Here is a 72,089-nt window from a genome sequence, read left to right on the forward strand (position 1 = left end):
CCTTTAATTTTTTTATCTATTATATTTGATCCTTATCGTTTTAATTGCTATTTGTTTTCTTTGAGATTGTTTTAAAAATTCTTTTACTTCAATTTTTTTCCATTTAGAATTGGTTCCTATTCATTTGATTATTATTTATTTTCTTTAAAATAGTTTATAGAATTAGATTTTTTCTTTAATTTTATCCGCCTTTAATTTTTTTTATCTGTCATATTTGATCATCATTTTTTTAATTGCTATTTATTTTCTTTGAGATTGTTTTAAAAATTCTTTTAATTTTTTCTTTACAAATTCATCATTCTTTAGTTTTTTTCATATTAGACTTGATCTTTATTTTTTTTATTGCTATTATTTTTTTACTTTTTCAAATGTTTTAAATTGATATATATTTTATCCTTCAAAATTTTTTTGTTTTCTATAAGATTTTTTACTGGTTTCGAGTCTTTTTATTTGTTATTCTTTGTTAAATTTAGCTTTTTTTTATATAGAAATTTTTAATTAAATTAAATCGATTGATTAAATATAAGTATGAGATGTTCATTTCATGATATTTTATTTAGTTTTTGGATTATTTCTCTTACGATGTGTAAGGCCTCTTTTGGTATTGTTGTGCAACCTTTCATATTAGGGTTAGAAATGTCTTGGTGATCTATTTTTTATGTTAAGTCGATGTCTATAAAGGAGTGACAATGAATTTGCAACGGACTTTTTTTTTTCTCCTCGTTAGTATATTGACAACTCTTTTTTTTTTATAATTAGTTATTTTTCTTCTTTATTTTGCTTTATTCACTATTGATATCTTTTTTTAATTATATTATTAAATTAACAAAGCTTACCGAATAAAGTCAAATCAATGACCCGGGTCTCATATTTGTCTTATTTCTTTAAAAATATTAGCGTTGCCTGAATATTTTTTTTTTCATTATTAAATTGTATTCTAGTTTATTTATTATTGTTATATTTATTATTTGTTTTATTTAAATTAACCAAACTTATTACACCCAATATAACCCATAACTCGACTCTCAAAATTTCTTATATTTTTGTAAAACTACTTCTGTTACCTTAACATCTTTATACATTGAAATATGTTTTAGATCAATCAGAGTATGACACGGGCCATCCATCCCAGTCTTCTCTATACTAGTCAGATGTCTTATGGCGAAGAAATGCCTTTGCTGACTGCAAATGATCATAATGGTTGGACGTACCATGCCATATTTTTGCCTCTCATTCCTCCTTATTATCTTGTATTCTCCTCGTCAGATCTGGACTGCAAGTGATTGCTGGCTCATGTCATAAATTAATGCCATGTTATTTTTGTCGCTTTCAGTATCCATTTGTTGGGAGCATAGTTAAATTCAAAGATTTATACCACAAATTCAGATTTGATTTCTGTGTATTATTATTTAATTCAATGACTTGTATGATATATATTCTATAGATACAAACATTCTACACTTATTCTTAGTATGGAGAACAATGATTTATGTCGGAAATTTTATCTATCATGGTGCGCTTCTAACACGAAGGAAACGCTGACAAATGTTATTTGAAGAAAAAACACAAGCATGCATCCTGATCCTATAGAGTTCCGATGAAAGGGGGACATATTTCACAGATAAATAGCATTACCGTAAATTACTCTAAACCTCGGGTGACCCGAGCTACACATTCAAAATTAAATAAACAATCAGACCCAAGTGGCAATTGTTTTTTTTTATTTTTTATCACTTTCATCTCCCTCGCTAGTCAACCCCTACCGAGAGAATATTTAGAAATATAGTTATAATTATTTTTTAAAATATTTTTTTATTTAAAAATATATTAAAATAATATATTTTTTATAAAAAAAAATTATTATTACATTTTTAATATCAGTATATCAAAATAATCTAAAAATACTAAATAATTATTAATTTGAAGCAAAAAAATTTAATTTTTTTAAAAATATTTTAAAATAAAAAACAACTTTTAAAATATAAAAACAAATACATCCTAATACCTAGATTAAATTCAGAATTTGTTGCTAGAATTATATTATTCATAGGGTTTGTGGGCCTGTGGGGCTTTTTTCATCTGCCTCCCATTTCTCGTCACCATCACATTCTCTCTCATTACTGGACCTTTTCTCTCTAATCAGTAATCACATCGCTCTGTAGTTTTTCTATAAAAATCTTTTATTTTTTTTTCTGAGGAGATAGGACTCGTGTTATTCATGGTGACCGTGGAGACAAGGGAAACCAATTAATTGGTTGCACTTGGAAAGATAATTGAAGATCAGGATGTGGCTTGCAATTGCATCTCGAAACGTGTTTTTATAAAAATTAAAAAAATATTATTTTAATATATTTAAAAAAAAACACAAACGTGCTTAACGACCTTTTCATTGTCTATCTATGTGAATTTTATTTGATGTTTGACAAAAGGATTAAATGTTGTGGAAGGGTTCGACACTGAAGGGCAATTAATTTAAGCTTTGAAAAATTAACCCCCGCAATGTTAATGGTAATTTGTATTTAATTATATAAATGTGATTTTCGATTAAGGTTTGGTGCTTGTTTGTCTAAGAGGTAATGTGATATTTCAAATTATATTTAGTTTGAGAAGGCATATTTTTTAATATTTTTTTCAAGTCAAATATAATTTCAACCACAATATTTAACTATAAAAGCAAGCTATACTTTCAGAAAAATAGAAACCAGAGCATTAGAACACTTAAACCATGGAATATCCAAAGTAATTTACTCATAATAAAAGTAGGTAGATGCATACACAACAGAACTAGTTTTCTTAGTCCTGCACATCTGCTTAATTCTCGTCACACAACATATATAGGAGTCCAAGCTACAAAGGGTGCTAGAAATTAAACAGAAGACTTCCTCGTGATCAAGTAGAAGCCACTTATTCTCGTACAACCCAGTAGATCCCCGTAGACAAAACACTGAACAGCATCAATCCATGTTCAGCTTTTACTTCACACTGCAACAGCACAATTTTATTTTAAGAAAAAACCAATTCAATCTCGATCAGGATTAATGAATGAAATGGAAATTAAACATCGAATACCATAATAAAACATCTAGTTAATCATACCTTTTGCAGTCAGTAGAGGGATCAATCTTGTAAGGAAGTTTAACACCACATTTGCCGGGAAGTCCAGCAGCAAGAGCAACATTACGACTATTGTATGAGAATTGACTAGCCGTGTTTTTCAAGCATGTACACACGCTCTGACGGTCCGGTGTGGTACGGGCCGCACTGTTAAGGCCCCTGATCGCATTGCAGCAGTTGTCTGTCAGTGCCCCATTGCCGACTACATAGGATATGCAAGGGGTTAAGGTGTTAATCACCTGATTACATGAAATCGCTGCTTTAGTGGTGGATGCAGTCATGACCATGATGCACACAACCAAGCAAACTAAATGAAGGGCTCTCGGACTTGCCATGATTGATGAATCTATTGGAGCTAGCAGATTAGAAGCTTCACTTGTTATTGGCTGAAGGGTGAGTTTTAGGGCTCCAGGATGTGGGGTTTATATAGGGAAAATATGCGGGCATTAGTGGTGAAGATTTTTTGTTTTACGAGAAACGTATTAAATGCTTGGTGGTTGAGGTTAATGGAATTGGTTGCGAATATAAATGCTGCAGTAAATTAAGCAAGTGACTAACCATCGAACCCCTACTAAAGAAAGAAGCTACTGTTAGGAAATTGCCATTACTGTGGCAAAAACCCCACTCCCACTTGGTAGATAATGGAGCATAATTAGTGCCTCATTTTATGGATCTTATCTCACCACTAATACCTATAAAAGAGGCAATTATTTGAGAGCAATGTGAGAGGGTTGAAGAGAGTGAGAAAACATGAGTGTGACTAGAGAGAAAGAGAGAGCTGCAATGGCAGCAGCTGTAAGAGCAGCAGATGTAATTCTTCTCCTCCATGTATCTCTATATCTAATAAAATGGACCTCTCCCGTGGATGTAGGTGATTTGCCGAACCACGTTAAATATTGTGTTAGTGTGCTTACCCTCCATATGAGCAACTATCAGTACACTACCGGTCCGCACATGAGGAGCCGGAATGCACAACAATTGGTATCAGAGCACATGGTTTAAAGGGGTGTTTGATTTTTGCTCAAAAATAAAAGTTGTCAAAATTGTGTTTTGACCATACCACTGTGTAGAGGAGGAAGAGACGAAGCCACTGGTGAAAACGGCATCAAAATCGAAGGTCGGACATGACCACACTCTCCATCACTCTCTGGCAAGGCATTTGCCCATGCGCGCAGACACGCCCCACGCATCTTCTTCGCCCGGATGGGCTGACCCGACTCGAATACCAGTTGACCCGACCCATGTGATTGACCCGAATATGGATGACGTCAGCATGACATAATTGTGATGTCAGCATGCACAGTAGGCATGTCAGGGATGACATCAGCCTGATGTAAGTGTGATGTCAGCATGCACAGTCAGCATGCCACGTCATCGACCAGTCAACAGCCACGTCATCGACCAGTCAGCAGACACGTCGGCAAAATGGGACCCATCTGCCACATCATCAGCCGCAAGCCGAGCCGAATTGGAGCCGAGCCGCGAGCCGAAGGGACAGGATCCAGTGTAGCTGCTCCTACGTACAACCGGATCTGAGATTGAATCTGAGTCGTTGATCAGGCCAGAATTGTTTTGATCAAATCTTAGCCGTTTGAAGTGCGATTTGGACGATTTCAGACTTGTTTCCAGCTAATTTGATCATTTCAGATGCAATGGTATGGTCCGATCGTTGAGATTTGAGACCAAAAGTGGTGGTGGTGAATTATTAAAGAGAGATTGCCCGATCAGGAGGCATCCGATGGTCTTCATGGTGGTCGATGAAGATGAAAAAGAAGGTGCACATGTTTACCCAATTACATGTGCTGAACTGCTAAGTGGGGAGAATTTTTTCAGTTGCCTTGAGGGAAGGCAAAATTGGGACACTTTGGACACCCGATCAAGTGGATAATTAGCGGTGTAGAGTGAAAACTGATGAAGACCAATCTTGACGAATCTAAGAACTGGTAGTCTCGCCAGATATTGAGAAATCATGTATTAAACCACTATATTCCAGATCACTTGTAAAGGAAAGCCGGGACAAAGCTAGCAACTGGTTGTATATACGGAAAGACAGTACGATGGATAGATATGGCCTGAGAAGTTCTGTCTAAGAGATTGGGTTTTAAGCGGGACCAGTGTGACCCCTCCAATCTTTCCTAGGAACTTGCTTAGTGGAAGGATTATCCATACGGTACTATTTTTGTATATATAGCAGTTTGTAATGAAACGGTTGAAGACTAGCAGGATGACGGCACAAGGGAACAGTTGGGTTCCGTATGATCAAGGATCTGATGAAGTGGTGATTTCTCCAAAGAAGTTAGATTCGGTGACTGTGATTTCTCGAGGGAAGAATTGATGAAGACCCTGATAATGGAAGAGAAATACAGCAAGGGGATAAAGATTGGCACCCTATTTTGACTTGGACATGTGTTATGACAGGATGAGCTACTGTCAAACATAAGCAAGGAATAGGGAGAAATCTGGAGAACATAAATTGCACGAGGGCACACAAAGATTGTGCAGGAGTACCCGTAGGATCCAACGAGGTACTGTAATGAGACAACAGGTGCAAGGAGAAGAAGAGTTCCCAGATGAAGCTCAGAGCAGAGACTGTTAAAGTTTGTACAACAGGAAGTCTCTTGTGCTCTTAATGAAGACAACAGGCGAAGACCTTTCCAATGCATGCAAGGATGGAAAGAGAGCTGTTACAGAGGCACCTAATTGAGGAGGTGCAAATGCCTGTGATACAAGGCAACCGCCTATGATGAAAGGCGAAGACACCAAAGAGAGTTGGTGTAGGTGGAGCTGCCAAGCAGAAAGGCACAGAAGCTCCAAACATAGAAATCGAGGTGGAGGATTGCAAGGAGTATACCGCAACTTTCTCTTTCTATGTAGTTAGTGGCAGTAATCTCTCCCATAGTGCACATGGTGGTAGAGACTTTTGGAGCCACTTTGAAGCATCTCAGCTGAAGGAGGATGCAGCCACCTATGAAAGGTGAAGACACCTTAGATGGAAGGTGTGAGGGCCATGATAGAAGCCCCAGTTCAGACCGTCGTATGGTGACAAGCGAAGACACCTAAGGAGAAGGTGTGTGGGCCACGATATAAGCCCAGTTCAGAACAACCCCAGAGCCAATGTGATGGCTAGATACGAGTGGATAGGTGTATAGCCAATGAAGTGGCTATGATGAGTATGGAGACAAATGCAGGATTGACTTTCATGGATATTGCCCCCATGCTAAAGATCAATGAGCTAGAAGACATTTGCCTTGGATAATAAGTGTGTGACTTGTGGAGCATTAAGACGCGGCTGCTATGAAGAAGCAGAAGGGCATGCGCAGGTTCCGAGAACGAGTTGACTCTTGTCAAGGTGGTGAGCTCGGTAATGGCATTGTAATACTCAGAGTATGAAGACAGATATGAATCAACCTTTAATAGGCTGCCCCATGGTTAAAGGTGGAGAGCTACCTGAACTCTTACGACTAAGAGCGAGAGACTCACGGAGAAGTAAGGCGTGGTTCCTAGGGTGGAACAGAGGGCAGGCGCAACTCCTGGATGAGTAGACTCTTGGAAGAGTGGTGAGCTTGTGATCACATTGAAATACTCAATGACTGTCGCACTTGGGAATATTCGTTTGAGGGGGTGTTGTAAGCCTTGATGTAAGGCTTGATAAATCATTCCGGACCGAGCATGGTTGATACGCTCGAAGGGGAATGTTGTGTTGAAGACGCTCTCAGAATGGTAAGCTTGGAAGAGCTGCAGAATGCAAGCTTGTGCTGAAGAAGCAAGAGGATAATTGCCACAAATGGCAAAGGAGGTGATTGTTAGGAAATTGCCATTATTGTGGCAAATACCCCACTCCCACTTGGTAGATAGTGGAGCATAATTAGTGCCTCATTTTGTGGATCTTGTCTCACCACTAATGCCTATAAAAGAGGCAATTATTTGAGAGCAATATGAGAGGGTTGAAGAGAGTGAGAAAACGTGAGTGTGAGTAGAGAGAAAGAGAGAGCTGCAATGGCAGCACTGCTGCCATTGCAGCAGCAGTAAGAGCAACAGATGTAATTCTTCTCCTCCATGTATCTCTATATCTAATAAAATGGACCTCTCCCGTGGATGTAGGCGATTTGCCGAACCACGTTAAATATTGTGTCAGTGTGCTTACCCTCCATATGAGCAACTATCAGTACACCACCGGTCCGCGCATGAGGAGCCGGAATGCACAACAGCTACTCCAAGCATACTGTTCTACTTACCAGCCGCAGGTTCGTACATACATCGAAGTAAAGGCAAATAGATTTGATATGGTTAGTTTTTTAGAGTATTTTTATTTAAAAATATATTAAAATAATTTTTATTTTATTTTTTAAACTCATTTTTAATATTAGTATATTAAATCAATAAAAAAATTTTAAAAATCAATTTTTTTAAAATACAGTCGCACAACAGAGAACGAACTCAAAAACTGCCCTATTATGTATGAGCTGAGCTTAGCCATTATGTGAACAGATCTTGGGAAGTAAATTTGAACATGACATCCTCTTTCTTAGGTAATTGTAGTGAGGATTAAGAGGTAAAATAGAGTCATGATTTGGACATTGGATTGCATTCACTTGTCTATTCCCTTGAGGGAACGACATCTCTATTATTAGCTTGATATTAATTGTAGGGACCGGTACAACAACAACAAGTCAAGAACTGCAGTCAAATTAATTAATTTATATATTTGATACTTTTATAAATGATTTTTTTAAGTGTTTTTGTAATTAAAATATATTAAAATAATATTTATTATTATTATTATTTTATATCAAATCAAAACTATCTAAAAACATCTAAAAAAATTATTTTGATATTTTTTCGACCAAAATAAATTTATAAAAAACTTTAAAAAACAATTTGTAACTCAAAAACAAACATTCAATAATAATAATATCTATTTTTTTTATAGTAGACAAGAGAATTATATATTAAGTAGCCCCATCAAGTAGATGGAGCTGAAAAAAAAAAAGACAATACAAGAGGAATAGAAAAGAAAAAGAATTGACAGTTTATAATATATTTAGGATTTCTAAAAAGATATGAGCTTGTATTGATAATATCTATTAAGGATATATATAACTATTTTTGTGGGTTTTTATGCTGATGTCCGTCCAGATATTAATCACCAACAACATTTTTGATAGATCAATATTGTTAGTTAACAATTCGATTGGCTAATTAATTAAAACACTATTAGTAATTTCATAAAAAATAAAAATTACTGGAGAAACATATTAATTTAATTATTATTTTCATAAAAAATTATTAGAGAAATATTTTTCATTAATAATATTTCATTATTATTTGCCAATTTTATAGGTGAGTGATATTTTATTAGAAAAGGTAGTCGGCGGTGGCTTAGAACGGTTTTTTAATGCCAACCATCATCTCCAATATTAATGCAAAGATGGGCTAAAAGAATACTTGTAATTAAGCATGGCCAATGTTACTTTCAGCAGTTTTAATTCCAAGGATGGTGAGTTTCCTTAATTATGGTCTAGGGTTCTTCCATAATTAATATTCCTTTTCTATTTCTACGTATTATAGGTTATTTTTCGTACATGGGCACTCAAGAATGATTAAAGATGAACAAAGTTGTCAATTGTAATGAAGTCTTTGATAGCAAAACGATCGTGACACACCGTACCACACTTCCCTTCCATGTGTTCTTGTTCCTTTTAGAGATCTAGAACCGGATTGTTAGTTGTTGGCTTGTTGCTATTTATTTTTGTAGCCATAAAAACTCTCTCCGGGCAGTCTCTACCCACCAGTTCTTGTACACATAAAGAGTGAAGAGGAGCAGTGTGATAGCATGTTTTCAGAAGCAATACAAGGATGGAAATTCTCTCCGGGGAATCTAATAGATTTGCAATCGAATTAAAACAATTGACGAAATGTTTAAGATATTTTCATTCCATGCTCTTTCTTTATTTTATCAAAAGGATCTCTCTTAACTTTTTTTCTTTTCCTTTCAATTGTTTGTGTTACAAGTGTTCTAGCTTTTTTTACTAGTTAGACAACACTTTCACGATATTGTTATCAATGATGTACCATAACATCATTTTTGGTGATATTTTTTTATAGTCATCAAGAGAGCCAAAAGAATATTTTGGGTTAATAAAAGAATATGGCATGCAAGTGAACCTCAAACATGTCAAATCGTTGTATTGTGGATGTGTTTATGGATAAAATGTTTAAGATAAAATTTGTAAAAAAATTCAAACATGTTAAACACACAATCTAACAAAATATATATATATATATATATAACTTTACATCTATTTGTTAGATTAGGAATGAATTTTATAAGATTGTTCAACAGATCCGAGTTCTATATAAATATTTGAAATATTATTTTTTTTAATCAAATTATTGAATTTTAAAATTTTCAAAAATTATAAGTGTTTTCTCTATTTATTTCCTTATAATATATGACTATAGCATTAGCAATTAAAAACCCTAATTTTTATCCAATGTTATATGTTGCTGTAACTAATAATACAAGAATTGACCATTAAATGTGCAAAAGAAAAACTCGTAATTGAAGTGAAAAAAGAGTTAATTAAACTTTACTATTTTCTTCACTTGACAGCAATATATTCCAAATAATTGTCGATGTGATGAGGTGGCAAAAATAACAGGAAATATTCTAGAAGGAATTATTTCTAGAGATTTTTGTACATCATTCACAATGTGTTCTATGATCTTCACTTCAAGACTATATCAACTTCGTTTTTAATAGAACTCCTCAGGGGGTGTAAATCTCTTCTTGGATAAATACCTTTACAAAGTCCCTTAGAGACCCCTGGAGGTGTTGATGGGGGACCCTCCGAAGATCAAGTCAGTACGAGGTATTTTTATGCGGCAAAAAGACAATATTAATGAGCTTTTATGAAGATAGAAAAGAGGAAGGAGAAAAGGATGTAAAATTAAGGAAGAGGAAGCAGAAAATATGTTTATGTCTTAGAATATAAGGTTTCGAACCCCTTTCTGTATATTTCTGCTCTCTTTTATATTATCTTACTTGACTTGCTTCATACTGCCGCATGTGTGCGGCGTCCCGGCGAGAACATCCACCCTCAAAATCTTATCTAATGTGGCAAATGTGGGGAGAGAAGAAATTCTTGTCTTTTATTAGTGGAAAAATAGAATGGGAGTCGCCACATAGTATTTTGGTCACTAGGAACCCTAACTGGTCTCAAAGATCGGGTACGAGGATTGGTTGCGTAAAGGAAAGATATTAGCACCCCAAATACGCCTTACCTAAGATAAGCTGCATTATTTTATTGTCTGATAAAATTTAAAGTTTTATTGTGTTTTTTAGTTGTTGGTCCGTCTATGGTTTAAGAAAAAATTCTCTTCGGTAAAGAAATCTTTATCTTATTGGGTAAAACCTAACCGTTCTAACGTCAACAAATAATTTAATATCCGAAATATGTCTTACGTATAAGGTCATAATCCTAGATATTAAAAGAAAAAAATAATTTTTTTGGAATTTTTAAAACATTGGCTAGTTCTCGTGACTTTAATAAACTGGTTATTAAAGCCAAAATGCATGCTAAAACTTTTTTTTTTATGAAGATGCAATATGATTTTTTTAAATATATATATTTATTTTAGAGAGACTTGGCTGTATGCATGAAAAAAAATAAAAATTGTTATGTTTTGACGAAAACCGGGTATTTTAATACTGAATTTGTATTTTTACAATATAAAAATACAAACCAATATTGATTAAATTGCAGTAAAATTTTTAAAAAGTCATATATATTTTTTTTAAATAAATTTGTTGATTTTTTTATTGAACTGGATCTATCTCGGGTCACTGGCCCGAGTTACTAATCCAGCTGGGCAGATAAAAAGCAGCGTGAGCTTCCTCACGCGTGCTTGCTCAGCGACTGTTCAAGTGAATTATAATTCACTTGAACAGTAAAACATAACAGTAAAAAAACAAATGCATGCAGTGACAGAAACAATGCAACGTGAAGAGAAATGTGTGAAGCTTACCTGGTATCTAAAACAGATGAAGACGATGGCGATGAAACTGCTGCTCAGGATCGGTGGTGACTGGTTTTGGGGACGATGAAGACGAACAACGCTGGGTCTTTTTTCTTCTGGTTTTTCTCTGCTTTTTTTTTTTTAAATGATGAAGCCCCTGTGTTCTCCTCCTCTCTGTCTTTCCCTTCCCTTTTCTTTATGCTTTTCTCTCCTGTATTCCCCTCTCAACGGTTCTTGGCGTGGCTGCTGGGATGAAGAAGATAATGAGCTGATGATGGCGTTGGCAGTGCTGGCGCGGTTGTGATGGAGAATAGCAGGGGTTCTTCCCCTGTTTTCATATCTTTCCCGTCTTCTTCTTTCTCTGTTCCTTTCTGTATATTTTTTTTTAATCTTTTTCTCTCCCCTTTGTTCTTTTTCTTTCCCTCTCTATCTCGTCTTTTCTGTTCGCCCTTCTCCCTCTGCTTTTTTTTCTTTCCTCTCTCGTCGCCGTCACCTCTCTGTTTTTTTCTTTGCTGTCTTGTTCTCCCCTCGTGTTCTCCCCCCTTTGCCCCTCTGTTTCTCCTGCTTTTATAAGCCAGAGACCTTGTGCTGGTAACGGCCAGCTTGATAACGTTTGCAGAGGGATGACAGCCGTGACATATGCCCCATAATTAAAACAAATTGGCGCTGTTTCTGCTGTAATGTCTCACAGCCAGCTGCATGAAACCGTTGCTGATGAAGAAAGCAGTGAACAGTGTTCAGTGAAACGGCACCGTTTTCCAATTTTAAATGATATTTCTGATTTGGTCCTTGGATGTTTTTATAATCTTGTAATCAAACCCCTGGATAAATTATAATTGGGTCCCTTGATTCTAGCATTTTCTTCCGGTTTGATCCTTGGTTTCGGATTGTTTCAATTAAATCCCTAATTGACGATCAAACTTCAATAATTATACAATTAAACCCCTGATTTGACCAAATTAACTTTTTAAAATTATAATTGTACCCAGAACTTTAATTTCATCAAATAAAAGCCGAAAATGACTTAAAATCAATTTTTTCTTGCAATCAAACACTCCATAAATTCAATCAAACCTTAGATAAGATTTAGTTGAGTCCATAAACATCTGATTTTAGACTTTTCTTTCTCAAATTTAATTTTCCTTGTCAATAGGGCTCTCACCAGTAAAAAATATACTGTCAAATTTCAACCTTTTGCATTTTTGAATCTCTTCAACCAATTTGGCCTTTTTTCGACATTCCAACATCCTTTTCTCGCACCTATTATTTTTTTGGATTTCTTCCAAATATGTTTTTTTTATATATATATTTTTATATTTTCACATTTTTTTTTAGAACCCAAAAATGGGTAACAACACATACAACGTAGGAGGGGTAAAGTATAGGAGGCTTAGTATGAAGTTACCTTTCAATTATGCACTGAACCTGAGGGGTGTTGGGTTCAACTCACACACTGAGCCCATGAGGAGTTGGGTTCATTTTGTGACCATACCCAATAATGGTTAGGGACGGACACGCCATAACCCAACGTGGAGTTGGGCGCGATCGCGTCCCTGACCCAACAAGGGGTTGGACGCGGACACCATATAGCCCAATGTGGAGCAATCATCCTCCCTAATTGTTTGAAGTTGCCACCAAGTATTTTGATCTTTAGAAACCTTAATTGGTCTTCAGAGTCTGGAAAAAAAAAGATTGATTGTGTATAGAAAGGATAATATCACTCCTAATACATATTAACTAAGATAAGCTGCATTGTTTATTTGTTTGATCCGTAAGTCATTATTGTGTTTTTCTAATTGTTTGCTCTGTCTATTGGTTAAAAGCTGGTCCACCCAAATATATTTTTGTATTTGTTTCTTTTAATATTGAGAATACTTCTTACGTATAAGTTTATAATCCTTGAAATTAAAATAATTAGATTGAATGTTTTTTATTTGTTTTTGAAATATAGGCCAAGTTTTCATGGATTAAATAAACTTGTTATTAAATCAAAAAATACATGCATAAAGAATTTTTTTAATTTGGTATAAAAAAATGCTAAATTATGCCATGTTTTTTATTTGTATTATTATATTTTTTTATACAAAACATGATTTAGTCCTTAAAAATTTAGAGATGAGAGAAAAGGTCTGAATTTGTCACATTCTGATCATTAAAAAACATCCACCTTGGAGTTAATGAGTTCATCTAAAAGAGGTGAGTTCAATTGAAGGGATTTGGTCATTTAATCATGGTGAAAAAGTATATTATAATCTAGAAAGTTTATTTTGATTCAGTTTAATTTGAAGTTTTCAGACTAATTAGAATGTGTTATAGGGTTGGGAATGGAGTTGTTGAGGTTTTTAATATGTTTTTCTGTAAGTGTTTTTATGTGAAAACATGTTAAAATTTTGACTTTGAAGATCCAAAAACTCGGTTTTTGATTTTATGGTCACTAGAGATTACCTGAATTTGTTGTAGTGGACACATCACCTGCCTGGATGAATACTTTTTTTAAAATAAAATAAAAAATGCAAATAGGTTAGCTTTGCACACTTAAACTCATTTGGGTCATCTTTTCAAGCATCAACCTGCTTGGGTTTAGCTCTTATAATCCTTCCCTAAATTATTTTTGTTTTTTTTTACATTTTAAAATAAAATTCTTTTATATAAAAAATTAAAATAATGTTTTAAAAATTACATAATGATACCATACTTTTCAAGTAGGATTAGAAGTTTTTAATAGTAATGTTGTCAATTACTTTACTTTATGAATAATTATATATGAACATAATATGTACATTTAGGAGCATACATCATTTTATTATTATTATTATTAACAATCAATATAAATTAAGTAAAACAGTTCACGAGCATACATCATTTTTTTTAAAAAAAAAAAAAATTAAAATTGATTGTGCATTATTTATTGATTAGAATGAAAACTTGCAACTAATACATGCGAAGAGCCAGTTTGGAAATCACTATTTTAGCTATGACTGTGACTTTTAAGTGTTTGGTAATTTTTTAAAAGCTAATATCATCCATATATCCTCTATCCAGTGAATGACCGACGTGGGAAATTGCAAACGGAACAAGCCTTTTGGCAAAAATAATTTCCAAGGTACTCGCTCATTAAACTGGGCCCACCTACGCGACAGTAGTACATCTAGTAGCTGATGAATTAAATGCTACGTGTCCCATACAGGTGTGCAAGATGGCACCCAAACTTTGCATTTTATCAATTTAACCCTTACATTTAAAGTTTATCTCATCATTGTTCTCCATTTGGCGTCATCAAAGAAAGTAATTTATTTTCTCTATACCCCTTTGGCTTAATTTATTTTCAGGTTACCATTACATTTAAAGTTTATCTCATCATTGTTCTCCATTTGGCGTCATCAAACAAAGTATTTTATTTTCTCTATACGCCTTTGGCTCAATTTATTTTCAGGTTACCATTACTACTTCATGCATTAGCCTCCCCTTAGAAATTTCCAGTTCCACACTCAGCCACTCGGCTTCTAGTTGTTTTTTCTTAGTTTTTCTCGCCACGCAAAAATATATTGTTGGAAAATCATTCTGAAAGGAAGAATGATGTTAAGTACAAGATTCAGGACTAGGATGGAATTATTACATGGGAAATTATTGTAAGTGAAATTTATAATGAGGTATTTGATGTGCAAATAAATAGAATAGTAAATTATCGGTAAAGAGAAATAAAAGAGTGTGTTAGTTTATTTTGTCAATAAAATAAGAAGAGAAATTAAATATTTCTTGGAGGTTGAATTTTATATTTAGTGCTTGGAGAATATAATTTAATTTTCAAAAACATGGGGTAATGATGATAAATTATCCCCTTAATTAAATAATTCATATAAATAAAACCAAACAAGCTTAAATTCCATTACCATAAAGTTTAAGGTCCCATAAACTCCTTGGTAAACAACAAACACACGATTTTTTAGATTACATATTACATATAAACCATGGACGACGAGATTAGCAATAATCTTAACAACCTAACAAACTTGTAGGTCGAATTTTTTTTTTTTCGAATATTAAGATAGAAGATAATAATAATGATCAACTAAAATTTCAAATACGTAGAAGATAGCAACAACATAGGAGAGACTCGCTCAAGTGGAAACCGGGAGTTTGCAGCTCTAGCTGTCACTTCACTTAATCCTGCTTCGTAAAAATTGAAGGAAATATTAATAAGAAAAGTCTACTCTCTTCTCAAGTAATAGGAAAAAAAATACTATATATATAAACCGATTACACACACGATAGCGAAGACAAGATCGAGGTTGTGAAAAATGCAAACCTGGAGCAGTCAATGGAGGCGCTAATAGGGGAACGAATGTTAACTTTGCAGAAGCGAGGGAGAGCAGCTGCGAACCTGAAATTGACTATATGATACTGTTTGGCAGTTGTTTTCAAGCAATTACAAGTGTCTCGGCGGTCCTTGGTGGTTCTAGCAGCGTTGTTGACATTCTGAACTCCTTTGCAGCAACTGGGAGGAGGTATCCCACCCTTCAAAAAGTAGCTAAGGCACGCTGCCAAGTCAACTTTCACAGTATGACATGGTATCGAGGCTTCAATGTTCAACATGGGGGCAGTGACCAGTATGCATAGCAAGAGAGCACAGATCAGCTTAGCATTAGCCATGCCTTGATTTTCCAGAGGTATGCTTTAGTTGAGAGAGAAGGAGAAGTGCGATTTATTTAGAAGAAGTACCTGTGAGAATGAAGACAAGTTGTCTGCCTGAATTAATGACGGAGAATTGAGACCACTAATAATAAATATTTAATTAAATTAGAATTCAGGGGAAAAAAAAGCATTGCATTAATATAAATTTCTGAAATAAGAACTTGGATATCGGTTTAGATGCTTCGGAACGTAATTTGGACTCGTTTCTTCACGAAACCTGTTTGCTGGCAGAATTTAGATGTCATCTTTGAAAACTCATATCTCCCTCATGTGACATCGTTTTTGGCTGAAATTTGGAGCGTTTATATAAATTTGAGTCATGAATCCAAAAAAATTGAGTTTGCATCAATTGGACTTCTGTAGCTCCAGATATTCAAGTTGGAATGGCCGAAGGTCAACACTGGCAGATTGCGAGATTTGACTTTGAAGGCTGCGATTTCCATGCTCTTCCTTATTTTATTTTCTTGCCTTAGATGTCCAGAAAGGTATGGATGTTACCTTTTTAATTCCACTGGAATCACTTCATTTCAACCTCTAGAGCTCACGCTCTGCACAAAACATCGACTGAAGGTCAAATCTGCCAATTATCTCCAATTTACTCCTTTTGCATCTTTCATCCAAAAGAGCCTTCAAAACATAAAACAAAGAATATGAAGGCATTTTATATATAAAACATAGGCAAAACACTAGTTAAATGTGGGTGAAACTATTGAATAATATGGTTGCATCAGGTATATTCTATAACTCATTACATGTTGAAAAATTGACGTACACCTTTATTAGGTCCTAGGGATCATTGTTCTTAGAGCAGATTCTTAGTCAGATTTGGATGCTCAGTATTGTCAGATCAAGAACCTTTTTGACTAACTAGATTACTACAAGTTTCTGTTATGTAAAAAGATTTTATCTCACTTCGACTCCTTCATCAAAGTTGTAGTCCTAGACGTGTAGATGAATTTGGGCTTTTGAATCACTTGATTTCGATATCAGAGGCCTAAGATGTTCCCGTTTGAATATCTAACGTGAAGGTAGAGAATTCTGCCGCGAGAAGGATATTGACCCGAGTCTGCACTAAAGAAACTCTATTTTTGGCCTAGTTTTTGTGATTTTTGTTCTTAGTTCATACTCTCAGTCATATCAGGATTCTCGGCATTCATCAGTTTTTGAGTTAGACCCGGAGATTCCTTTTGACCAACTAGATTACTGCCAGTTTCTGTTCTATAAAAAGATTTTATCTCACTTCGACTTCTTCATCAAAGATTTATTCCTAGACGCGTACATGAATTTGGGCTTTTGAATCACTTGATTTCGATATCAGAAGCTCAAGATATTCCCATTTGAATATCTAACGTGAGGGCAGAAAATTCTGCCGCGGGAAGGATATAGCCCAAGTTCGCGGGGCTGATTCGAAGGATTTTTTGGGACCAAGGACTTAATCGAAATGTGCTAAATTGAGGGATTGAATTGAAGAAGGATATTGAAAGCTGGAGAGGGGGGCTGGATCATCATAAATGACAGGATTTTTACCCCACCGAATAAGGAAAATAGGACTTTGCAGCTGCACCCTCCATCTGATTTCTTTCCTTTTTTTTCTCTGCTGTTTTCCTTTCTCATCATGCCTGATTTTTGGAGCTGAAGAACACGTTTTTGTTGCCTCATTTCAAAGGGAGCAACTAGCCCTATGGAAGGAAAGAAAAGAGCCACACCATCCTCTAACTAGGAAAGAAATCACTGCTGATCACAAAATCAGAATCAAACATTCTGGTTTCCTATTTCTGCTCATCCGAGAATACACCCTAGAGTTAATGTAATATTTGTTTCCTAAATAAAGCCGTGTATAGGCTATATAGAAGCCTCGGCTGCTGACCTAAAAGGAGGAGGGGGAAAACGCACAAAGAAAGAGCATAAAAGGGGGCAGAAAAAAGGAGAAAAAAAAGGAGGAGAAAAAGAGAGGCAAGCCGCAGGAAAAACAAGAAAGAGCAAGAGAACAGACTCCACCAGCACATCACAGATTCAGCGTCATTGTTTTCGTCTGTCAGGAGGCACGCGTGAGCTGTTTCTTGGTCTTTTCTTTCATTTCCTGCAAAACAGGATCTGCAGGTGTTTCTTCCCTAGTGCTCCAGCTGCGAGAACTTTAGGGACCCTCGCGTTCTTTTCTCTTCTTACGCCTGCTGGAGGAAGGTGTTACTGTGAGGTTGGGAAGATTGATAGTAGAAGAGAAAGAAGAGAAAAAAAAGGGAAAAGAGAAGAGAAACCATAAACCAGCAGGGACTACCTGTTGGTCTTGGCTTCATTTTTTTTGGCATATTAGATCTGCAGCAGGGACGAAGGAAGTGCAGGAACCCGTTGGAGAGCGACTGACGAAGATTGCATACGTTAAAACTCAGGAGACGAATAGAGAATAGGGGGAAAGAGCTGGAACAGACGACCACACTGATCGTCTAGCCAGCAAGCCTTCAACAGCGTTGCAGCTCCTTCGTCTGCCTCCAGGTCTGTTTCTCTTCACCTTTTGCATGCTTTTCCTTTGTGTTTGTACTGTTCAAGTGAAATATAATTCACTTGAACAGTAGTCGGGTCTTCTTTAAATGCATTTTCCTTTTTGAATACTGTCTTGGTGTGTGAATGCATCATCCCTTTACAAGCATGGTATATCATTTATAGCACTGGAGTGTTTGTTTTAAAACAAATGTGCAATGGTTTATCATTTATGTTAAGCACCGGAGTGTTTGCTGAAAAAAAATGTTTTCTTGTGTGTTGCATACAATCAATACCCTTACATGTTTTAGAACGTTTTTTATGTACAAAAATATTTGGAAGTTTTAAAAATGTGTTTTCGCATGGATTTCTTAAACACCAAAAAATTGTTTTCTTGCATTTCTGGTTTTTACAACATGTTTGTAAAACTCCAAAGGGTATTGGCCAATATTCCAAAAAAATACAAAAATCTTATTTTGGGGGGAATTCATCTATTATTCACCGCTAATATTTGGGTAAAGAAATCCTTAAAGGACGAATATCCAAAATATTATTGGGAGTAATAAATCGAGGACATTTCAATTTTTTATTCCACGGTTTACGAGATGTGAGAGTATAAAACACTAAGACAAAAAAAATAGGTTTTTAAAGCACCCTAGATTTCTAAATTTTTGTCCCTCCTCCTTGCGATTTACGAGTCGCAAACTCTTGAAAAACTAAGGGGAAAATGAGCTTTTAAAGCACATGGAACTGCCTTGGATTTCAATCCTAATAATTTTAGTTTGAATCAAAACCTAGAAAACTGATGGGATTAGAAAACACCAACACCATAGCAATTATAAGACAAACCAAACACCAAGCAGCTTACCTTAGGTAGGGCGTCCTAGGGGTGCTAATACCTTCCCTTTACGCAACCAGTCCCTTGCCTTTAGAATCTCTGAAAGACCAGTTAGGTTTCCTAGTGACCATAACACTAGGTGGCGACTCCTTCACAAACAAAACAAAGACCCCGAAATCAATCGAGGATCGCCGCGCTCCGCCACGAGGGTGCGACATACCTTATGTTGAACCACTAGAAATTATTGAAAACCTCTTTCAAGGTTTCTAAATGATTGACTATTAATATGAATAATAGAGGAATACAACACTGCATTGTTCCCTTTCCATACAGCCAACAATGATTTAACAACAAGAAATTTTCAGTCAAAATAGTTGAAAAAGGGTTATTTCATGTCCGTTCATATTCAACAAAGGCATTGGTGGCTTCGACACTAATGATACTAACAACTTCCGAAGGAAATCAGACAAACCCAAGGAAATCAGCTTTCCCTTATCTTTATTTTCCTTTAGCACAGTCTCAATGAGTTTCCAATTGAACCCCCTGTTGATTGTCCTATATTGATCGACTTCACCTAGGTGCAGCAGTTTAGCAACATCAACAGTTGTGTCTTTGATCCTTTGTCTGAAGTACACTTTATGACGCTCATTTATAAAGTTCCAGATCAGAGCATATTCCTCAATGGTGGGGGTCATGTTAACATCCCTAAAGGTGAAACATTTGAAACCCGGATCCCACAAAAATACATCAAGGCCTTGACTATAGAAATGTTTATTAAGAGCCTTACTAGAAAGGCAATTCTCTCATATCTTCTCCGGAACAGGGTCTCATTCACATTACTCAAGACTAACACAAGCTTCTCTATATTATCCATAGAGCAATTTACTTTGGTCATGTGCAGTAATTCCGCAACTTTGGTCCTTAGGCAATCCCCTTTAATTAATTGCATCATCTTAGAGTTTTGCTCATACTCGGAAAAAGTCATTAAATTCGTGGTCTTATCTCAGAGAATCTTGTAAAGTTTAGGATTTGATAAGGTTTGCCTTGGTGCAAAATGAATTATTAAGGAGTTCATATCCTATGGACAAGTTCTAAGCCACTATATAAAAGGTAGGCTTACTACTTGGTCTTAAAAGGGTTTATGATCTACGTAGTGACCATCTTTCATGAATACAGTATGGGGGTTTATAATGAATGGTTATGACACAATTTAACCACCATTACTTAGTAAACGCTCAGCTCATAGTTGAATGTTTCTCGAATCTAAACCCCGACTGAAAGTCATGAAACAGATCACTACTTCCCACATAAAAAAAAAATGCATGAGCAATATGTAAAAATACATGTAAAAATTATATTGTATAGACAAACAAAAATAAACAAGCAAATAAACAAACAAATAAAGCTCAGTCTGACCAAACAAGTCCCTAGTGGAGTCACCATCTTGTCATGATGTTCACAGTGTCGAATGGTGGATCGATCTTCTGGAATCAAAGGGTTTTGAGATTTGATCATAAAGTTATAATTATATGATTTAGGAGTCGTCATCTAATATAATAGTCACTAAAACACCTAATAATGTACAAGAGTCTGAGTAATGGGACTAGTTGTAAAAGAGGATGATGCATCACTCCCACTACATTTTACCTATGGTAAGCTACATCGTTGATAGATTGTTAATCTAAGGTATGTTTTAATTTGTTCGTCTCATTTATGGTTTAAGAAAGATCTCCTTTTATACCAAATATTAAAGTCTACAATTAAATCCTAATACTCTGAATATAATAAAACAAATAAATTTTTATAGGATTTTTGTTATTTTTGTCAAATCCTAATAGATAATTATAAACTGGTTACGAAATCCACTTTGCATGATAAAATATGATTTTGTATTTTAGAAAATATGTATGAAAAACCTTTAGAGTTTGGTCGTATGTATGAAAAAAAAAACATATTTTTTGTGTTTTTAAAATGAGGATTTTTTTTAATTGTTTTATATTTCAAAGAAAACCAAGTATTTTTAATATTGGACTTGTATCTTACAGTGTAAGTCTACAGTCTAATATTAAATGAAGTTATAAGAAAACATATTTTTATGTTTTTTTTAAATGAGGCCCCTAATTGAATTATGATTCTCAGAATCAATTCAATTTTATCCCTGCCAAGTTTCAAAAGCGCTACTTAATCCAACGTGTTTCTCATCTTGGTCCTTAATCTTGATGTAAGCCCCGAGGATTTTAAAGAAGTTAAAGGTTTAATTTTGCATCATTCTCCGCTTTCTTCTATTGACTCAGTTGTCAGTGAGTCATTAGCTAAAAAAATACATCTTCAGTCTTATTCTGAAGTAGAAAATTATTTCTACTTCTAATCCTTATATGCTAGCAGTACCTTCTAAGTCACTTTCTAATGATCAAAATAAGCATTGCATAAAGGTTGCCTTTGACGAGTACAGTGTTTGTAAGCATAAAAGTCATTGAAAGGCTTAGTGTCCTAAGTTGAGACAACACAATCAATCACAACAACAATCTCAAGCTTGGAAACCTGGCAACCAGTTACAATCTAATGCTCACAGACCACCTCAAGATTACAAACCACAACAGTCTAATACTATAATAGTAGTTTCTTCAGGTCCTATCATTGATCATAGTACTCTGACTGAGCAACTTTACAAGTTTCTCCCCTTACAACCACATGCTATGTCTTTTTTTTCATAAGCCAGAGTCCTCATAGTTCTTCGGGTATGTCACATTTTAAACGGATTATGAATTCTGGTGCTTCATATCATATGTCTCCTGATTATTCATCTTTTATTTTTTTATCTCATGACTGGTAATGACACTCATATGCCTTTGGCAAATGTTGGTTCTGTTATCACACCTCACTTGTCTCTATTTAATGTTTATTTTATTTCAAAACTCGCATTGAATCTTGCTTTTGTTGGTCAGTTCTGTGATTCTGGGAATTATTTAGTCATCTTTTCCTCTTTTCTTTTTATGCAGGATCTGTAGTCGTAGGAGAAGGGGACTATATATTTTGAATGAGTTAAAAGTGTCAGTTGTTGTTGTTGCTACTAGTGTTGATTTGTCTTATTTATGTTTGTCTATCCTTAATGTTTATCTTATTTCAAAACTCGCATTGAGTCCTTCTTCTAGTTTTTATGTTTGATTTATCTTTTTCTTCTAGTTTTTATTTATAGCATTCTCATCTAAGTCATATTTCATCTTCTTATTTGAGATTTTTTACAGCTATAGTAGTTTTAGGAAATTTGCAAACTTGTGATATTTCTGATTGTAGTGGATGTAACTGATAAAATTTTTTGTTATACCTTTTAGTCAATGTATTTATATTTCTTCTTCTTCTTCATTTGATTTGATTCATTCTGATGCATGGTGACCTTCTCCTTGTTTCCACAAAAAAAGAGTCGATATTATGTTTTTTTATTGATGATCATACTCCTTATTTTTATATTTATTTAATGAAACATGGTTCTGAATTCTTGTCAAAACTCAACATTCTATTGTTATCAAATGTTTTAGATGTGATTTGAGTGAGGAATACACCTGTAATAAATTTTGTGAGTTGTTTTCCCTAGATGGAACTTTTCACTAAATTTCGTGTACAAATACTCTTGAGCAAAATAACATTGCTGAAAGAAAACATAGGCACAATGTTGAAACTACTCATTCTCTCTTGTTATCTACTTCTATTCCTGGTGTGTTTTGTGGTGAAGTTGTTCTTACTGCTGTAGGTTTGATTAATACAATTTTATCTTCTTATATTTTAGTTTCTCCTTTTGAAAGTTGTATGTGTATGTTTCATTCTTCTTCTTCATGTAAAATACAGTAAATTATCCTCTTAATATGTTATTTGTGTCTTTCTTGGTTATGCAGAATGTAAAAGGGGGTATTGTTATTTTGATCCAATAACTTAAAAACTTTATATGTCTCATCATGTTGTCTTTCTCGAGCATATACCTTTCTTTTCTATTTCATCCAATACTCATAACTTGACTATATATGATCTTATTCATGTAAATCTCTTTTCTAAGGATTATGATAGTATATCATCTCAAGTTCGTAGTATTTCAAATCCTTATTCTAATATTCTTACCTTGGTACCTCTACATTCTACTCGATACTGATTATTCTGTAGGAACTAACACTTTACTCTCCAATACACCTAAAGCTCTCTCTTCCTTTATGGTCTCTTAAGCGCTGTCTGAGATTGTGGATCCACCTCTACATCAATCCATACATATTCATAAGTCCACAAAGTTACTAGATTTTATCTATTCTTGATATTCTTCATCTTTTACTTCCTTTTCAGCTATTATTCATTATCTCTTTGAGCTATCTTCCTATAAAGAGGCAATTCTTGATCCTCTTTGGCAACAAGCTATGAAAAAGAAACCTTCAGCTTTGTATAAGATAAATATTTGGGATTTGGTTTCTCTACCTCCTAGTAAGAGTGTTATTGGTTGTCAATGAGTGTTTAAGATCAAGACTAATTATAATGAATCTATTGAGCAATACAAAGCTATGTTGGTTAAAAAAGGATACTCTCAACAGTATGGTATACATTATGAGGAGACAATTGCTCATGTTTCAAAAAATGACTGTTATTTGTACTCTCATTGTAGTAGTTTTGGTTTGTCAGTGGCATATCTTTTCAGTTGATGTTTAAAATACCTTCTTGAATGGAGATATTCAAGAAGAAGTTTATATGACTCCCTTTCCTAGTGTTTCACATGATTTTGGATATGTTTGCAAGCTCAATAAAACATTAGATGATCTTAAACAAACACTTCTTGCTTAGTTTGATAAATTTTCTATTGTGATGTGTTCTCTTAGATTTGTTTCTAGTAATCATGATTTTGCTTTTTTTGTTAAGTGCATTTGTGTTGGTCGTATCATTTTGTTTTTATATCTTCATGATATGATTATTACTAGTGATGATATTGATGGTATTCAGTTTTGAAAGTAGAGTTATCTAGACAGTTTAAAATGAAAGATTTAGGTTTTCTATAATATTTCCTAGGTATTGAGATATCCTGCTCACCTAGAGGTTATCTTCTTTCTCGGTCGAAATAAGTTGCAGTTACTCCTATTGAGGTTATCATAAATTATTCTTCTTCTGATGATTTACTTTTGTTAGATACTACTTTATATCGTACTATTGTTTGAAGTTTAGTATATCTCACTATTATTAATCCAGATATTGCATATGTTGTTCATGTTATAGCCAGTTTGTTGTTTCTCCTACTATGTTCATTGGGCCATGTTTTTTTATATTTTGCGATATCTTTGAGGTACAATCTTTTAGAGTTTTTTACTTTCATCCATATTTTTCTTGGAGTTGCGTTCATATTTTGATGTTGATCATGACAGTGATCCCATAAATCGCAAGTCTGTTACTGGTTTCTGTATCTTTTTGGATCATTCTCTTATGTCGATACACAATGTCGCTCGTTGGCTCTATTTTGTTTTATTAAAAAAATAATTGGGGAAATGAAAATTTTATTGGAATCGCCATCTAGTAATTTGAGGGAACTAGAAATCCCAATTAGACACTGGTCTTCTATATTCAAGTACTTGGTTAGTTATGATTAAGGGAAGTAAGACATCACCTTTAAATCATCATTTCAAGTGAAAGGTTACGCTTACTTGTGTTTTTATTTTATTTTATTCAAAAGCTATAATATTATGAGCTTATTTGCAATTTGTTTTTTTAGGGTTAACATTGATCCTTAAAAATAGGAGACACATCAAGAAATGACATCAATCCCTAAAATTAGAAGACTCGTCGTAATGTTTATGTTTAACCATAAAAACATGAGTTACGTCCAATTTGCAAAAAGAAAATATGGACATAATCCATATTTGTTTCTAAACTTTTTGACATCTGTCCTTTTTTAATTTAAAAAAAACAGAGATGTGTCAACGAATAACATTCATTCCTGAAAGGGAAGATTACGTTGGAATTGCTAAGAAAAGGGTATAATCTATATTTAAGAATTGAGCTTTGAACCCGTGTACAATGACAGGATAAACTGGGTGCTGGACTCGTGTTGTCATTCTTCTTTATATTTATTTTGGGTATTTCAAAAAAATACAAAACAAAAATAAAGATAAATGTATAAAAATTCAAACAAAATACCCTTAAAAGTCCATAAAATTACCAGAGTGTCACTGTATAGAAACAAAACAGAAATACCCTTGAAATTCCCTGGAAATGATTAAAAAAAACCCTTGTGGCACGTGTAGCTCACACCGAGGGAACTTTTTCGACAAGATCCCAGGCCAAAAAGGACAAATTTTGGTATATCTCAGTGAGAGGATTCTAATAATGATGGTATTGGTGGTCGTTGATTGTTGACGAGAGAGAATCGATTGTTTGAAGCTTTGGGTGGCTGAAAATGTTGCATCCTTTTCCCAAACATTTTAGGAGGCGAAATCGATGAAAACCACCTGGGTTTGCTTGCAAGGAGGAGATGAATCTTTCTGTGGTGGTCTAGTGGCTTGATGTGGCCGAAGTTGTGGGATCTAAAGACAGAGAGAAACACCGACGAGAGGAGAGAGAGTCTCTGAGGTTTTCTATGGTGAGGATGCGAGCATGGTAAGACGGTGCACCTGGAGCTTGTGGATCGTTAGATCACTTTTGAATTGATCCTTTGGCTACAATTTGGTTGATCTAAAAATTATCTGATGATCCTGATTAACAAATATTTGCTTGATCTAAAAATTGATCTGACGGTCCGGATTGACAAATATTTGTTTTGGTATGATAAGATGCATTGGATGCTTAGACACCAGGTGTCATAATATTTTTTTTGGATTATTCCTCAAATTTATATTTTCTCTTCAAAAAAAAATTCAAACTAAAAACAAAAAATCCAAAAAAATAGTCGTAGTGAGAAGAAGAGGCTAGAGCACCTAGAAAAATGGCTAAAAATTGGTTGAGGAGGTTCAAAATACAAAGATTGAAATTTAATAGTATATCGTTGATTGATGAGAGCCTTGTTGACAAAGAAAAATTCAATTTGACAAAGAAATGTCCAAAGTCAGATGTTTATAAACTCAATTAAATTTTATTGAAGGTTTTATTGAATTTATGGAGGGTTTGATTGCAAGAAAAATTGATTTTTAAGTCAATTTGGAGTTCTAATTGAAAGAAGTTAAAGTTCTGAGGTAAATTTAGAATGATTGAGAATTGATTTGGTCAAATAAATGGGCTTCATTGCATAAATATTAAAGTTTAACGACCAATTAGGAACTTAATTGAATAAATTCAAAACCATGGACCAAAGAGAAAATGGTGTTGAAATATGGGCTTAGAGTTGAAGTTCGTCAGGGGTGAAATTGAACACAATAGAACATTTTATACCAATCAGGGGTGTAATTAGAAAGATATCACAAATCAAAAGACTAAAGCCTAAGTATCCAAAATGACGAAATTTTAAAGATGATTATTCATCTTCTTCTGCAATGAGGCCGCCCGAGGGGCCTCCTTCCCAAGGCGTTTGACACCTTGTTGCTTCCCCAAATTAGACGAAACCCACACGCAAATGATCCCCTGACACTTGACCACACGACAGTGTAAGCCGTTAGGTCTAATTGAGGCTGCAGGGGCAGTGGCACCGCCTTAAAGTGGCCAACCCCACCAATCATTTTCCTGGATAAAACTGACAATTCATCATTGCTACTTTGAAACAATGGTTAGGATGCTTTCGGGTCGATCCTATGATCGATGTTTGGCACCAAAAGAGACAAAGTGTCCCTCTTCAATCTTCTATCGCCTATAAATAGATTTGATTTTCATGGTCCAGGGGTGTAAAGAAATGGGTGCGCAATTGACAAAAAAAACCAGCCTCCCCCCTCATTTCTGCTGCTAGCCGAACCTTTATCCTCTCTCCCTCTTTCTCCACTGTTGTGTTCAGACGGCAAAACTTTCACCATCGTCTGCCAATACAACAACACCACCGAGAATTGCCACTAGCTTCACCATGAACAGTCAGCACCACCACCGCTAGAGAACCAAATGAGAAGAACAAAAAAATATAGTGAAAGAGCTGAGAAAACCGAAAGCAGCTGGGAAGAAGAAAAAAACAGAAATCGGCAGCAACCACCGTCTGCAACCACAACAACACCATCAAGAACCGCCATTAGCATCACCGTGAGCCGCCAGCATCACCAACGCCGCCAGGTCAGCTTCCTTCTTCTTCTTCTTCAATGCCTCAATTGTTCTTCAAGTGAACAGTGGAGAGCATCTCCACTATTCACTAGGTAGGGCAACGCCGACGCATACCAAAATTCATGGGTTGGGTCTGGCCCAGTCCAAAACTTTTCAAAAAAAATCCTTTGGCAAAATTTTATGGTTTTCCAGCATATTGTTTTTATCAATTTCGCTTAATATTGTTTTGTATTTTTATACTGTAAAGATACAAGTCTTGTATTAAAATACCTGATTTTCGTTGAAACATTGCAAAAATTACAAAAAAAACAAAAAGGATGTTTTGTTTTCTTGAATACGGCCAAGTCTCTTTAAAAAAAAATCATATCATATTTTCATTCAACAAAAATTCAAAAATATATGTTAATATGCATTTTGGCTTTAATAACCAGTTTATTAAATTCACGAGAATTAGACCAATATTTCAAAAATTCCAAAAAAAATATTTTCTTTTCTTTTAATATCTAGGATTACAAATTTATACGTAAAATATATTCCTAATATTAAAAAAAAGTTTTTTTTATAAACTTTAGAACGGTTAGGTTTCTACCCGATAAGATGAGGATCTCCTTACCAAGGAGGACTTTTCTTAAAACATTGACAAACCAACAATTATAAAATACAGCAAGGCCTTAGATTTTATCAGACAATCAAGCAAATGCAACTTACTTTAGGTATGGTGTATTTGAGGTGCTACTACATTTTCTTTACGCAACCAGTTCCCGTACCCAATCTCTGAGACCAGTTAGCGTTCCTAGTGACCAAAATAATAGGTGGCGACTCTCATTCCATCTTTCCACTAAAAAAAAACAAGAAATTTTTGTATCCTCATATTTCTTGATTTTCAGATCCTTACATGAAGTGGAATATCGCTGCGACGCCGCACACATGCGACGCCTGGTGACGTGACAAGATACGATCAAAAAACATATTTTTTAAGGGTTGAGATGGATTTGGGTTTTAATCTAGTATGGCATGCCGTATTAGATCAGATCCAATCAAAGGTTCAGAAGTAATACAATTAGATCTAACTATTAGGATATTTTTCGTACTTTTTGAATTGTTTTCTTTATAAAAATCAATATCTTACTAGAAGAAAAACTAAAAAAATATATTTAAAGTATAATTTGAGTTATTATCATTTCATCTTCTTTGTCCCCCTTTTTTTTTTTTTTGCAAACTTTTCACTTGTTACCACTTAAAGAAGCACGCCATTTATGTCCAGAAAAAACGACAATAGACACGGAGTTGTCTTGAAGAAAGTTTTCTCATTAACCAACTGTTCCATTGAAAACAAAATATACATTATTAATTTTTGTTTTATTATATATATACACACACACATGGGTAAAACTAAAAAATCAAATTAGTATTAGAAAAAGCTCGTTTCAACTACTAAAAATCAATTTTGATTACCAAAAAATATTTTTCAACTAGTTTCAACTTGGTGGACACGGTTTTGATATGGTTTGACTCATTTTGACCCGATGGACACGGTTTTGACCGAAAATGATGGTCTTGACCCTAAACAGCCTGAAACTCATTTTTTACCCTAGTCAACATGGTTTGACCAAAATTGCTTGATGAGATCAATTTTCATTGAAATTTACAGTTTTGACCCGAAATGTCCTGAAACTCATTTTTTATCAAAATCGACACTATTTGACTCATGTTGACCTGTGTACACGGTTTTCACTGAAAATGATGATTTTGACTCAAAACAACTTGAAATTCATTTTTTACCCCGGTCAACGTGGTTTGACCCGTATTGCCTTGTAGGATCAATTTTCACCGAAAATGACAGTTTTACCTTAAATTGCCCGAAACTCATTTTTTATCTTGGTTGACACGATTTGATTCGTATTGACCTGGTGGACATGGTTTTGACCGAAAATGACAGTTTTGATCTAAAACAGCCTGAAACTCATTTTTTTACCCTGATCGACGTGGTTTGATCTGTATTGCTTGGTGGGACCGGTTTTCACTGAAAATGATAGTTTTGACCTAAAATGGCCTAAAATTCTTTTTTTTATCCCAATCGACACGGTTTCTTGGAAGAGCAAGAGAAAATCCATTGTTTCTCAATCTTCAACTGAAGCAGAATATTGTGTTATGACATCTATTACCAAAGAGATTGTTGGGTTACATTGGTTACTTGCAAATATAGGAGTTCCTCCTTCTCATCCCACTCGTATTGTGACAACTAGAGTTCTATTCATATTGCTCACAACTCAGTTTTTCATGAACGAACTAAGCACATTTAGATTGATTGTCATCTTACTCGTCATTGTCTTAAGCATGGCACCATTATTTTGCCCTTTATTTCATTTTTTTTTCAAATTACAGATTTCTTTACCAAGTCATATTCTATTTCTCGATTTTATTTTTTAGGTGGCAAACTCTCAATGCTTGTAGCTGTTGCATCTTGAGTTTGAAGGGAGATGTTATAAAATATAAGGTTATTTTTATTATAAGTATAATAGTAGTCCTTTTATTTTCTTTTCAGTTTTATTTGTTTAGCCTATATATAGTCTCTTTGTATTTAGATTAAACTAATTCTATTTTATTATTTGATTACATTAGATAGTATCAATAAAACCCTAATTCCTCCATTTTATTTTTGCATTTCTCTTTATTTCTTTGGATGGTATAACATGGTCCACCTTTTTATTTTTTTGTTTAGCCCTATGCATAAAGTTTCAATAAATAGATGCTAAACTAGATGTCATGCCCGAGCGATGCCGCGGGTTTGTGGCATGCTTGTGCGTTGTCGTGGGTTTATGGAAAAAAAAATTATATAAAGAAAAACTGTTGCAATCCATAATATTTTCAAGGAAAAAGCTACAAAGCTAAATTCTAAATCAGCTTGATATTAAAAAAATAAAATTAACAAAGAAAATTTTAGAAAAAATCATAACAAAAAAAATAACAAAAGGAAAAAAAACCGTGTAGGGAAACACTGTAGCAATCTATAGTGTTTCATGAGAAAATCTACAGTTGTAATTCTTAACTACCTCAATATTAAAAATAATAAAATCAACAAAGATAATTATGAAAAAAATCATAACAAAAAAAATCATGTGGGGAAACATTATAGCAATCTACAGTGTTTTAAAGAAAATAACTATGAAGCTAAATTTTCAACCAGCTCAATATGAAAAAAAAAAATCAACGGAGAAAATTCTGAAAAAAAATCATAAAAAAGAAAAAACAAAACCATGTGGGAAATATTGTAGCAATCTACAGTGTTTTAAAGAAAAAAAACTACAAAGCTAATGTAACATCCTCAAATTATAATGTTATGAAATCTCAAACATTTCTTTACTAATGTCAAGTATTGAATAATATGTCTAAGATTATAGGAATTTTGTTTTTGAAAATTTCGGTAGAGTTTCCTTGATTTTTTGTCAAATTTCTGAATTTCTCTAAAATTTTTGAAATTTTAACCCAAGCTAAGGCATCATATTAGAAGGCTCCACGCAAATGTTCTGAATTTTCTGATAACCTAATCAAGAGTTATGAATTTTTTTATTTTACATGAAACTAGTCAATTTATGATTTTTCGCCCAGAGGTTTTACAGCTAAATTCTCAACCAACTCCATATTAAAAAAAAATCAACAAAAATAATTCTGAAAAAAAAACACAAAAAAATAAAATAAAACACAATTTTGGAAAAACAAATGAAAAAAAAAACATCTGGGAAAGTTAAAGCTAAATTCTCAATCAGCTCAATATTAAAAAAAAAATGGACAAAGATAATTTTGTAAAAAAAAACATGTAGGGAAACACTGTAGCAAAACAAAAACCACGTGGGAAACATTGTAACAATCCACAGTGTTTTAAAGAAAAACTACGAAGTAAAATTCTCAATCAGTTTAATATGAAAAAAATAAAATCGATAAAGATTATTTTGAAAAAAAAAACAATTCATAAAAAAAAATCTTGTAGGGAAACATTGTAGTTATTCATAATGTTTTAAAGAAAAAAAACTATAGAACTCAATTTTCAACCAGTTCAATATTAAAAAAAAATCGACAAAGATAATTTAAAAAAAACAAAAAAAAAGACAATCTTGGAAAAAAAAGGAAAAAAAAAACATGTAAAACCCAAAAAAAACAAAGACAAAAAAAATGGGGAAAGACAAAAAAAAAAGACAAAACAAAAAAAAATGAAAAAAAATGAAAAAACAAAACAAAAAAAATGAAAAATCCAAAAATAATAAAACTTGTGGGACAGTATTTTCCCCGCATGTTTTAGAGTATTAATTAATTGGCCTAGCAACGTACGTGTTTGAAACCTATAAATTAAATTCAATTTAGAGTCAAATTAGATGAAAGACCCTCTAATTTGCTATGGTAATCTCACTTTAAATTAACATTGAAAATAATATTTTAAAAATACTCATATATTAACGCAAGCTCTATTTTTACCTCGTAACCCTTGCATGCCTCATTTTTTCCTCTGGAAAACCACTGGCAATACTCATATCCTCTCTGGTGGATGATGCTCTCCTTTACTCGAGTTCATGATAGGAAGCGCTTTCTGATAAATGAAAATGGCTTCATCATAGCATGCCAAAGATAAATATGCATTTCCAATGTTGCAATCAACTGAAGCCACGTCTGTGTCCTCGCCATTTTCTTCCATGGCCATGCTTGCTACAACGTAATGCTCGAGAACAGATTCATAATTACTTCTTGCATCACAGATAACACCCATATGAGCCTTCTATCTTTTGTTTTAATCTTTCTTTTTTTTTAATTTTACATCCCAAACCCTAATGTCCTGGCTCCTTACATGTCCCTGTAAATGTCTGACAATTAAAGCTTTTCAAGCTCTTCAAATTGCAATGCTTATACATGAGCCTCGGCTGTTTATACCGGCATGTCTCGTTAACTCGAGGATATGTTTTTTAACAAAAATATTTATAAATTAAAGGTAAAAAAGAGTAAAGATGATTAATTCATTTATTTTTCATGTATTTTTAAACAATATAATTGATTTTAATTAGGTGACTTGGTATACTTACATGGTAAATGTAAGTGACATTGGCATATTCTTTTTCGTCCAAGCAAGAAAATAAAAGTCAAGTGTCACATTCAATCAGAATCGTGGCTATTAATTATTTTTTGGACAATGAGGCAACTTGTATTCTAGAAAAGGCAAGTGGGTGAATATTCTGCTTTAATTTAATTACTGTTTAGTTGATAACATTTGTGGGGCAATAGAGTTTTTCTTGGTGAGTAGCCAACTCATGTTTTTTAAGGCTTGACGTGTCACATTACCATGAAATTGGAGGCAAAATTAGGTTTTGGCTCAAAAAACCTGCTCCGTTGATCGTGCACGAATTTGGACCACCGCTGTGGTTCATAATTCAGCGGTTCATAATTGAGACAAGAGAGGACAAATCAAGATGCCAAATCGGTGACCGGGAAAAGGGCCGCCGTCAGCTTTTAAAGCCTTTGAAAATGCAGCCAATAGAATGGGAGACGGCTGCCAATCAAACTTTGTAAACATCAAAGAAAAGGTGTCTTCCATGCTCTCTGAAAGGACAGATAAATTTCTATAAATAAATACTCTTGAGACTATAAATACATATTAGTTAATTAAGATATAGTTTATATTTTAAATTTAAATCAGGATGAAAAAGATATTATTTAATGAAAGTTATTAACTTATCATTTGTACGTATATCTTTCTGGCTTAAGTGGTAGAGAAAAAGACATCCTTGCCACCTACAAACAATTAATAGGGAGATGAAAGGGTATAAAATCTTCTAAGGTGTGACCTTCGGTTGCTTTCAGGGAGTGAGACTCTGTGTGGTAATGACGTTGTGTTTGTATTTTATTTAAAATACAGATATAATCTATTTGGTAAAATAAAAAAACACATTTTATTATATATGGATCCTACATGTTTTTTGTCTGAGATGCTAGAAAAGAAAAAACAATAAAATATTGCTTCTTGCACACTGTTCACATTAATTAATTAACATGAAGAGAACAGTGTAGCATATACTGTTCACGTGAACAGTGTAGCAAGCTACACTGTTCCGATCGAACCGATTCCAGTTCAAAACTTAAAATGCATGGAACCAGGTCCGACCTAGTAAAATAAAAAAATAAAATTATTTTTTATTTTTTAATTGTGTTTTATTTGAAAAACTAGTGTTTAGCATTATTCAAAGACACTACATAAATTAGACAGAGATCGTTTGATGACGTAGCATTTGCAGAATTGTACCAATATATGCATGAAATAAAATTTTAGATTTAAAATAGCTCAATTATACAAATATAAAAATACATGAGGATAAAGTTGAAAGTTTTTAAAAATTTAACTATTTGAAACTGGAGTTATTTGCGAGAGGATGAAGAATAAACATGCTATAGTAATTTGGGCACAATGCTTAGTGTTTGTTAATTTAAATGTACCAATATATGCATGAACTAAACCAACATGAAAATTACAGCTTTTATAAATATGAATACTTCTAATACATGGAAACTCATTGTTCATGGATAAATAAAAATCATTTAAACATAAAAAACAATAAAAACTAAAGTAAAAATATAATAATGAATTCAAAATTGTAACCAAGCACCGCTCATTGATTTTAATACCGAATTCATAACTAGAAAATTTCTCTGGTACTTTTCTCAGTGGTGATAAAGAGCTTGAAATTTGAAATAGCAATGACAACTTGCTTGTTCTCTATACGACGGCCCGATATGGCTGCTGCTGCTCATGGGGCTCGTTGCCTGTCCTGAAATTGTACATAAAGTCTAAGGTGTTGATATTCTTTTCTAATTAGATAATTAAGAGCGAGGGGCCCTACAACAATTCGACTCAATAATTTGATAAATCTTGATATTAATTTATTTCTTTAAAATTTTAATTATTGGCTTTTGGTGATGAAATTTAAGTATTTTTAGAGTTTTGGGTCATCATAAAGAATCAATAGATGGATTGTGGATTATTTAAGTAGTTTATTTTATAATATTTAAGGTATATTAATCTTCCATTCAATGCTTTCAATTTCAGCCATATGAAAATCTGAATAATACGGTATATTAGATAAAAAAAAAAGGTGAGAAATATTAGATAACCATGAAAATAACATTAACAAAATAGTAGAATTTTATTTTCATTACATATTGCATACCGCCGAAGGATACATAGAGAACGACACACGCTACTCATTAAAAGAGAACAAAGACAACGACACAAAAGACAGAATGTGGGACTCGCCCTAGTGGAGACCCATCAATATAGGCTAACACCTATTTAGGCAATTTTATTATGATCATGGTGCAACCCGATGGACGATGCTCGATCTTGCTCACCTCACTTAATGCTGCGCATCAGAAGAAAAAGACGTTAGAGAATACTCTCAAAGCAGGAAAAGTAATTTGCAAATTCATTGGGCATTAATTTATAACAACTTTTTTGTTAGATATACAAGATTAAATACATGAAACGAAGAATAAGATAGAAGGAAGTTTTAAAGTGCAAACCTGGCGCAGTTAGTGGATGTGCTGATCTTGTACGGAATATTAACATGGCAGAGACCAGGGAGAGCAGCTGCGTAGTTAGCATTGACCCCACCAAGTTGAGCGGCGGTTGTTTTAATGCAATTACAAGCATCTCGGCGATCTTGAGTGGTTTTAGCAGCATTGTTGAGAGCCCCAACTCCTTTGCAGCAAGCGGGGGGAACTGCCCCGCCGTTTCTTAGGTAGCCAAGGCACTGCGCCAAGTTACTGGCCACAACACCGCACGACAAGGCTTCAACGTTCAACATGGGGGCGGAGAGCACCATGCACAGCAAGAGAACACAGACAGACTTAGCACTAGCCATGTTTGATAGGTTGGGGAAGGCTAAAAGAACTTGTTTTTTTTCTTGAGTATTTGAGAGTGAAGAGGAAGTTCTCGAGTGAATGTGATGGTAGTAGGCTTGCAGGAGTGGTGTTTATATAGAAGAAGTTTGAATGAAACTAAGAAAATGAATTCGAGTTGGTTAGTTGTTGGACTCATTTAATGACTTGTATATTGAAATTAATTAATTAAGAACTTAAATGAGGGATAGGAAAAGAAGAAGTTTTAGAGAGAGAGAGAGAGAGACAAACATGCCATGACACTTAAAATTAATTGAGAAGTCAAAGGTTTCTTTAACTAATTGTTATTAATAATGTATGTTTGGTATGGTGTGGTTATTGTTTTATGATAGAAATAACAGATAAAGTGAAGATAGAAATATGTTAAATAAAAAAGATAGAGATGCAGATAAATATAAAAATATCAAAAAAAAAAATATCTACAAAAATTATTGAGTGAATTTATGTCTTTTCAAAACAGGAAGTGTAAAGATAATATATTTACGAAGACCGTACTTTTTTTTTATTCTTAACATATCCTTATAAAAAATTCTCAATTATAAATTTATCAAACTAAAACATGAAAAAATAAAAATAATCATTTTTATAATTTTAAAATTCAACTCGATGGTTAATCCGGGGCAAAACCTGAATCACCAATAGAGTTGACCATTGACATGGGTCAATATTAAGAAAAAAATTATTACTATCGTAGATTTAAAACCTGACTTGAGGGTCAAGTCAGGGTCAGGTACGGGTCACGAGTGAGGAAAATCAACCTGAGCTTACCTAGGTCAATATAAAATAAAAGTGGTTATTGTAATAGTTTTAAAACTTGATTTAGGAGTCAATTCGAAGCAAGATCCTAGTTACAAATCAGGAGAGTGAACCCGGGTTGACCTATGTCAATGGAAGGATAAAGTGATTCTTATCATAGTTTTAAAATCCGACTCAGAAGTCGACTCGAAACAAATTTCAGGTCACAAGTCGAGAGAGTTAACACTGGTGGACACGAGTCAATGTGTAGATAAAAGTGGTTATTTTAATATTTTTAAAACTCGACTAAAAAATCAATCAGATATATAGATTCAGATTATGGGTTGGGAGGGTCAACTTGGCTGACCCAAGATTTGTTTTTCAAAAATTCAACTGGTTTTTGATTTATGTTTTATCCCAAGCTGACTTGGGTTTTTGATCGGGTCAGGTTGAATCAATCATTCCTCAATTGTTTCTTAAACTTGAACTAATTTAGATCCCAAATCAACCCGTCAAGTCAATCATTGTTTCACAACAAAGATTGTTATAATATTATTAATTTCAACACTATATATAAACTAAAGTAAAAAATTAAAATATTGAATTTTTTTTAATATATAAGTTTAATAACAATACATATTAAAGGTAAAATATTTTTTTTCACCATAACCAAAGAAGATACGAAGACAATCACTCTATCTTCTTTATCATTACCAAATACAATTTTATTTCAATCTCATTTCTTGATCTATCCCCTTTTATTTTCATTATCTTTATCTTTTCTATCTCAATAATCAAACTCTTATCTTATAATTATTTTAAAAAGTGTTTTAGTGAGGTTATATTGAGTTTATTGTAGATGATAAAGCTAATGGGTGACCAAATAACACCCATTAATGAACATTAAATGGAACTAGCTAAGTTTTTTGCCTCGCGTTACTGGGTCTTATTATTATTATTTTTAACCTATAAGAAATATAAAAATGCTAGAAACTTAAAATTTTGATTCATCCAAGCCAAGAAAAACTTTTTAAATACTTAAAAAGTGATATATTGCATAATATATATAAAAAACAAATATTTAGATGATAATACTTGATTGACTCGGTCTAACTATGATTATCTTATAAAACTTATAATATAAATATGAAATTATAATAAAATCATGAAATTTATATCAAAATAAAATAAAAGGTCTAATCATAACTGGTCAAAAAAAATATTGAATGCTGAAAAAAAAATGAATGCTGAAAGTATAAAAAAAATATAAACTTGAATAAATCTATATTAATGGTTTCCACAAAGCAATGAGATGGGTCAAATTTTTCATGTTTGCTGCACTCGCCGCGGCTGACGCGTGCCATATATACATCAATAGTTTTTTTATTTATTTTATTTTATATATGAGAAAATAACATTATCCCAGGACTAAATTGTGATTGTTAAAAACACATAATGAAATGACGAGACAATCTCTTAAACATGCTTTTCAGAATTTTGATTTCAAGGGGGACTGTGTCGTTATATTGTGTATTAAAAAGAATACCCTTAGCTATAGTTAAGTGAAATTTTGCTTTTAAGCATATTAAAGCAAATTTATTGTTGCATCAAGGAGGCTTGTGACCTAACGGTCTTAGCAAGGTTTTTTTTTTCTTACCCCTGCTTTGTAGATTTGAGTTTTGGCATGTACGTCTATTATCTCCGCAGTAATTTTACCTGTTTATTAGATTTATAAGATATTCAGTGAATCCGAGAATTAATTATGATGTGCATAAACTGGCTTAGACATTCCGAGATAAAACAAAATATTGTTTAAAAATTTAGAAAAAAACTTAGGTATCTCAAAATAATTTTAAAATGGCAAGTGAATCATGTAAAAATACAATTCTATCCCTGGAAATCAATTCAATGATATTTTTTAAGGGTAACAATATAAATCTACTGTTGTAGTCCACAGTTATTTACTCTTACTTTGGCCATGCGCGTTTAGGTTCTTTTAATTATTATCAATTGATGTGGAAAAGATTATCTTAATCCAAGTTTTTTTTTAAAAGGTTCTTTTCCTTTTTAGTTTCTACCTGTTTTTGGATAAAAAATAAATTGAAAGTCATTATTTTTTATACTTTTCAACCTGCTTTTTAATAATAAAAAAAGGGATAATACTAAAAAATAAAGCAAAGTTTATGTTTGTTTTTGCGTTTTAAAAATATTTTAAAAAAAATTGAATTTTTTTTATTTTTTTTTGCTTTAAATTAATAATTTTTATGTTTTTTAATCATTTTCATGTACTGATATCAAAAATAATTTTTAAAAAAATAAAAAATATTATTTTAATATATTTTTAAATAAAAAATACTTTAAAAAAAAACTTAAAACACACTCCCAAAGACCCAAACCCATGCAAATATCCAACACTTGCAAAAGTTTATATATGTGATAGATGTAAATCAGAAGGCAGTGCCATCGCTTTTTATTTGAAAACAGAAGCAAGAAGCAAGCAAGACCAGTGCTTGTTTTTTTACATTTTAAAAATATTTTGAAAAAATTAAAAATATTATTTTAATATATTTTAAAATAAATTTTTATTTAAAACGACCATAGTTATCAAGCAATTATTTTCGTCGGATTGAACACCTACTCCTAGCAGGCAACTACTTCACACATGGAGCCTGGCATTGTCAACCATAAGTTCAAGCGACTAGCAATGAATGCAAGCAAATTCGATTCACCAAGTAGCTGACATGCCCACAGTACAGCCATGAAAATGGAGGCCAAGTTAGGTCCCAGGCTCTGCTTCTTGGTGCCTCATTCATGAGTTTTGGACCCTTTTGTCAACTGCGGTTCGGTGTGTTACTGGCCGGTCTTTTTAAATTATTTTTTATCTACATTTAATATATTTTCTCAGATATTTCTACCTCATCAAATGTTTTTAAAATACTTTTTAATAATGCTAATATCAAATAAGAAGTATACAAAAGATATATTATTTTAATTAAGAATTATTTTTGAGAAGTATAATGGGCATTACCAAATATACCGGTCTTTATTAATGGCCTTCGAGACCTCGAAATCTGTGCCAATAGAAATGGGACACGGCAGCCGATGCGACAGTGCAACCCAACAAAAAAAAAAAGTGTACGCGTGTGTGTCCCATGGGTGGCAGCGTGGGTCAAATGCCTCGAGTCAGATAGGGAGGCACGAGCCAGCTGATAGCAATTAATCACTAGGCGGCACCGATTTTGACAATCGTAGCTCTACATGTTCTGTGGTGAAGTTATTTTTTATTTTAAAAATATATTAAAATAAATTAATTTTTAATTTACAACATCTCATCTAAATTATTAAGAAATACTAATTTCATGTTTTTCTATTCTTAAAAAAATCTCAAAAACAAATTTAAAAGCGCTCAAATTAACTCCAGCAAATCTAATAATAATTGTAAAAAGAAAGAAAAAGAACCAGTAAACTGGTAAAGTTCAATATATAACTTGATGCTTTTCTTTAACACATCCACCTCTCTATTATTTTTATCTTAAATTATAATAAACAAAGATAAAAAAAATTAAAAATCAAATACAAAAATTCTAATAGTGTCGGCGAGTGAGTGTTTGTCGGTGATGAAATCAAATGAGGATCTTGCACCTGACTCTCTCTCTCTCTCTCCCCCCGCCTCCCTGATCAGGGATAAGTTCAATCAAAGTCCTATTTGGCTTCTTCTTTCACAGGTCTCACAAATTCTTAGGGCAATAAATTGATTGCAGACTTCTTGCAGAAGCAAATGAACTGGTTCAAGTTCAGGAGTCTATGGCGCATGGGAATTGGTCGTTAGCAGTGACTGTAAATTCTTTGATTGAAAACAACCACACAAGATTGCATCTCATAAGTATAATAAGCCAGGATTGGTGAATTAAGGTTTCGGGTTTTTTCTCTCCAACAATGTCCAAATCATCTCTAGAGATAAAATTCGATGCGAAGATTGTTGTTTGAAGTTTATATTCTACGTGACAATTGCAAAAATTTGTCACAAATAGAATTAAATGTAAACCTCATTTACTGTAAAGTAATTTTTTTTATAAAGTAAATTTTGAAAAAATAAATTTCAAATAAGTAAATTATTTTCAGATATTTGATAATGTAATAGAAAATAAGTTGGAAAATATTTTCCAGTGTTTTGTTATGTCATGGAAAATGAGTTAGAAAATACCTTATTAATGTTTTATTTTTTTCAAATTTATTAAAATAATGAGAAAGAAATCTTACAAATTAAAAAGTTGAATATGAATGAAATTGAAAAAAATATAATTTCATAAATTATCTCAAATAAAATAAATAATAATCAAAATAATAGACATCAAATCTAAAAAAAGAAAATTAAAAGATAAAGAAATTAAAATAATAATAATTAACATTTTATAAATTATTTCAAATAAAATAAGTAACAATCAAAAGAATGAGGATCAAATTTGATAGATAAAAAAATTCAATTAAAAAATAATAAGGGAAAAACAATTAATAATTATAAAAATCAAAATCAAAATTAATATAAAAATTAAATTTTAAGGGATGAAATTGAAAAACAAATATTCACAATCAAAAGTTTGATGATTAAATTTGATATAATCGATAAATAATATGACTTTTTTAAAGTTTTCACAACTTTCAAAAAAATTATTTTTCACTCAAAATAAAAAAAAATATTTTCCTAAAAATCAAACAAAATTATTTGAAACCAATAGCCTCACCAACTCCAAAGGTGGAATTTCTCACTTGGCTTGCGGTCCAAAACAGTTTAATTAGCAAATTTCTTACAGCAACGAGCTAGCTAGGGGTTAATTACTGTTGCTGGGAAAACTCAATGCTGCTTCGATCTGTCGCAATACTGGTGAAATCTGGAATATTGCATTAAGGATGCTAATTTAGAGACAAGTGCTAGCTTTATGTAATTCTCTTTCAAGGTTCCGTATGGAAGCTATTGCATTTTTTTTTCCCAGCCAATGTACCTAATAACTGGCCTTAATATATATATATATATATATATATATATATATATATATATATATATATGACAATCGTTTTTCCATTGAAAAAAAGGTCTTAATTTTGAAGTATTGATGTTTGGATACTAAGGAACAGTAACTTTGGCCAGAGTTCGATGATCGTATTGTGATTAATCTGACCATGCATGCGTATGTAAGAGAGCACGAGTGTATTAATTAGGATAGCTTGGAGCTTATCCTCTCTTTGATGTTTTCATGAGTATTAAATATCACAAGAGCTCTGTCTCCATCCTTAACACACAATCAGCAGCTATGAATATTCACTCCTTTTCCTACCTTTACATCCTGCATGCACAAATTTGGAAGGCTTTGGTTCCTATTTATTGAGCTAGCAAGAGAGAGAGAGGACAAACCACCAACCCTAATCGGTGCGGTGGACAAGCCAACAAGCCTTTGAAAAAGTGGAAATGTTTCAATTATTATATCAATCATTTAAAATCAAGAAAATGTTTATGATTGCCAAAGAAATTAGATGTATTCTTCACGCCATTAATGGCTAAAATATATGGCTAAATGTTTATGATTACCAAAGATATCAGTTAAAAATGTGTTGTTGTTTTTTTTATTCAATCTTAAAGTCAACATGTAAGAGAATTTTTTAAATTTATTTGACTGTGTTAGATCAATGTGGAGGATGAGTCTTAGTGTGTTTTTGGTATTGTGGTATAGGTTGTGGTTGTGGTTTGAAAAAAATTGTTTTATAAAAAGTACTTTTAATTGAGGTTGGTTTCAAAAAATAGGTGTTTTGTTAAAACTGTGGTTAAAATTGAGGTTGAAAAAAATTAGTTTAATGTGTTTGGTTAAAAATGCTTTTGAAATTGAGGTTATAAAATAATTTTAAAATATATATTAATATTGATGGTTTTAAATTTAAATATTGTAGAATTAATTACTCCTATTACATCATAAAATAAATAATACTATATATAAAATATTTTTTATTATTCTATTAAACAATTTATAATTTTAATATGTATAAAATTCATCTGATAAGAACTACAGTTTTCATATGTGTAATAAAATTAGATAAAATATTATCAGGTATAAAATTGATATTACAGTGCGAGTAAATTTAATTCACTTTACACTAATTTTTCAAAAAAAATATTGTTAATATCATAGTGCGAGTGAATATAATTTAATCTAAACTAGTTTTTTAAAAAATATTAAAAAAATTTACACCCTAAAAAAAAAAAAAAACATGTTCACATGAATTGCACTGTTTTTTTAGTGAACAGTGCAACTTTCTGCACTGTTCACAAGAGCAGTGTAATTAGCATATACTGTTCATGCTAATTGCACTGTTCGGTACAGTGCAATTAGCATGCACAGTAAAAAAGCAGCAAAATGTTGCTTTTTCTTTTCTGCATGACAAACGTAAAAAACACGTGGGCCTCATACACAATAAACTGTGTATTTTTTATTACTAAACGACTGCAGGCTACGTTTTAATTAAAATGCAGTCACAGCCGCATAAACAAACAGACCCTTAGAGTAAACATCTTTTTAAAGGAAAAGGCGTGTAGGAAACAATTAATTATTTTTAAAAACTTTTGCGAGACCTTCTCCCTTTTTTTTTAATTTCTATTTTAATTTTTATATTTTTGAGATATTGAAGCTTTTGTCAGATCACGATCAACATTCTGTTATATTAATATAGAGTGTTATTATAGATTGATATAGTGTAGTTATTAATACTTACAACTATAATTGTTAGATAATTAATAAAAAAAACATTCTTATAAACTTAAATTTCTAGGTAAAAATGGTTTTTTTTACATCGTACTATAATTTTAATTATCAAATAATAATGAGTTTTTAGATAAATAAATTTAGTTGTATACTAGATTTTTTTTATTCAAAGAGATTTTAAATATGATTATGATAAGAAGTTTTGTTTATATAGCTAATGACAGTTTGTTTTTGCGACAACTATTAATATTTTGCCCAACTTTAATTATATGGTGTTTGGTTACAAAATAAACCTATAATTTGGTTCGTGGGACTCGTTAATAAATGAGATTTGACCTTAATTTTTGATGAAGCAATTTTTGCATGTTTATAGTGAATTACTCATTTTGTAATTTTTTTTTTCACATACTTCATTTTTATTGTTCAAAAAACACAAAGACCAAAACAACCTTTGAAATTTTCTTTAATTCAAGAAACAACTGTATAAATAAAAAAGCTACAAATTATCTGTAAGAGTTTGGAAAGTCTGTATTTGCACATATCTACATTAAGCGTGCTTAATGTCAACCGCAAAAGATCAATTTGTTTTTGGCAAGTTTTCAAGAATTTCTTGATAAGATATATAGATAGATTACAACTAAGTAAAACCATTTTCTTTTCAGCTTCAAACTTGTTTGTCAACTTAAAAAATTTATGGGTTTTGTTTTATTTAGCATTGTTGATTCGTGAACAAGAAAGGCGTGAATTTGCTTTTTAATAATCACTGTTTTTAAAAAAAATTATATCGATCATTTTTATATTAATATTAAATGATAAAATAGAATGAAATAAATATACAAATTTAATTGTTCTTGTTTTTGTAGTTAAGTAATAATTAACAAGTACATTTACGGTAAAATTACTGCAAAGTTTAATGAGACAATAAAACCAATATTATAATTCATATGGTTGTTTTTATAATGTATTAATAATTAAATGCATATAAATATAATTGTAAAATAAAAAATTATTACATGGTTTTTTTTATCAATATCAATTTCAACTACAATTTTAACAAAATATATATTTTAATTAAACCAATTACAAATAAAAATAATTTTTTTAAATTTATTTTTTTCAAACCATAACTATAAAAATTACTATAATACCAAACACTTACTAAAAGTGATTGTATTAGATGTTGGCTAATGTAACAAATGGATTTGCACATTATATAGTTTTATTATATAAATGGACATGAATATACTTGATGAACAATTTTCTAGTAAATACCAAGGAAATTTGTCTCCGGCTTATTGATACCTTAGCTAAAAGTGTGTCAGATAATGTGATTTAACATGTTATTTAAAATGTGTTTTTAAACTATTTTTTTTAAATCAAAATAATATCTTTTTAAGATTTGTTTATTATTGTAATTTAATTATATAAAAAAAATAAAAAAATTATGTTGATGAGTTTTAAATTTTAAAAAACACTCTACATCATATTTTTAAATACACACTAAATAAATACATGTTTGGAACGTTCTCTTATCATCGTTTTTCTTCAATAAACTATTTATTAAACTTTTTTATTTTTAAAAGGCGAACTAAAAGAGGTATAATATAAAACTTACAAGAACAATCAAATAAAATAAAACTAGATACTGATCCCATTATAATTACATTATCCGTCGGTGCCGTGACGTTTTGGTTTCTTCTTCCACAACCTGAAGTGACTATTACTTTAATTACAATTATTTCATTTTCTGTAATTAAATTACATAAACAGAAATCACTTTGTTAATAAAAAAAAAAAGAAGGTTTGAATGTTTATTTTTGAGGTAGGTTTTGTAATTGTGATTAAAAAAATAAATAATAAATTTTAAAAAAGTACGGTTAGTTGGATTTAAATTTATATTTGGTAAAAATTGTGGCTAAGGTTTATATGTAGCAAAAAACATGTTTAAAATGTTTTGTTTTTGTTACTTTTTAAAAGTGTTTTTTATTTAAAAATATATTAAAATATTTTTTTTATAATATTTTTAATATCTACACATCAAAATGATATGAAAATATAAAAAAATTAATTTAAAGTAAAGAAAAATATAAAAAATTTTAAATTTTAAAAAATACTTTTGAAATATAAAAATAAATAAAATTTTACAAAACTCAATTAAAAAAATATATAAAAACTACTCTATACAAACAGCATTTCAAATTTAATTTTTTAACAAGCTCTGTAATATAAAACATAATTTAATATATTACCAAACAATTAATTATATTTTTTACATCGAAACAAAAAAGGTAATGATAAACAAGCGCGCCGAAGTAACCACGACGCTCTCGAGTCTCAATCACACCAGCAGTCACCGGCCTACCATTCCACTGACAACATCGAAGAAATAGACAAGGAAATTCGTGTCCAAGGAATAGCTAGGCTGCTGCCTCATCCATGGAAGGGCCAAGTTTTTCTTCGGCACGATTTCCAACACATAATAGCGAGAGAGATGAAGGGAGAAGAAGCACGGCACCGGCTCCGAGGCCAGAAGGAGTCAAGGAAAGGGGCACACGTAACATCAGCCTGATACGTTTCAAGAATTTATTGAATCATGCACATGCAGCAAGAGGGAGATCAGATCAGTACGTGGTCATCTCTTCCAGTCTCGTCCTTAACTGAGTCTTCAGGCTTTTCTGCCATAAAACCTCCCTCCCCAGAGTAGTGCTCCTAGACCCTGGTACTACTGCTAGGGCCACAGGGTTATAGTGTACGCAAAGTAAATGTGCTGTGATTATTACTAGAAAATAGTCTACAACAAAAAATAATTTTCAGTTAAAAAAATTATTTAACTTGGTTTTCAAAAAAAATATTTTTTTATAAAATTTAAATTGAAAATATTTTTTAGAAGTTGTGAAAAATTTAGAAATATCATATTATTTACTGATTATATCAAATTTGATCCTCAAACTTTTGAGATATATATATATATATATATATATATATATTATTTTGAATATTTATTTTTCAATTTTATCTCTTAAAATTTAATTTTTATATTAACTTTGGTTCTTATTTTTATAATTGTTATTTGCTTTTTCCTTATTATTTTTTTATTGAAATTTTTTATATATCAAATTTGATACTCATTCTTTTAATTGTTATTTATTTTATTTGAAATAATTAATGAAATGTTAATTATTATTATTTTAATTTCTTTATCTTTCATTTCATTTTATTTTTTAGATTTGATCTCTATTATTTTAATTATTATTTATTTTATTTGAGATAATTTATGAAATTATATTTTCTTCAATTTCATTCTCATTTAATTTTTTAATTTGTAAGATTTGTTTATCATTATTTTAATAAACTCAAGAAAAAAAATATTAATAAGTTATTTTCCAGTTTATTTTTCAAGATATAACCAAACACTGAAAATTATTTTTCAATTTATTTTTTATTACACTAACAAACATCAGAAAATAATTTATCCAAAATTCACTTTCTAAAAATAAAACTAGCCAGAAGAATTTTCATGGAAGATAAAGCGGCGGAACATAATCAAAGAATGGAGATCTGAGGCCATATTCAGCATCGCATGAGACCATTTTATTTTTTTCTAGCGCATGGTTAGGAGATGATGAACACGTAATTGACACACAAACTTCTCATTAACTCAGATTCAATGATGATTTTATGAGAAATTCCAATTTTTATTTCTCATACAAAGGGTGGGTTTCTCTCTTCCGAAGATATTGTTGTTTGATCATCTCTCCTGAGCCCAGAAAAGGACTGCCACGAACATCATTTGATTAAAAGTAACAAGGCCCGTTGAAGAAGACTTTGAATAGAAATTCCAGTTTTTATTTCTCTCTTTTTAGTTTTATATAATCTGATAACTTTGAAAATCTCACAACTAATTAAAAGATTGGAGTGGAAACGAATGTGCCATAAAAAATCTCGGCTTGTCATGGCCTTCTCCTTCTACTTCCTTCCGCAGCTTTAAGTGTTTTTTTTTATAGTTAAAAGTATATTAAAATAATATATATTTTTATTTTTTAAAATTTATTTTTAATATTAATATGTCTAAAAATAAAAATAAAAATAACAGCGATCCAACTCCAACATCAAATTTTGCAAAACTGATTTTATATTTGTATTCAATCATTATATTCATAATTTATTGCAGATTTTCTATCTTGATGTTACTGATTAGATAGTACAGCTGAGGGCCATGGCTACGGTCATGGGAATGGCAATAGAGGGCGTCCGGGGTTCTTGACACATGTAAAGGTGTTTTTTAAAAAATTAAATTTTATTTTATTTTTTTATTTTAAATTAATATTTTTTTTATGTTTTTAAATTATTTTAATATATTAAAAGGCTTTATCGTTATCGTGTGAAGCTTTTGAAAGTTCTAAGCAAAAAACATATTGCCGTCGTCTCGACAAGAAGCCTTTAAATCATGTGAAAGAATTATCAAGCAGGTCATTGAACCTTTACTGGCCATCTTTAGTTCATGCACTGGTTATTCCCCGTGCTATTGCTGTCGATTGTATCAAAACTTTTTTTTAATATAAAATAATATTTCGAACATTGAAATTTTTTCAGTATTTTCATTAAATCTGGTATAATAGTTCAAATATAAAAACTGTTAATCTCTTATTCTTAGATTACCTTGTATTTTAAATTAAATCATGTGAAAGTTGTTCTAATATGAACTTAATAACCATGTAAATTCTAAGAAAAAATCAAAGAAAAAAAAATAAACAAATCAAGTTAATTATTAAACTTGTATCTGAGGTTATGAACTCCACTAGGTTGAATTATTATTTTTTACTTTATTATATGATAAAAAAATTAAAAATCAATTTACAATCAATTTAATACTGAAGGATTAAATTCAGTGAAAAAAATACCCAACATTAAGAAAGAAATTCGAGAAAAAAAGATAAAAATATGGGGCAAAAAATCTTAAAGGGCTAATAAAAAAAAACACAACTATGTGGGTTTCAGTGGCCTAACATAACTAGGACTATTACAAAAAAACCAAGACTTTTGGGCCTGATTTAGGCCCACGTGCCTAGGCCAATTTATCTTCTTCTTTTTTTAATATAATGGGAGAATGACCTGTCATCTTCCATTTTCTTTTTGAAGAAAAAAAACAACATATGATAGGTCATTTAGCGTTTCAAAGATAATAAGGTTCTTAGCGTCACTTGAACCCTTTACCTTTAAGCTCAAACTCACATGCTAACCAATTGAGCTAAAAAAAAATATATTATAAATTTTTTTTAAAATATATATTAACCTAGTTAAGTAACCAAGACCCAATTCTTGCTAAATGACCCAATACATAGACTTTCAAAAATACTAGGGTTACTAAGTCTTTCAAAAATACTCACTAGTCTTACCTCAACAAGAGAAAAGGAAAAAAATAAATAACTTTCCTAGTTTGACCTAAAAAAAAGCTGAGGTTACTAAGTAGTTAGGTGAACTCGAGTCTATCATTTTTGTTCAAAATATTATCTTTTTTATTTTAAAAAATTATTAGTGTTGACTCAACCACATTTAGACTATAGTTTTTAGACCCGGTCTGGTTCAAGGCCCGGGTTCCGGGTTTTGACCGGGTCGTCCAGGTTAATTTTTTTTAAAAAATCAAAACAACGTCGTTTTGAGTAAAAAAACAAGAGTCAACAGGTTGCAACCGGGTTTTTGACCAGGTCGCCGGGTCACATCGGATTTTTTCTTCCCCTATTTTTTCTTCAACCTGGCCCGGTTCCAGCTCTGAATCGGCCAGGTATCGAGTCGACCCGCCTCACCGGACCGGATTTTAAAATTATGCTTTGGACCACATTTGATTGGGTCAATCGAGTCACAAGTCAACCAAGTTTGGTAGAGTCAATGTCAAAATTGGTTTAACTTGAAGCTTGACTTGTGTCAAAATTGGTTTAGCATTTATGATTTTAGGTGAACTTTGTAAAGTTAGCCTTTGTATTATCACCGATTGAATGTAAATGAAATGAGCATATCTATGCTCAATTTTAAAGGCACAACATAGTGATATCAAAGCAATGGTTAGTACCATTTGGATCAGTCATTGAACCAAAGGTTATTAAATTTTAGGCTAGTTATTAAAGTTTAAACTTGTTACTAAAGTTAAGGCAAAGTTCTAGGAACATGTGCAGACTAAAAAAAGGAAAGATATACGAGCAAAGTATCCTTATCTATTTGAGAATAAAAGTGTGTTAAGTTTCGAGGATAAAATGTTTATAGAAGAGGAGAATATAATATCTCAACCCAAATATTTTAGGCTAGAGTATTATAAAGACCAAATTTATATATAATTTTATTTAGGACTAAGTAGAACAAAAAAAGTAGGTCCATATAGTCCTATGTCTATATAAAAGAAAAGATGGAACCATAAAGTTTATTAACACTAGTTTCACAAACTTCACAATAGTTTAGAGAGAAAAAATCATGAGAGGCAATTGTTCTTTTATAGGTGCAGAGAAAAGGAGTGAAGTGAATTTACCTTGAAGGATTGAATTTCCATTTTATTTTACTTGATTTCAAGGTAAGAAATATGAATCTTTTTTATTTATAAAGGTTTTGGATTGATTAAAGTTTTTTTTTCTATAAAAAGGTGCATAAAATTAAGGAATTTAAATGTTATTTGTATGAATGATTATAATAAATATGATACATTCTATGATAATGTAGGATGGATTAAGAGTGTTTAATGACTATTTAATAGTCTGAAAGTGTTAGGTTAACAATTAGATATAAAAGTGTGATGTTGCAAGTTTAAATGTTTGTCAAAAGCTTATGTTTGGCCCAATAATATATTAAATTGATACACTCAAATTTTATATTTAGGAAAAGCTTATTATTTCTAGTTTCTTATACCATAAATGGTGCATTAATATAATTTTTGTAGAGATAATTATGGTAAAAATAGTAAAGGATACACATGTTATCTAACAACAGTGCCCAAGAATAATTTCAGGCTTTTTTTTATATAAATTATGAAAAAATAATTACTAAGTGAATCATATATAAATGAAAAGATAATTGAAGCTAGTTTATAATCGAAAAAGCAGAATGGAATTTGAATTTTTTTTAGAAGGAGTTATGGTTAGCTTATTAGGTAGTGTATAATTGACAAATTATTGTAATTGATGTTTTAAAAACTTTAATGAGTTTTATACTTTTGAACAATTTGTTTGAGCTAAGATTTTAGACTTTGATTATTTAAGTAAGGGAGGTAAGTAAATCTTCACATGCTCTACTATTTTTAAACATATTAAATATTTTTTTAATTATGTATCTTTCCTCTAGTATATGTATTACATCTTTAAAAAAAGATTAATAATTTTCTATATTCAAATGGTTGCATATTAGCTCTCAAATGACTACAAATAAAGTAATAACCTCTAGCAAGTGGGGTTGTCGATCCTAGAACTAGCTCTAATGGCTTGCTAATGGGTTATAGTAATTGACAATGATCATTGCCAAAGGGTTACAATAGTTTTTCAAGAATAGTTTATTAATAACCTAGCTACGAGTGTAATGTGACCGTAACAATTTGATATGAGAGTAAGATAATGTTTATGGAATTGAATATGAAGTAGAAGAGTGTATTGATGACTTGTTTTCTGACATGTTTTATGAATTATGAATTATTAACTTTTTTAAAAAAATTATTTTAAGATGATGTTTTATTATTATCAATGCAATGTGTATGAGAGAGTGAGTGAGAGAGAGAGAGAGAGAGAAAAAAACTTTACTTGCCAAGTTATGGTTAACTTAGCTCTCTTCTTTTTCCTCACCAGATAGATAAATGATTAAAGTAAAGGTGTTAGTGTGTTTTAAACTGCGAAGTTTATGTTGTTAACTTAAGTTGTTAGTTAAGTTGAAGGATTTTTATTTAATAAATGATATTTTTTAATTTGTTATTATATATTTATTAGTTATAGTTTTGGGTACTTGTAATAAGATTTTTAGCGTTTTTTTTTAAATAAATTTTTATCATGTTTAAAACTTGATATTGTTAAGTATAATCATTTATAAAATTAAGATATTTAAAACTTTTTGGTTCAACATTTGTGGCATGAAATTTGAAAAGTCAAGTTTCGCATCATCTAGTGGGGGCTTGGGTGCATAACACATGGATTCACCCCGCTGGTCAGTGGCCTATGGAGGCAGAAGTTGTTGTCTGGGTCCCAAAACCAAAAGGCTTCACCCAAAAGAGTTACCTTGTAAAACAGAAGGAAAAAAAAGAAGAAGGAAGAAACCATTCAAACGGGTTTTGGGACCAAATCAATGAGTAGATTGCCATTCAAACTTTTGACTAGATATTATCGTTCTCGAAAGGTTTTCTAGAGAATCGTCTTAAATTTGTACCCTTTTTTTCACATGTACTTGTAGTTTAGATCCCAAAAGGACTCATTCAAATGAGTCTGCTTGTTTTTCTTTTTTTTTTAAAAAAAAAAAACATTCAAGTAGTTTTTAGGACCAAATTAATTTAGATTGTTCTTCAAACTTTTGACGAGGCAGTATCTTTCTCAAAAAGGTTTCTAGTAGATCATATGTATTCATGTTTAAGCTCGAGCCCTTCCCTTCACATGTGAATATATTTATAGATTAAAAAAAAAACATAAAGAAGAGAAAAAAAAATTGATAACTTACTATTTCAAATCATAATTATTAAACTTTACCCGAGTTTGACAAAGTGCAAAGCCTAAATTACGAATCAGGTTAATTTATTTAAAATAATATTTTTTTAAAAAATATATATATTTTAAAAAATCACCAGGTTTTAATTAAGCAGACCAAATCATAGGTTAATCCAAGACTTTTTTTTATCTAACTAACTCTTTATATTTTATGAAATTTAAGCTAGAAGAGAAAAAAATTGACACTATACTATTTCAAATCATAATTATTAAATTTTATTTGGATTTGATCGAGTATAAAGTTTAGATTATGAGTCAGGTTAATATATTTAAAAATATATTAAAAATATGTAAATATTACATGCATGACACATGCATAACTTCACGAAATAATTATGCTATTTTATAAAAAATATATCATTCTGCTATTTTTTTTAAAAAAAACAATTATTTAAGACAAAATCTAATTAATACAGCCCACCATTGACATGTCACTTATTCAATCGGCCAGCATGTCAACCTAATCCCAACAACCAGTTGACATGTCAACCAGATTGATCACATGTGGCCAACGATTGATCGCACGTGGCCAGCCCTCCAACAACTAGTTGACGTGTCAACCTGATCTTTTCTTCTTCTTCTTCTTCTTCTTCTTCTTCTTCTTCTGGACTGGATACACTTGCCTTAGGTTGATTCAGGCCGCCGTCCCCGTGACTCTACTAAACACCTGATCTACCATGACTGCGTTATGATCATTTGGTTGCCTTTTGCTCACAATCTAACCTTCCCTTGGTTGTCAATGAGTTGTTCTTTGATTTTTTTTCTTGGTGCAAAAAAGAAAGCATGCATGTTATCCTACACTATAGGTAATATACGTGGACATATTTAAGGAAATCTCTTCGCATCTGCATTAAATTGTTACAACTCAAACTCTTTTTTTTAATGGATTAATTTTGAATTCAATGATCTTGTATATATAAAAAAAAAACAAAAGAAAGAAAAAAGATTAAAAGAAATTCCATTAAACCCAGTTGTGGTCAAGTGAGGGGCGTTCTTAATAAACTTTAAACAATAATTTTAAGTTTCTTTTATATGACAAAGGTTGTGGTATTTATTGGTTTTTTTTCCTCCCTTATGGTTTATGGTATGATCGATCTGGTTTTTATTAAATAATTAATTCAATTTAAAATTTTAAATTATTAAATGGAGTTTTAAGATATAATTTATATTATTTTTTAACATTTCCTTAAGTAAAAGCCCTTCGAACTTAAAATTTACACAGCTCACATTATTTTGTGTTTAATTTTTATTAAATAATAAATAAAGATAATGATATTCGAACTCGTGACCGCTTGGTCAACCAAGCTCTAATATCATGTTAAAAACTAATTTAACCTAAAAACTTAAACTGTTAAGTAAAATTTTAAAATATAATTTATATTATTTTCTAACAGTTTTTTTTTAAACAGAACTCCATGTATCATGGTCATCAGTAAAGATTAAGTTTTTATTTATAGGATTGAAATCCAAATTCTTACTAATCCTAGGGGGTTAATTCTGTGTTTCTTTAACAAAGAAACTTTCAACAAGGCAGCCATTGTTAATATTCTGAATTTGTTATGAGAGAAGGGATGATGTGTGTAAGTACATGCATCCCCCACAAAGGCTTTGCCATTTGACGACAGTCCCATGGGATTCATCAGAGATCGAACTTCATCTGAAAGAGACTTACAGACAAACTCACAATTCATTTGATCTGCATGCAGAGTTGACAACCACAGCTACTGTAAAAAATAAAAAATAAAATAAAAAAAGAAGAAGAAGAAGAAATCGAAATGCCAAAAACTATACTTAGAAGGTTGACATTTGAGATGGTGCACACGTTGTAGTTGACACATCCGTACTATTCATTTTAGAAAGTTAGACGGTGTATTTGTGTGTTAGTATGATGCATGATGTTTATATAAACTAATTTTTAATTAAAAATATATTAAAATAGTTTTTGATGTTTTTTCAGATGTAAAATAGTTTTAAAAATATTTTGAAATGCAGTAGCAAATACAATGCAAATATAATAAATAAAAAATATCAAGATAATTAAACATTATAATTAATCCTAAGTGATATATATATATATATATATATATATATATATATATATATATATATATTCTCTCTAATTCTAGTTTTTTAAGTTTAAATTTTGGAACCCAAAGAGAATTTATTTTCTTAAATATATTTGCAGGCAGAAGTAAAGATGCAGTCTTAAAACTATTTGGGAAAAAAAAAAGGCGTAATCTTGATTTGATTGATTGGTATATAAATTAATTAATCGAAAAAAACTTGAAACCGTAACATAAAAAAATAACTAAACAACATATTCCGGTGGGGCTAACAATGAGCTAAATGTGAGGATAATTAAGAGAATGCATGAGCTGAGCCGAAGGGCCATGTACGTTATTGGAGAAGAGGACAAAAATTGTTGAAATCAAAGGCATGTGTGCATGCTAAATGTCCCAGCATCTTTGGCAGGTAGGTCGGTTCTAATTATAGTTCTAACGTGATTGCCTCTAACTTGCAGGTTGTAATAATAAACGAAGCCTACTCTCTGGGCTGCTAATTGGGTCACTAGCTAAATCCCCTCTGGTATAAATAGCCGACACGATTTCTCCTACTAACACTCAAGCCTTTTGCTCTGATCAGGCCAGCTACCCCGATATCTTCTACTGCTTGTTTCTTAGTAACGACACAAGAACGTAATGGCAATTAAAGCAATGCAAGATTTTGTATTTGTTCAGCTGTATCTTGTATTGAGCTTTCTTCTCCATGGCATTTATGGAGATTATGGTGGATGGCAGGCTGGTCATGCCACATTCTACGGCGGTAGCGACGCGTCTGGCACCATGGGTAAGCTAAAAACAATAGTGTTGTTATCGTGTAATTTCAGTTGTACGTGTATGACAAGTATAAAGTCTTGAATGCTTTAGGTCTAGTGTTTCTTACAAGATGTGGCGATGGTTGCAGGGGGTGCTTGTGGATATGGAAACCTGTATAGCCAAGGGTATGGGACAAGCACTGCAGCTCTAAGCACTGCCCTTTTCAATAATGGCTTGAGCTGTGGTGCATGCTTCCAGATACGCTGCAACAATGATCCTAAATGGTGCCATTCCGGTACCATTACTGTGACAGCCACCAACTTCTGCCCTCCTAATTATGCGTTGTCTAATGACAATGGTGGCTGGTGCAATCCCCCTCTCAAACATTTTGATTTGGCACAGCCTGCTTTCTTGCAAATTGCACAATATCGAGCTGGAATTGTTCCTGTACTCTTCAGAAGGTAATTTCAAAACGTCCTTGGTGACATGGTCATGGTATCAGCCATGACTGTACCTTAGTCTAGACCACCCAGAAGCTCTACTACTGTAATTACTTAATGCTTGACTAGCCGGAACAGCATCATTTTAGTTTGTTTGTGTTTTTTTACAGGGTCCCATGTGTGAAGAAAGGAGGCATAAGGTTCACCATTAATGGTCATTCTTACTTCAACTTGGTCTTGATAACCAATGTTGCAGGTGCAGGGGATGTTCATGCTGTGTCTATCAAAGGATCTAGGACTGGTTGGCAAACCATGTCAAGAAATTGGGGCCAAAATTGGCAGAGCAACTCATATCTCAATGGCCAAAGACTCTCCTTCAGAGTCACAACCAGCGATGGCAAGACAGTTACCTGGTACAATGTTGTGCCTGCAAATTGGCAATTTGGACAAACTTTTGCAGGAGGGCAACTCTAGTACAACTAAATTAATGTCCCTGGAGATTTGTTTCAAGTTGAAAAAAATCTGTAGTTATATATATGTGTGTGTGGCCGGTTATGCTGAGGTAGCCGCCCAAGGCACCGAGGCTTTTCAAGTGCTAGTATGTTTGTTTAGTTCCCAACTTTGTCAACAACAAATGGCATGGGATGGAATAAGAGCACCTTTTCTACCATTTATAATTTTTTGTCTAGTTTAAAAACAGAAGTGTTTGATAAAGAAATTGCTTTTGAAAAAACTAACGTTATCTCTGGAAAATATGAAAGATGCATGCCTCCTCTAGCTAAAAGAGTGTTTCACTCCTAAACACGGCGATGCCAAACAGACCTTAAATATTGCAGGCATCGTGATGAATCACAGGGGCAACCCAGCGCACTGGTTCAGAAGATTAAAAGATAGAAGACTCGGCAAGCAGAAGAATTCGGAGTACTATTATACTGCAGGCATATGAACAATCACATTTAGAGGCCACTCCTACATCTCTTCATATCATTTATAAATGACAACTTAGCTTCTCTACAAAATTCACATCTTAACGAGAAAACAGACTTGACTTTTGACATTGGGAAGAAACCCTAACCAAAAACCATTCAACTCAGCTCATTATGTTTCAGGAGTTTACACACTTGATGAACACTAGTTCTTCTGCATGAAAAAACACCGCCTCTATAGCGCATCAGCATATACACCGTAATTCTAAGCTCAATAATTCAGCAAGGAGTATTTCACTCTCAAAACTATTCTGCCTTTCTCTACACCAAGCTTTCCGCCTGTAACTAGCCAATGTCCTGGGGGATCTTGTGGCCCTTTGCTCATCTCAGACATATCAACAAACTTTGCCAGCTTGTTCCCTGCAACATTTTCTCTTGAGGCTGAACTTGAGTCACCAGAGTTAGTATTATTTACAGTAGGGACTTTCTTTGACTTATCATTTGGCATGTGGTCCCACAAGGATCTTCGTATCGTGCAGCCCGGTAGCCTAGAATACAAAAGTTTCATGTATAAGACATTTCTTGAACCGAAATCCCACACTCCAAGCTGAGCCCCAGTGACAATGTAGACACAAGATTGGTCACCAATAAAGGTTTCAGGGTTCTCAACTGGAGCAGAGCTCACATGAGAGAAATTCTTCCATTTCACTGGTTCAAACCATCGACTATCCTGCTCCTCAGGTCCCAGCCACTTGGGAGCACCAATTGCAACATGGGTGTCCCAGTATGGCAAAAGGATTTTCGGAAGAGATGCCAAGTGTTGAAGATGGATATGCAGGCAATTCTGCTTGGCTCCTTCCAAACATAATCGCAAGCCTGTGACGGGCTTGCGCCCTACTGATATCTGCAGCCAATTTTAAGCAAAAATAAAAAACCAAGTTTTGTCAAGGTTAATCCTTTGCATTAGCTAGTCAAATTGTCTTTAGGTTCAATTAGATAGTTACAACTGAAGAATCATGACTGCTTTACAGAGAATCCAATTAACAGTAATAAGTTGTTTGGTGGTAGAACACTCTCTACAAATCTCAGTTGCTACATATATTTTATGAGATACAACACCAGCATTAAACTCTTTAATCCTGTTTCCCCCAAAAAAATGTTAATAGTTGAGCCATCTTTCACTTGGGACGAAAAGTATAGTAAGGTAAGAATGTATACCTGCTCCTGACTCACATAAAGCTTTTGCCCCATCATGCTGAACTGCAAAGAAGGGCAAACAGGTTCCTTTCTTTGGTGACCTGGAATATTGTCCTGTACAGGAGCCCAAATTCGAGGAATCTGGAACTCCAAAAAATATCTCAGCTCTTCAATCTGAGGTTTGTCTGGGCACAATTGTTAAAAAAATAAGTTTCACAGTTAAGAGTAGCACTACCTACTAGAAAAGGAGCACATAGGAGGGAAAGGATTCTAACTAGACAGTCATCTACTTGTCTTACATTCAAGATATAGAGCAATTGCACGACTCAGATGCTCCTTTCCAGGCACCCCAACAAGGAGATCTGCGATAGGAACAAAGGTCATCTCAATGACATCTGGAGATGACTCTACAGTTCTTGCCCATCGGATATGATTTTGCTCCAGATCATCTCCTCCCCTCCTGCGGAAAATGACGGTAACATCCTGCATATAGAAGAATAACAGAACAAATTTTGAGACCTACCGATAAATTTATCAGAGCAAGTTCTAGAACATAAGCCTTACACATTATTTAACTGTATGTAAATAATCTATTGACAAAAAGAGAATGCAGACTGCATTCATGCAAATACAAGAGTTAGCCACCCGTGGCAACTTCTTAAATGCAATAAACTGAGATAGAATACAAGTGATCCTTTTTTTCCTGATAAAATCATGACAACAATAGCAAGAAAATGTTTTTGACAAAAACATCAAAACCCATTGTTAATTCATTCCAGATCCAACTGATGCATACAGGAAAACATCGTTGCAATGGGATTGCTATGAAAAGGCAAAATCAAAACAAGGAACAAATATGGAAAATACAAGACATTGGCAAGCAAAACTTTTCAAAGAAAAATGACAACAACATGAAATTTATTCCAATTTCAACTAATCAATAATAGAAAACATAGTTACAATACACAGAGCAAATTTAAAGAAGGAACTTGACTGGGAGCTACAAGACCAACAGATGGAGTAAAACCTCGAATGCTCAGTTGTTGCATTTGGTTAACATGTTCAGGGAAATTATGTTTGGACGTAGATACTGTGCAACGTCATATAAAGAAATCTTGAATTCATTAAAATGACAACAAAAGGCATCATAAAACAGTTCAACAAAGAGAACATTTAACAACAAAATTTCAGTGAGACAAAAGGGCAATTCTAAGAAAAGAAAAAGATTGGCTTCTACATACTTCTTTCCCAGTAAGATATGGCGCACTAGTTGGCTGAGGGTATATCCCTTGGCTGTTAAATATACCTGAATCACCACCCTGCTAAATCAACAATAATCTGGTATAAGTCACAGGTGATCAAGAAGTAAGGGCATGTTAACGAAGGTGGACAAAGAAATAAGGAGAAATCATGGGACTAGCCTTATCCTTGAGTTTCATTGGACCTGAGCTCATATGGCCCTCTGTGTCAGAGAACCTCTGATTTCCAATATCCTGCACGTAGTGTTTAATCTCCATGGTTGACAAAGGCGATGACTGGTGTTGTTTAACATATATCACATCCTTACCACCAATAGTTACAGAAGTGATAACATGCGTCCCAAAATTTTCAATGAAGCTGTCAAAAAAAGGATGCAGTTGTTATGGACAATTTAAAGCTTTGATGCCAATATATTCCTTCAGAGAATTAAAAATTCACACCTTGCCAAGGATGGAGGATCCCAGAAAGTTGGCACGGCCCTTATAACATTTTCATGCAGCACTAAGGGGGATCTCTTAAGTTGGACCTTGGCAAGTGGGATATAATATCCATCCATCGAGAGGGTCTTTGTAGCTGCAGCATCAATATGTTTTGAACCGGTAAAACTAAATGCAGCATTGAAGCTACCAAGAGGAAGACCTCCTGATAGATTAGCCTTTTGATTAAAGTACTCCACCATCTGCATTATTTGTTGTGAGAAGTGCATTAGAACAACTAAAGCAATCTCGTTCATTAAAACAGCTTGTATCAGTATTTCAAGAAGGGAAAATATCAAAAATGCTAGTTTAGCAGTCAGTTCTTAACACCATGGAATTTTGGCTAGTGCTATTTCATCTCAATCAATTTTAAGATTAAAAACAAAAAATCCTAGTCGAGCAGCAGAGCTAATGTGTTAACTTGCAGTTTGCATTTTGAAACTCTGGACATCATTCACTGCTCACACTCAAACACTCAAAGATGATTAAAGTTCTCTGGCAAGATACAATCCAAAAGTTCAAACATGGGTCTGGACCCATGCTCTCAAGCACAATAATTAAACACTATGAGAAAAAAAATCCAAGAAAGTATCAAATAACTAGGCTTGAGACACATGCAACAACCCAGTGACAATAAAATGCAGAAGTAATGCAAGAGACAAGTTAAATTCTCCACCCACTTGGTACTGGTGGCAAAACCAAACCAAACCAAACCAATCCAATCCTAATCGGCGTCTTAAGCAACTAAATTGATCAATATCAATTCAAGCTATCTTCAATACCACCCACTATAACCTAGTCCTCAAAGCATGGATTCTTACAACACAGGAAAACAACATCACTTCAAAATCAAAACAAAAAAAATTCAAAAACCCACCTCATGAAAGGTGCAAACACCTGAACTCTGGCGACCAATTGGGTCCAAAGAGCTCCTGATGTCCCTGGAAACATTAGGCAATAGAATCCCACCAGCTAACAAAAGATCTCTAGTATGTTCACCATCAATCTCCACCACTTTAGACCCAGCAACTCCTTTACAATACAACAACCTTTTATCATAGTTCACATCAAATCCTCTCCCAAGAGCTTGCACAGCGTTCATGGCTGTGTGCATTGCTGCAGCGTTAACGCTTCCTCTCTCTCCCATTTTAGCTAAATACCCAATTCTTTGACAATCATTTAGACCCTAAAAAACTAATCTTTTCCTCCATTCCCTTGATGGGTTTTCCAAAAAAAAACCTGAAAGATCAAACTCCTATCTCAAAAACTCATAAAAACAGATTTTTCCTCCATTTCTTGCTTCTTCAATTGACAAAGATGAAGTCTTCAAAGAAATCTCATTGATCGGTATCTTCCTCTAGATCTTGAATCAATCCAAAGAAACCAGACTAAAAATCTAATCTTGAATGCATCCACTAGCTAGTACTCAACTTTCTTTCTTTATCTCTCTCGGTATTGGTAAAAAATCTATTTTCTTGTTCCTAGTTTTTCTACTTTCTACTATGTTATCCTGTCATGTAAGAGAAGAAAGCATTGACTTCAAGTCTTTAATTTTTACAGAAATATTTTCAATGTTAGCTAGCGTGTTGGTTTGCCTAAGAAATTGACTGCTAAAAATTCTTTTCATTCTGACATGTAAGTGGTAATTAATTATTGGAAAATTGAAAAAACGAAAAATAAAAATAAAAATAAAAATAGTTTTTTTGTTACTAAATTGATTTTTTATTTTATCTTGCTGAATTTATAAACAAAACACTTGATTTCTTTTAAATGATTATAAGACAATGATTTACGACTTTTTTTTTTATTTTATCTATTTTTTATACAGTACTCTATTTAAAATCTTGATTCTAAATTGTTTAAATTATAATTAAACTCATGCATTTTTTAGAGAATTATTTTTTTATGCTAGCATGTAGGAACAGTTATAGATTTAAATGCATGGAGATTAAACTATTTTATATGACCGAGTCTTATTCAAGTTATCTCTATTTAAATTATGTCATTGATGAAGATTTTATTTTATTTTTATATTTAAATCCAAATTAATAATGTGTGATGCAAATCCAATAATGATGAAAGGATTACATACTCATTAGTGGAATGGATTTTTCGCAATTTTTTTTTTTGTTGACTTTGCCTTGATATTTTCTAGCTTCCCCGTGAGAGTGATAGAATCCATGCCGTCTTGTTTAGATTCGTTGATTATTAGATATAGACTTGAATTCCAAGTTATTGAATTTTCAATTATCACTTTAATTATCCTAGAAAGAAAATTCCGATTAGCACATCTTACACGGTTGATTTCACGTCTAGAGATTTAAATGATGATTTTAACCAATTTGATCGGGTAGGAGACATACCATCAATGCATTTTGCAATTGTCATCATCAATGTCTAACGACTATCGTCCACATATTTATGCTAATTGCATGAAAAGATTGCTTTTTTGAAATTATTTCCTTGAGAATTTACAATATTTTAGATGTTCTGAAGTCAAAGTTTAAGAATGAGTTTATAAAGACTTTTAGGGTGTTTTGAAAGGTAAAAACAAATTTAAAAATAAGGTTTGGAATCCGAGAGCCTTAGCCTTGATTTTTCGAGAAACCAGAAAGAAGAATAATCCGAGAAAAATCAAATGATATTTACATGAATTGGATGGATGTTGTTGTGATTCAATTTCAAACCCCTTTGGCTCGTTTTGTTGTGTGGTGGTTGGGATTTGTTCTCCGCCCTCGCCTGCTGCCATCCACATGTCAAATGCTGTAGCAAATGCAGTGGGACATGGTTTTACTTTTGATATCGACAAAATCACGAACAACTAGTCAGCTGATTGCATCTCATGGAATCCAACAAAACACAAGGAAGGGCGGGATGATGGATTATGGACTGTACAAAAGGGGATGTCGCAAGAGATCAATCTTACTGAAATCATTCATGAGCTGCCTGGCAAAGGAATGGGAATGTATCTGCTCAGAACAGGAAGAAGATGATGAATTCTTTCCATATTGCCAGCCAAGTCATGGCCACTTGGGCAGAGCAATGGCATCTCCTATTTGGACCATGATGAAACAGTGACCTTTCACAGGACAGCGAGTGCATTGCTGACCTTCATCGTTATCCTCCCCACCTCTCAAAAATGGCACCAACCCTCGCACAGCAGTCCAGCAAGCGTGCTCGTTCTGGGTGCGCACAGTTGCATTACAGGCTAAATAGATGAAGGCACCATGTAGAGAATGGCAGGACCATTTATTTGTCAGGGAGTCCAGGCGACATGGTCCATGGCTGATGCTTCACCAGCTAGAAGACAGCCCCGACTTTATAAGTTTTCCCTATCACAATCAACCTCTATATAGTTGTTTCGTCAGTAACTTTGTCAGTAAAGAAAAGATGTACATTATTGACAGAAATAATGGATAGCAGTAGGTCTTCGTGTGATGCGGAACGCCTGTCAACAAGTGCTGGTACAGGAGATTCTGCCATCATAATTTAATGATTTTTAAAGTGTTTTTTTTTTAAAAAAAAATATTAGAATAATATTTATTTTATTTTTTACATTGATATATAAAAAAATCTAAAAATATTTAAAAAATAATTTAAAATAAAAAAATATTTTTTCACCATAAAAATATATAGATAAGCCAAACAAGTTTTCTCATTAAAACATGTAATTTTTTATTTGATTTTTAGATCAATGAGATTTGGTTGACGTGTTCTACATGTTCAGTTTTATAAAGAATCGGTTGGCTATAATAGCTAAGATGGAGATAATATTCAAATTACATTATATTCAAATCGATATAAAAATATTAAAAAAATTTAATTGAAAACAAAAAAAAAATTAAAAATTTTCCAATAATCATGCAGGCAAAAGCTATAATACAGTTTGCATAAGCATGCTGACAACCTGCATTGAGGAAATCTGCAGGTCTTAGCAACCAGTGCTCCGTATCACATGCACCATACACAGATCCTGTCTGTTTTACCATGCCAGCAGCAAAGAATGAAGAAGCCACCATCTAGAATCGATCCAGCTTAATCTAAAAATAGTTCTTAGCAACTGGATTAGTGAAAAGACCCCCTCCCCCTTCTCTGCGAATTGCATCTGTGGGAACTAACTGCAATTAGAGGCCAGATGAGCCATCGGTGACTGCAGCTATTGCCGGAGTCAAAAAGATCTTATAAATTCAAAGCTATTCTCCAGTAAGCATTTTGGCATACGACAAGAACTTGGTAAAATGCATGCCATCATAAAATCTACAAGTAAATAATGAACCGTGATCATTTAACTCGTTAGCTACTATTAATCTTTGCAGAGAAGCATTGTAAATACCATAGTGGTTTCACCTCCGACTGTAAGTACCAAAACTGTGAAGCCAGATTGAAGTATGGAAACCATATTCGAAAAAGAAAAAACGATATGGACATAATTGCTAAACCCATGTATTTCCTTTACAAAAAGGTCCACAGACCATCTAAACAGTCTAATCGGCGTTTTATTTTCCGACCAAGTTTCCTCATTAAGTCATTTCTGTTCAGCATTTGTTTCAATCCTACACTAATCACCATCATCTAAGCAGTTAATAAAATTCTTCTATGACAGGACAAGTTTCTGTGAGCTGGTTCAAAAGGAAAAATTTTGAAAAATTTAGCCAGTCAATGAGTGTTCCTGGTCTTTTTAGCTGTGAATAGTTGGCGAAGGAAAGCAAACTTTCCTCTAGTGCGAGAAGAAAACTCGGTTATGGTGCCATTACTTGATGATGCTGCCTCATTGGTGTCAGATTCTGGTAAGGATGGTGTGGGTGAAGGTGGTGAGAGTGTGAAGAGAAATGCATTGAGCATCCGGATGATCTGGTTGAAGCTAGGCCTCAAGTTGGGGTCTTCAACCCAACATGACTGCATGATAAATGCGAGGTCAGGGGATACATCCTCTGGAAGAGCAGGCCTCTCTTGCTGTATCCATTAAAAACCAGGTTAGTTGTCTCCGAAAACAAATAAATACCAGGTTAGAAGATTTGATAGCAATAATGCAGAATAACATCTGCAAAGATGGTCCTAAAGGGGCACAAATCAGAAGTGCACAAGGAAAAAACAGCAGACTGCATTTGGATTGCCACTTGAAGTTGCAATCCAATATTAATATAACACACACAGAGAGACTTGTTTGCAATCAATTCTTCACCTTAAAAGCAGCAGCATAGGCAGCTTGCAAATTTGACATGCCTTCAAATGGCATGCGGTTGGTCAACAACTCCCATAACACAATTCCAAAGCTGTAGACATCAACTTTGTTATTGTAATGCTTCTTTTCTCCCTGACGCAGTGTCACGGTGCTGTACAACTGCAAAAGAGCTGTTAGTAAAACAGATGGAAAACTGAAAAGGATTTGTATTCTACAAGCAAATCAATATAATATTCTGAAGCGGAATGCTGATAACATATGATGAATGCAACCTAGCCATTCAACACCAGATATCAACTAAAACTACAGAGTAAAGAACCACACTGCTTATGAAAACCTCATGCTTCTATTTGTCAAGCAAATGCCAAAAACTGTGTTTACGTGATCCATCTGGAGCAACAAACAAATAAAATTGATGAAACAAAATGAATAAAAAATAGCACTAAAGCATACAGTACATTCGTTGTTGAGGGTTGGTGAAATTCAGAATAAGATCTTCTATGTAGTTTCTCCACATGTCACTCTTGATGAAAATCTACAAAATGATGAACTAATGGCAAAAATGGAAGAGGAAAAGACCCTTGATATAAAAGACACGTTCCCAACTATCAATATTGCTTTCTGTTGTTTTCCAACAGTTACATGACTGATGTGTAACCATCACCTCTGTTTTAACAGAAGAATATTGACGCACTGCGAGGCTTCTTATGCTGCTAATATCAGGTGATATTAAACCAAAATCAAACTATGTTAGCAAGAAGGCACAAACCTCAGGAGCCATCCAACGGTATGTTCCAGTTTCTGCAGTCATCATCTCAGTCACAGTTTCTTCTCTTGCAAGACCAAAATCCGCAAGCTTCACAGACTTCTGATTTGCCGTAAGCAACAAATTGTCTGCATCAGGAAAAAGGCTTTCCAATCATTTTGGTGAAAGGGATAGACAGTGATTATAAATTACTTGAGGTGTGCAATGTGGTCCAGGAAAACAACATTCTTTTTTGACAGCACAAAAAACATGAAGTCACAAGCATCATTAACCCTGACTCAAGATGCAAAGGTCAATTACAGAACAATCTAGAAGACCTAAAAAGGAACTGGACTCGAATATCATGCCGTGCCAATGGCCTAATTGAATTACACGCAGAACAAAGTCATAAGACTAAAAAACAGCAATCAAGATGACATTATCCCAAAAATTTAAAATCACAGACCATAGTAGAACGTCACTTTCCCAATAGCAGAATCATAGAGGTGATAAATAAAGGTTGCATGATTCCAAATACATGCTCTTTTTGATAAAAGGCTAGTGCAAGGCTTGATCATAGTAATATTCAAATGTATCCACATTATAATGCTAACCATAAATGAACTTTAAACTCTAAATTTTGACACCAACATAAACGTAAAACAGTAAATCCTTGAACATATTCTTACAATACCTGGCTTAAGATCTCTGTGTATAATCCCATTAGCATGCAAACAATCCATAGCTCGCGCAACATCAAGAGCAAAATTTATGGCCACATAGAGGTCTAACTGTTTCGGACGAATACTAACCAAGTACTTCCGGAGTGACATCCCTGGTAACAACTCTGTAACAATCACCATAAATGGATCCTTACAAGCCCCAATAAACTGCAAAATCAACAAACAAAAGCACTGTCTTGACTGATACATACATAAAAATTACATTACATTACCCAAAAATTAATCATAATCAAACACTTTACCTTGACAAGATTCTCATGTTTAACTCGAGACATCATATTAACCTCTCTTGCAAACCGATCCTCAAGCGCAGCTCTTTCCTCCGACGTGGTCCCTGGATGAAGAACCTTAATGGCCACAATCAGATCACCGTACCTAGAAACACACAAACAAACATTTTCAGCAATCACCTACTACGTAACTAACAATAACTAGAAATAGAAACTACTCTCTCTATTCAGTAACAACAACATATTTTTTTCTCAATAAAATAGGAACCTACACAATCTTTTATAAAAATTTAAAAAAGAAAAATCAAGTTTCAGCTGTCATCAGCAACACTAACCTTCCTTTATAAACTTCACCATGGGCTCCTTCGCCGATTTTATTTCCGATAAACAACAATTTAGGGTCAATTAGCAGATTCTGATCAATAGAGCCGTTTTCCTCAACGGAAGTTCTCTGCTCGTAAATTTCCACTCCTCCTCTCCTTCTCTCGCAACTCATGTTGCTCAAAAGCTTCCAAAATTGTCAAACTATCCCTGAATTCCTCATTTCTTGAACAAAATATCTCTCTGTTTTTCCATATATATATTTTCTGATTTCACCTTTACCAAATTATACATCCAGGTATTTCTACACGGCAAGATTGGGTTAAAATTAATTAATTTTTCTCTCTTTTTAGCTTCGGAGAGAAGTAAAAGAACAACTTGAAATCTTTTTCACAAAAAAAATAAGAAGGAGAAGAGAAGAAGCGTCGTGAGATGGAGTGACGAAGAAGAGTTGAGCTCCGGCGATATTTTCCGACGGAGATGGTGATTTTCCGAGGCGATGAGGAGGGTTTGTTTGCTTGTTTACTAAAGTTTTTGAAAGTGGAAGGTGAGAGAGGAGGGAGAGAAAGAGGGGAAAAAGCAGCGAGAGAGGAGGGGGAGTGGGGAGGTATTCTTGAGAGAAATGTGAAGAACCACTGAGAGGAGAGCACGTGGAGAGCAAAGAAATCAGGCGCCTTTGAGGTAGGTCAGCACAGCAGCAATTCGGACGTTGTTGGTCCAGCAGCCGCTCAGATATGGTCGCAGTCACGTACTCGTAGTGACAAAACCAGGCCTATTCAGCTCAGCTTACTTCCTAACCTGGCTTGGCTCGCTGCATCAGCCAGTCGAGTCTCTTTCTTTTCCACATTTGTCTCGTGCTGATATAAAAGTTAAAACTACAAAATTAATTTATTTTAGCCTCTTTATTTTTAGTGATTTTTTATGTTAATCCTGTTTTATTTATTAAGTTTATATTTAGTACCTCCGTCCCTTCACCCTTGTTTAATTAATTAATTAATGAATTGGATCTTAACTATTAATAAAGCAGTCAAACTTTCTTCACCTAACAAAATAACTTGATTTAGAATCTCTCTTTTCACAAAAAACATCTCATGAGTAAGCGGTTTTCATAATATATAGAAGAGACATTTAGGGATAAGTTGCCAAAGATTAATTATTATAAATAATTAAAATATGTTATTCTGGGTACATTAAATATTTAGCCATAATTGTTTTTATACAAGGATGATATACTGTAGTGTCGCTGAAGAATGAAAATTAAAGAAAAGAGGAAACTGTTGCCTTTTTATTCGTTAATTGCGAGAGGAGAGGGGGAGAAGAAAAGCAAAGTGATTTAAGTGAATGAATAAATAAATAAATAAATCACTTGCTTTTCTGCTAGGGGATAAATTATAATGGAGAAAGTATGGGAGACAAGTGGATTTGGGACCAGAGAGTCTCCATCAATCTCAGTTCTAATGATCTATGATTTCCATTAACCATTCAATGGTGGTGTCCTCGTGGCCCTGTGTGTTTCCCGTCACCTTCTACACAGGAGACGACGGTGGAGCTCAAAAATACACACAGCGGGCCCAGAAAGCTGCCTTGCAAATGGGTTTTGTTTTTGTTTCTCTTGTTCTATTCTTTTATTTTGATCTTCTTGGAGGGATTGTCTAGGGCTGCTAATTTGTTGTTTATTGGGAGATAGTTTTATTTGGTATTTAATTTATGATATTTTGATAATTAATATTTCTATTATGAATTTGATATATATATATATATATATATATATAAGATATTAACTATTTTTAATGCCCTAAAGTTTCCCTGTCCTTCCTTTTCGCTATCACATGGAAAACTGTCACGACTCACAAAGCCCTTGAACTCCTCCTCCACTCTTTCCTTGGTGAAGGCAGCACCAAGCCACCAACCCTTTCCGCGTAAGTTTATTACAATTTGGTGCAGTATCATAAAAGGCAAAGACGCGCAAATTTGTAAGGGTAATTATAGACTTGTTCTTGGTGCTTATTAAAGCCATAACCATAGTTAAAAGATTCAAGCTCATGACTCGGACCAAACTTGTTCTACGTATTATTCTGTTTGTCTTTTTTTTATAAAAATATTTTTGAAAGAATTTAAATTTTTTTATTTTTTTTCTTCAAATTAATATATTTTTTATTTTTTTCATCATTTTGATTTGTTGATGTCAAAAATAATTTTTTAAAAAATAAAAAATATTATTTTAATTTATTTTCAAGTGAAAAACTGATTTAACTCGGTTTTTAGGACAAAAACTGGCTTGGCTCGGTTTTTTCAATTTGACTTGGTTTTTTAGTTTGGCTCGGTTTTTTCTGTTTGGGTTTGGTTTTTTCGGTTTCAGGCTTATAAAACCAAAATCGAACCGAACCGGTTGGTTTTTTCAAAATTTTAATCGGTTTTTTTATGGTTCGATTTTTTCAGTTATTTTTTTCCGGTTTTCTCAGTTTTTCAGGTTTTTTGCTCATCCTTTGTTAATCCATTGGTTAATAAATTGATAAATATTAATGATTTTTTAAAATTTTTATAAAAAATGACGTCATTTAAAAAATAATTAATTAAGCCTAGAAGATTTCGAATTGACCCATAAAAATTCAAAGCAGGCACGGTGCTTAGGATTAAGAGGGTATTTAACTTGAAAATGTGGTGATTTTTTAAAAAATATAATATATTTTAAATACAAACCTCATCTTCAAAAACTATTTAAAAAAGCACAAATTACCACTCAACCGAAAGGTTTTCAAAATAAAATAAAGGCAAACCGGCATTCCACGCTAATCCATTTGCCTTGGAATTTTTGAAAGATGGACAAGTTTAAAAACTTTCTGACATGAAAGAGAGAAGCAAAAAAGTTGGAAGTTAATGGTTATCACTTTGGTGGGTGTGCCTACTAGCCCTCATGATTTCCTCAGCTTTATTGGCTTCGCTAATTGTACGGATTGTTTTTAAAAGTTTTTTATTTAAAAATATTTTGAAATTCTTAAAATTAACTTATCAAGTAATTTAAAAAAATTAAAAAATAATAATAATTGTGTAACCCAAAAAAAAAAAAAAAAATCATCCTCCACGTAAACTCTTATTGCAAAGACCCAAGTTGTGTCGTTATTGCGAATTGGGAAACTCTCGGGTACGAACGGTACCTCCTCCTCCTCCTCCTCCTCCTCAGGCTCAGGCTCAGGCTCAGGCTCTCTCTCATTAAATGCTTTGTTTTGTGGAGCACTGTTGGGCAGTGAGGAGTCAGTCATGGAGGAATTGCAGGGGAGTTGAGTTGTCAACCACATCTTCGAATTCGAAAACTGATGATACGCTATGAATTGCAAGTGTCCAAGCTAGAATTTGCTACCCAATGGGTATTTGGCTCCGTAGTTACCATGGCATATTAGTTATTTAACCCGTATTTTATGATGTATTAAATAATATTCTTTTGAAGAAAGAAAAAATAAATGTATAAACTTTTTAATTTTTTCCTTAATGTTTTCAAAAATGATAAAAATAAACAACAACAAATAATATATTGAATCGACCAAGTTGATTTAACACGTGAAATTTGTAACTTGACACTTGAAATTGAGATAATCTTATGAAATAATAAAATTATAAAAAATAAACAGTAAAATAAAAAATCTAAATGGATCCGGATCAATTTTTCAAATCAATATCACAAAACTATTTCAATATTAAATACACACACTTATTGTTGATAGTATTAATTATAGATGTTCTAGCACTAATAACTATCCAATAATATATATTATTTTAAATAAAAGAGATTTATTACCTCTTGATATATGAAAGCATGCTTAATTTTTTAAAAAACGGATCATAATTTTCATTTAAATATTTGATGGATGCAAATCTTATCAATTTCAAAAGCTTAGTTAGAGATCCACAATGCAAGAACAACCACAAAGCCGTCGAAGGTTGTTTTCTAGAGCACAACTTGCTCTGAAGACATGCTTCTATGTTTTTTTTTTGTTTGGTGATCCAAACCTACAAAATACTTTTTCTTTATTATTCATATGTTTTGAATTCTCGAAATTGCTAGTGATTTATTTATTTATATATATATTTTTTGTCCTCGTGTGTCCAAGGACCACTTGAGCTACTTTTAGCTTTTGAGCCTTGGATTGTCCATTAATTTCCTACGGCTTGTGAAGAAATCAGTATGGAAATAAGTACACACTTTACAATAATGAGCTCGCTCCTTTCTCTAAGAAAGTTTTCTAGATAAAGAACTTAAAAATCCTTCTTGTATTGGTCAACAGACAAAATCATGAAAGAAATATACGATTGCCTAAGCAAGTAGTTAGGCCATATTTTTCATGGAGCTCTCATGTCCGTGGGCTTTATTACACCAACCCCATAAAAAAAAAAAACTAAAAAAAAAAAAAAAACAATTAAGCAACGTCAATGCCTTGCTCCATGAATAATGACTTTTAGCCATAGTTTTAAAATCTTATACATTATAATGTACGGGTCACGGTCATAAGAGTTTATTCCGATCGATGTATTTTTTTAAAAAATAATAATAAAATAATTTTTTTGAAGAGTGGAAAATGAGAGGAAAAAAAACAACTTTCGATGCATTTTTCTTTCTTTGGGAGAGGAAAATGGAAAGAATATTTTGCCCAGTCTCTCCATTTTGATGAGAAATAGGGTGGAAAGTTCATTGAAATGACAATTTTGAACCTTGTAAATGCTGTATAAATTACAAAATAAGATGATTTCTTGTTTTTCAAAATATATTTTTAGTTTAAAAATATATTAAAATAATATTTTTTTTATTTTTAATATAGCACTTCAAAACAACAAAAAAAAACAATAATTTAATACTAAAAAAATTTAAAAATTACAGTCGGAACACCAAAACAACACTTGTCCTCTCATTCTATATTATTTAAATTAGTTTTCTCCTTGGTGCTTAGATAATCAAAGCTAATTCCACAACCAATAATCTACAAGTATATATTCATCTCTGTTATATTAATTAAACTGCAATCATTTAAAGCACAATAGTATCAATTTTGGAGTACGTAAGAGATATATCAAGGCATATCTATGATCAAATTCCTTACAAGCCCCACGTATCAAAACAATATATATATATATATATATATATATATATATATATATATATATATATATATATATATATATATATATATATATATATATATATATATATATGGATCAGCCGGTTCTCAATGAAGATCTTGATTATACCGAAATTAAATCTAGAAAATGTTGTTCCAAGCCTTCTCTGTTTAAGTTTTTGTAAATTATTTTTCATAAAAAATAATTTAAGATTTTTGACTTTAGAGTTTGAACAAGGATAAATAAACAAGAAAGAGAGAAAAACAAGACGAAAAAACACTAGCTTTTTCGGCCTTCCTCTTTCCCACTCCATCGATCTCACAATATATAAGAATTAAGTTGTCAAAAACCATATGCCATAAAATATTATTATAATCTTCTAGCATTTTGTTTATTTAATCTTGTTACGGGGAACCCATCAAAGCAATGATTCCTTTCATAAATCATTGATGGCCCCCATCGTCACCCCTATAAAATGGCTCGACTCCATTGATGATATCTTCTAGTTGCTTCAATAATGCATAGATGACGATGTTTCATGTCTCTCTCTACAGACAAACCCTTTGATGGACTACTGGTGGTGGGAGCAGGAGATGGGATAAGGTAGTTATTTTCTGGTATCTTCCAAACTGACCAAAGACAAGAGACTTTGGGGGGTTTGTGCTGTGTTGTGTTGGGGTCTCTTCGAGTGGACGCCATGTCGGCAGCCATACTCCTTTCCTTCCTTTTACTTACTGTTCGTGTATTATTTTTTGCAGGAGAATTATTTATATAGTATTAAAATACTCTTGACTGCTACTGTATACCTAACCCCAAGACGTGACAATTTCATCAGCTATCAGCGGAGAAAAACGTGAACAATTCTTTAATCTTTTCTATGGATACATCCAAATCAGTCCCCGACCTATATAAATGTTAATAGATCAGTCCTCAACCTTCGAAATCTTGTTAATTACCTTAGCTTATCCCTATAACTCTGTGGTCTAATAAGTTTAACCCCTTCAATTATTTTCTTTTACTTGACAATGGAGAGTTGTAATAGGAATAAATCTTTTGAAATTTAAGATTTTATTTTCGCTACGAGAACATTTCATGTTAAAAAAAATCAAAATTGAACTACTATATCATACAGTTATGATTCTCAATTTATAAATTTTCTTACCCATATGCTTGAAGA

At 32.7% G+C, this 72,089-nt stretch overlaps 6 protein-coding genes across 7 annotated transcripts; 1 reads left to right on the plus strand and 5 right to left on the minus strand.

The window, feature by feature from the left end:
- Positions 1-2,709: 2,709 nt before the first annotated feature.
- LOC133676890 (non-specific lipid-transfer protein 1-like) lies at positions 2,710-3,525 on the minus strand. Its single transcript, XM_062098676.1, has 2 exons — positions 3,097-3,525; positions 2,710-2,982 (listed from the first exon to the last, which is right to left on the minus strand). Exons 1-2 carry the CDS (start codon positions 3,447-3,449, stop codon positions 2,973-2,975), a joined length of 363 nt encoding a protein of 120 aa, XP_061954660.1. The 5' UTR covers positions 3,450-3,525; the 3' UTR covers positions 2,710-2,972.
- An 11,469-nt stretch (positions 3,526-14,994) lies between these two features.
- Positions 14,995-15,848, minus strand: LOC133677037 (non-specific lipid-transfer protein Cor a 8.0101-like). The gene is made up of 2 exons (XM_062098871.1): positions 15,440-15,848; positions 14,995-15,300 (listed from the first exon to the last, which is right to left on the minus strand). Exons 1-2 carry the CDS (start codon positions 15,781-15,783, stop codon positions 15,291-15,293), a joined length of 354 nt encoding a protein of 117 aa, XP_061954855.1. The 5' UTR covers positions 15,784-15,848; the 3' UTR covers positions 14,995-15,290.
- Positions 15,849-34,485: 18,637 nt separating this feature from the next.
- LOC133677657 (non-specific lipid-transfer protein 1-like) lies at positions 34,486-35,328 on the minus strand. The gene is made up of 2 exons (XM_062099774.1): positions 34,886-35,328; positions 34,486-34,725 (listed from the first exon to the last, which is right to left on the minus strand). The coding sequence occupies exons 1-2, from the start codon at positions 35,224-35,226 to the stop codon at positions 34,716-34,718; spliced, it is 351 nt and encodes a 116-aa protein (XP_061955758.1). The 5' UTR covers positions 35,227-35,328; the 3' UTR covers positions 34,486-34,715.
- An 18,674-nt stretch (positions 35,329-54,002) lies between these two features.
- On the plus strand, positions 54,003-55,393 carry LOC133676833 (expansin-A8-like). Its single transcript, XM_062098599.1, has 3 exons — positions 54,003-54,314; positions 54,432-54,744; positions 54,894-55,393. The coding sequence occupies exons 1-3, from the start codon at positions 54,167-54,169 to the stop codon at positions 55,195-55,197; spliced, it is 765 nt and encodes a 254-aa protein (XP_061954583.1). The 5' UTR covers positions 54,003-54,166; the 3' UTR covers positions 55,198-55,393.
- A 235-nt stretch (positions 55,394-55,628) lies between these two features.
- Positions 55,629-60,163, minus strand: LOC133676831 (MACPF domain-containing protein CAD1-like). Of its 2 annotated transcripts, none has more exons than XM_062098595.1 (7): positions 59,460-60,163; positions 58,547-58,785; positions 58,268-58,463; positions 58,088-58,168; positions 57,146-57,329; positions 56,868-57,031; positions 55,629-56,553 (listed from the first exon to the last, which is right to left on the minus strand). In XM_062098595.1, the coding sequence occupies exons 1-7, from the start codon at positions 59,727-59,729 to the stop codon at positions 55,921-55,923; spliced, it is 1,767 nt and encodes a 588-aa protein (XP_061954579.1). In that variant the 5' UTR covers positions 59,730-60,163; the 3' UTR covers positions 55,629-55,920. The 2 variants fall into 2 exon arrangements, with proteins under 2 accessions (XP_061954579.1, XP_061954580.1); XM_062098596.1 differs by having other exon boundaries at positions 58,088-58,165; positions 59,460-60,161.
- Positions 60,164-62,982: 2,819 nt separating this feature from the next.
- Positions 62,983-66,504, minus strand: LOC133676832 (serine/threonine-protein kinase STY13). Its single transcript, XM_062098598.1, has 6 exons — positions 65,818-66,504; positions 65,495-65,627; positions 65,204-65,399; positions 64,534-64,658; positions 63,765-63,923; positions 62,983-63,535 (listed from the first exon to the last, which is right to left on the minus strand). Exons 1-6 carry the CDS (start codon positions 65,976-65,978, stop codon positions 63,239-63,241), a joined length of 1,071 nt encoding a protein of 356 aa, XP_061954582.1. The 5' UTR covers positions 65,979-66,504; the 3' UTR covers positions 62,983-63,238.
- Positions 66,505-72,089: the final 5,585 nt, after the last annotated feature.

The sequence above is a fragment of the Populus nigra genome, chromosome 17, assembly GCF_951802175.1.
Source record: "Populus nigra chromosome 17, ddPopNigr1.1, whole genome shotgun sequence".
Taxonomy (NCBI): domain Eukaryota; kingdom Viridiplantae; phylum Streptophyta; class Magnoliopsida; order Malpighiales; family Salicaceae; genus Populus; species Populus nigra.

What these genes read in the sequence shown, in the direction of transcription:
- LOC133677037 (XM_062098871.1), bottom strand. Translation starts at nt 15,783, where the DNA reads ATGGCTAATGCTAAGCTGATCTGTGCTCTCTTGCTATGCATACTGGTC.
- LOC133677657 (XM_062099774.1), bottom strand. Translation starts at nt 35,226, where the DNA reads ATGGCTAGTGCTAAGTCTGTCTGTGTTCTCTTGCTGTGCATGGTGCTC.
- LOC133676890 (XM_062098676.1), bottom strand. Translation starts at nt 3,449, where the DNA reads ATGGCAAGTCCGAGAGCCCTTCATTTAGTTTGCTTGGTTGTGTGCATC.
- LOC133676832 (XM_062098598.1), bottom strand. Translation starts at nt 65,978, where the DNA reads ATGAGTTGCGAGAGAAGGAGAGGAGGAGTGGAAATTTACGAGCAGAGA. An exon ending in GGTGAAGTTTATAAAGGAAG is followed by an intron (nt 65,628 to 65,817) that starts GTTAGTGTTGCT and finishes GTGTGTTTCTAG; the next exon opens with GTACGGTGATCTGATTGTGG. An exon ending in ACCGTTGGATGGCTCCTGAG is followed by an intron (nt 63,924 to 64,533) that starts GTTTGTGCCTTC and finishes GCTCTTTTGCAG; the next exon opens with TTGTACAGCACCGTGACACT.
- LOC133676833 (XM_062098599.1), top strand. Translation starts at nt 54,167, where the DNA reads ATGGCAATTAAAGCAATGCAAGATTTTGTATTTGTTCAGCTGTATCTT. An exon ending in CGACGCGTCTGGCACCATGG is followed by an intron (nt 54,315 to 54,431) that starts GTAAGCTAAAAA and finishes CGATGGTTGCAG; the next exon opens with GGGGTGCTTGTGGATATGGA. An exon ending in GTTCCTGTACTCTTCAGAAG is followed by an intron (nt 54,745 to 54,893) that starts GTAATTTCAAAA and finishes GTTTTTTTACAG; the next exon opens with GGTCCCATGTGTGAAGAAAG.
- LOC133676831 (XM_062098595.1), bottom strand. Translation starts at nt 59,729, where the DNA reads ATGGGAGAGAGAGGAAGCGTTAACGCTGCAGCAATGCACACAGCCATG. An exon ending in AATTGCTCTATATCTTGAAT is followed by an intron (nt 57,032 to 57,145) that starts GTAAGACAAGTA and finishes AATTGTGCCCAG; the next exon opens with ACAAACCTCAGATTGAAGAG. An exon ending in TTTATGTGAGTCAGGAGCAG is followed by an intron (nt 56,554 to 56,867) that starts GTATACATTCTT and finishes AATTGGCTGCAG; the next exon opens with ATATCAGTAGGGCGCAAGCC.